Source organism: Zalophus californianus, chromosome X (assembly GCF_009762305.2).
Source record: "Zalophus californianus isolate mZalCal1 chromosome X, mZalCal1.pri.v2, whole genome shotgun sequence".
In the NCBI taxonomy this organism is placed as follows: Eukaryota; Metazoa; Chordata; class Mammalia; order Carnivora; family Otariidae; genus Zalophus; species Zalophus californianus.
In genome coordinates this window covers 54,012,500-54,084,588 of record NC_045612.1, presented here as the reverse complement: position 1 = coordinate 54,084,588, position 72,089 = coordinate 54,012,500, and the positions used below count along the sequence as shown (strand labels likewise).

At 36.3% G+C, this 72,089-nt stretch overlaps 1 pseudogene; it reads right to left on the bottom strand.

Moving 5' to 3' along the window:
• Positions 1-35,769: 35,769 nt before the first annotated feature.
• Positions 35,770-54,466, bottom strand: LOC113930446 (annotated as a pseudogene).
• Positions 54,467-72,089: the final 17,623 nt, after the last annotated feature.

The window sequence follows — 72,089 nt, the reverse complement described above, 5'->3', positions numbered from 1 at the left end:
TTACTAAAGTCAGTCAGTGCTGATGCACAGAGGAAAAATCTTAGAACCCTGGAGCCAGAATTTTGTGCCTACCACTCTCGAAGAAGCCATCACATAAGAGCAAACAATCTCCCCTCTTGTGTCCCCAGCTTCCATCAGATCCCTGCCTTCACCCTGTCTGTATCTGATCTATCTGCCTGCCTGGAAGCTCAGTACTCTTGCATTTTATCTCAGGCATGAAACTAGGTTTCAAAACTCCAAATTTTAGGCACCCAGCCCAGGGCAGGCTGGTACTGATCCTCTGGGGGAGGGTCTTGCCACACTGTGGCTGGTGCAGGTTTATTCCAGAAAAGTAGTGGCATTAACATTCAGTGGTTTAGAGATTATGGTAAAGCACAGCAGAAAGCTGGCACAAAGGTTTCCTGCCATCAGCAGGTGTCTCTGTTCCTATGCTAATGAACAGGGCAGCATGTTAGCACTTGCTGTCTCTTTTGTCCCTGGAGAGGCCATGTCACCTCTCCCAAATGCACTCCACAAATGGGAACTGTCCCTCTGTGTGTGACCCAGGGGATCCTCAGAGCATGATGTCGACTCCTGGGCCTCTGCCCTCCTTCCCCACAGAAGTAGCACTATACCCACCAGGGTCCATCTGGCAGTGGCATGGTCTTCAAAAACTTCAGACTTTCAGCTCCCCTGCTTGTAAAACCTTATAATAATCAATGATAATCAGCACCCTAGTTTCCCCAGTCAATGGCTTTGGGGAAATGTTTTTCTCTTATGAGATGCCCTCTCTAATTTGTTCTCTAAGCATTCAGATGAATTTCTTGGGAGTTCAGAATGATTTTATATTTATCATAGCTGTGTTCAAGGAACAAGGCAAGCCTAGGGTCCCCTAATGTCCCGAAATCTTAAATTCTCCCTGGATTATTTGTTTTTTGGGTGTTGAATTTAATAAGTTCTTTATAGATTTTGGATACAAACCCTTTATCAGATATATCATTTGCAAATATCTTCTCACATTTCACGGTTCACTTTTAGTTTTGTTTACTGTTCCCTTCACCGTGCAGAAACATTTTATCATCATGAAGTCCCAATAGTTCATTTTTCCTTTTGTTTCCCTTGCCTCTGGAGATATGTCTAGTAGGTAGTTGTTCCAGGCAATGTCAAAGAGGTTGTTTCCTGTGTTCTCTAGGATGGTTTCCTGTCTCACATGTAGGTCTTTAATCCATTTTGAATTTATATTTGTGTATGGTGTAAGAAAGTGGTCCAGTGAGGATTTTATTATCTATGGGTCTTTGTTATTTGGTCTTTACGATGTTGAGGAATGTTCCCTCTATCCCTACTTTGTTGAGGGTTTTTGTCAAGAATCGATGCTGTATTTTGTCAAATGATTTTTCTCCATCTATTGAGAGGATCATATGTTTCTTGTTCTTTGTTTTATTAATGTGGCGTATCACATTGATTGATTTGTGAATATTGAACCACCCCTGCAGCCCAGGAATAAATACCAGTTGACTGTGGTGAATAATTCTTTCAATGTACTGTTGGTTTTGAATTGCTAGTATCTTGTTGAGAATTTCTGCATCCACGTTCATCAGGGATATTGGCCTGGAATTCTCCATTTCAGTGGTGTCTTCAGTTTTGGAATCAAGGTAATGCTGGCCTCGCAGAATGAGTTTGGACATTTTCCTTCCATTTCTTTCTTTCTTTCTTTCTTTCTTTCTTTCTTTCTTTCTTTCTTTCTTTCTTTCTTTCTTTCTTTCTTTCTTTCTTGCTTTCTTTCTTTCTTTCTTTCTTTCTTCTTTCTTTCTTTCTTTCTTTCTTTCTTTCTTTCTTTCTTTCTTTCTTTCTTTCTTTCTTTCTTTCTTTCTTTCTTTCTTTCTTTCTTTCTTTCTTTCTTTCTTCCTTTCTTCTTTCTTTCTTCTTTCTTTTAACAGTTGGAGAAGAATAGGTATTAACTCTTCTTTAAATGTCTGGTAGAAATCCCCTGGGAAGTCATCTGGCTCTGGACTTTGTTTCTTGAGAAATTTTTGATTACTAATTCAATTTCCTTGCTGGTGGTCTGTTCAAATTTTCTATTTCTTCATGCTCAGTGTTGGTAGTTTGTATAGTTCTAGGAATTTATCCATTTCTTCCCAATTGCCCAATTTGTTGGCATACCTTTTTTTCATAATATTCCCCTGGCAAGTAGATTAATTATGTTTATTTTAGAAAAATACACTGTTTAAATTTCAAAAAAAATATTCCTTTATAATTGTTTGTAGTTCTGTAGTGTTGGTTGTGATCTCTCCTCTTTCATTTATGTTTTTATTTCATTCAGAAATTTATTTATTTTATTTTATTTATTTTATTTATTTTTTCATTCATGTCTTTCTCTTCTTTTGATATGTTTAGTTAGGGGTCTATCAATTTCATTTATTCTTTCAAAGAATCAACTCCTGGTTTCACTCATCTGTTCTACTGTTTTATTGTTTGTTTGTTTCTATATCATTTATTTCTGCTCTAATCTTTATCATTTCCTTTTTTTCTGCTGGATTTAAGCTTTTTGCCATTCCTTTTCTAGCTCCTTGAAGTCTAAGGTTAGGTTGTGTATTTGAGATTTTCTTCCTTCTTGAGGTAGGCCTATATTGCTATGCACTTCCTTTCTATGAGCGTTTTTTGCTGTATCCCAGCAAAATTTTTGTGTTTTCATTTTCATGTGCTTCCATGTATGTTTTGATTTTTTCTTTAATTTCCTGGTTAACCCATTCAGTCTTCAGTAGGATGTTCTTTAACCTCCATGTATTTTTGGTCTTTCCAAATTTTCCTTATGGTTGACTTCAAGTTTCATAGAATTCTGGTCTGGATATATGCATGGTATGATCTCAATCTTTTTGTAATTTTTGAGGCCTGATTTGTGACCCAGTATGTAGTTTATTCTGGAGAATATTTCATGTGCACTCAAAAAGAATGTGTATTTTGCTGCTCTACGTTGAAATGTTCTGAATATGTCTGTGACATCCATCTGGTTCGATATGTGACTCAAGCCATTGTTTCCTTGTTGATTTTCTGCTTAGATGATCTGTCCATTACTCTAAGTGTGGTGGTAAAATCCCCTATTATTACTATATTGTTATCAATGTGTTTTGTTCTATTTGTTATTAATTGTTTTATATATTTGGGTGCTCCATGTTGGTGGCATAAATATTTACAATTCTTAGAACTTCTTATTGCATAGACCCCTTTTTATGATGTTGTACCTTTCTTCACCTCTTGTTACAGTCTTTAGTTTAAAATCTACTTTGCTGTTGTAAGTATGGCTACTCTGGCTTTCTTTTGATATCCATTAGCATAATAGATGGATCTCCATCCACTCACTGTCAATCTGCAAGTGTCTTTAGGCCTAAAATTAATTTCTTTTAGGCTGCATATAAACGGGTCTTGCCTTTTATCCATTCTGATACCCAATGTCTTTTGATTGGAGTATTTAGTCTATTTATGTTCATAATGATTATTGATAGGTATGACTTTAGAGCCATTGTATTACCTGTAAAGTTGGCATTTCTGGAGATTTTCTCTGTTCCTTTCCATTGTTTTTTTAATTGCCTTTGGTCTTTCTTTCCCACTCAGAGAGTCCCATTTAATATTTCTTGTAAGGCTGGTTTTGTACTCACAACCTCCTTTAATTTTTGTTTTTCTGGGAAATTCTTTATGTCTCCTTCTATTCTCAATGACAGCCTTTCTGGATAAAGTATTCTTGGCTGAATATTTTTCCCCTTCAACACATTGAATATATCATGACACTCTTCTGGCCTACCATGTTTCTTTTGGGAGATCTGCTCTAACCTTATTTGTCTTCCCTTATAATTTAGAGATTTCTTTTTTCCTTACTGCTTTCAGGATTCTTTCTTTACCTCTGTATTTTGCAAATCTTACTATGATATTTCTTGGTGTTGGCAGTCTTTTGTTAATTTTGATGGGAGTTTTCTGCCCTTTCTGAGTTAGGATATATTTTTTCTTCCCCAGATTAGGTAAGTTTTCAGTTATAATTTGCTCAAATATACCTTCAGCCTCTTTACCCCTCTTTTCTTCTGGGACTCCTATGATACAAATGTTATTATGTTTTATGGAATCACTGAGTTCCTTAAGTCTACATCATGATCCTATGTTCTTCTTACCTGTTCTTTTCAGCTTCATATTTTCCATAATTTTATCTGCTATATCACTTATTTGTTCCTCTCCTTCTTCTATCCTTATAGTCATTACATCCATATTGGTTTTGCATCTCAGTTACAGCATTTTTCATTTCAGCTTGACTAGTTTTTTTGTCTTTTATGTCTGGTAAGGGACTTCCTGGTGTCTTCAGTGCTTTTCTCAAGCCCAGATAGTATTTTTATGATTGTTGTTTTAACTAAGTGTGTTTTGGTCTGCTTGTTAAAAGATGCTTTATCTTATTTCCCCTAGAGCTGAAACTCTGCAGCACTTTATGTTTAGTAGAGTTGGTGGTAGGGAAGGTTGTACTGGTCTTCTGAAGGTAGGGCCAACTGCTGCTCTGACTCTCAAGCACACTTGTCTTAGTTCAGAAGCACCTCTACAGTACAATGGGGCAAGGCTTGGTGTATGTGGCTGAAACCTCCACTGTGGGCACTTGTGCTGCTCACTGAAGTCCATCTGTGTTGTTGGGTGGGGGTAAAAATTGTGTCAGCAGGCTCTCTTATTCCTAAAGACGGGAGTTAGTACCTGCTGTTGTTCAGGAAACCCTCACAGAAGAGTAAACAATCTCCTCTCAGGTGTCCCAGGCATCCATCAGATCCCTGCCTTCACCCTGTCTGTACCTGGGTCATCTGCCCACCTAATAGCACAGTGCTTCTGTGTTTTATCTCAGGCATGTTGGCTGGGTTCCAAAACTCCAAATTTTAGGGACCCAGCAAGGCACAGACCTTTGCTGATCCATTGGGGGTATGTCTTGCCATGCTGGGGCTGGCACTAGTTTGTCCCAGAAGGGCAGTCTCATGAACATGCAGGGACTTGGAGTTTATGGTAAAGTGTAACAAAAAGCCAGCATTCAGGTTAGCTGTCCTCAGTAGATATCTCTGCCTGTATGTTAGTGTACTGGGCAGCTCAGTGGTGCTCGCTGGCTCTTTTGTTCCCAGAGAGGGAGTGTCCCCTCTCCCAAATGCACTCCAAGAACGGGAACTCTCTCTCCCATTGCAACTGAGGGTATCTTCAGACCACACTGTCCATTCCTGGGCCTCTTCCCTCCTTCTCCACTAGAGTACTTCTGTGCCTATCCAGCTTCACTCTAGTGATGGTGCAGAATTCTAAAATTTCAGACTTTGAGATCCGCTGCTTGTAAAAACTTACAATAATCAACCCCTGTCATTTTCCCCATCAATGGTTTTGGGGAAGTGGTTTTCTTGTGCAATGTTATGCACTCTGTTCTAGCTCTCTCTCAATCTCTCTCTCCTTTTTCCTCTCTTTCTGATCAGGGCTTCCTCCCCTCCACAGCACCCATGATTCTCCCCCTGCCAATCATGTCTCTGCACCTTCTACCTTCCATGATGTTGCCTTTTTTCTCCCTCTAGTTGTGCAGTTTGTTCTCTCAGTCCTCAGCTCAATTTCTTGGGTGTTCAGAATGATTTGAGGGGCACCTGGGTGGCTCAGTTGGTTAAGTGGCTTCCTTCAGCTTGGGAAATGATCTCAGGGTCCTGGGATTGAACCCTGCATTGGGCTTTCTGCTCAGTGGGAGTCTGCTTCTCCCTCTCCATTACTAACCCTGCTCGTGCTCTCTCTCTCTTAAATAAACAAATAAATTCTTTAAAAAAGAATGATTCGATATTTATCTAGCTATGTTCAAGGGATGAGGGAAGCATAGGGTCTTCCTACTACTCTGCCATTTTAACTCCTCTCTAATTATAGTTTTGATTTGCATTTCCCTAATGGTTAGTGACATTGAACATCTTTTCATGTGTCTGTTGGCCATCTGTATGTCTTCTCTGGAAAAATGTCTATTCAGGTCTTCAGTCCATTTGAATCAGATTATTTTTTTGCTGTCGAGTTGTATACTTTGGATAAAAACCCCTTTTCAATATATCATTTGCAAATATCTTCTCTTGTTCAGTAGCTTGTCTTTTTATTTTCTTGTTGGTTTCCTTTGCTGTGCAACAGTTTTTGTTTGTTTGTTTGTTGGTTGGTTGGTATAATTCCAGTACTTTATTTGTGTAATTATGTTCCTTGCTTTGGGAGACACATCTAGAAAAAAATGTTGCTATAGCTGATATCAGAGAAATTACTGCTTGTACTCTCTTCTTTGGTTTTTATCATTTCAGGTCTCACATTTAGGTCTTTAATGAATTTTGAGTTTATGTTTGTGTATGGTGTTAAAAGACGGTGCAGTGTTGGTTTATTTCTGGGCTGCCTATGCTGTTCCATTGTTCTTATGTGCCTATTTTTGTGTAAGTACCATACTGTTTTGATTACTATAGTTTTGTAGTATATCCTGAAATTTGGAATTGTCATCCCTCCAGCTTTGTTCTTCTTTTTCAAGATTGCTTTTGCTATTTTGTGTCCTCTGTGGTTCCATACAAATTTTAAGATTATTTGTATTAGTTCTGTGAAAAATGCTATTGGTATTTTGATAGGAATTGCACTAAATCTATAAATTGTTTTGGCTAATATGGATGTTTTAATAATATTGTTTTTCCCAACCCATGAGCATGCAATATTTTCCCATTTGTTTGTGTAATCTTCAATTTATTTCAGCAGTGTTTTATAGTTTTCAGAGTACGGGTTTTTCACCTCTTTGGTTAAGTTTATTCCTAGTTATTTTATTCTTTTCATGCAATTGTATGTGATATCATTATCTGTATTTCTCTTTTTGCTACTTCGTTATTGGTGTATAGAAATGCTACTGATATCTGGGCATTAATTTTGTATCCTTCAACTTAACTGAATTAACTTATTACTTCTAGTAGTTTTTTGGTGTAGTCTTTAGGGTTTTCTATTTATAGTATCATGTTATCTGCAAATAATGACAGTTTAACTTATTTACCAACATGGACATCCCTCATTTCTTTTTCTTATCTGATTGCTGTCACTAGGACTTCCACTACTGTGTTGAATAAATGTGGCAAAAGAGGACATCTTTTTCTTATTTCTGATCTCAGAGTAAAAGCTCTCAGTTTTTCACCATTGAGTATGATTTTAACTGTGGGACTTTCATATATGACCTTTATTATGTTGAGGTATGTTCCCTCTAATCCCACTTTATTGAATTTTTATTATGAGTGGATGTTGCGTTTTATCAGTTGCTTTTTCTGCATCTATTAAGATGATTGCATGATTTTTATCTTTCCTTTTGTTGGTATGGTGCAATCCATTGATTGATTTGCAAATATTGACCCATCCTTGCATCCCAGGAATAAATCTCACTGGATTTTGGTGAATGATATTTTTTAATGTATTTTATGTGGTTTCCTATTATTTTGTTAGTGATTTTTGCATCTATGCTCACCAGGAATTTTGTGCTATATTGTGTGCATGTGTTTGGTGTCTTTGTTGGTATTGGTATCAAGATGATGCTGGTCTTAAATAATGAATTTGGAGGTGTTTATTCCTCTTCTATGTTTTAGAATAGTTTGAGAAGAATAGATATTAATTTTTCTTAACGTTAGTTAGAATTCAGCTGTGAAGCCATCTGGTCTTCAACTTTTGTTTGTTGGGAGTTTTTTTTTTTCTGGTTCAATTTCATCACTAGTAATCATCTATTTCTTCTGATTCAGTTTTGGAAAATATATGTTTCTAAGAATATATTAATTTCTTCTAGGTTGTCCAATTTGTTGTCATATGATTTTTCATAGTATTCTATAATCTTTTGCATTTTTGTGGTGTCTGTTGTTATCTTTCTTTCATTTCATTTTTTTCCTTCTTCATTTCTGATTTTATTTATATGAGTCCTTTCTGGTTTGTTTGTTTGTTTGTTTGTTTACTTAATGATTCTTGCTGAAGGCTTATTCATTTTGAAAGAAAAAAAGACATTAATTTTGGTGATTTTTACAAAGAACCAGTTCCTGCTTTCCTTGTTTTTTTTTGTTGTTGTTGTTGTTTTGTTTTGTTTTATTTTGTTTGTCTCTATTTCATTTATTTCTTCTTCAATCTTTATTATTTCTTTTCTCCTACTGGCTTTTACTTTTTTTTTCTTATTTTTCAAGCTCCTGTAGATTTAAGGTTGAGTTTTTTTATTTAAGATTTTCCTTGTTTCTTTTTTTTCTTTTTTTAAAGATTTTTTAAATTTATTTGACAGAGAGAGAGACAGCGAGAGAGGGACACAAGCAGGGGGAGTGGGAAAGGGAGAAGCAGTCGTCCCACTGAGCAGAGAGCCTGATGTGGGACTCAGTCCCAGGACCCTGGGATCATGACCTGAGCCGAAGGCAGATGCTTAATCACTGAGCCACCCAGGCACCCAAGATTCCCCTTGTTTCTTGAGGTAGGTCTGTATTGCTATAATCTCCCTCTTAGAACATCTTTTACTGCATCCCAAACATTCTGGATTATTATGTTTTCATTTTCATTTGTTTCCATGTATTTTTTGATTTCTTTGATTCTTTGATTTCTTGGTTGACCCATTCTTTGTTTAGTAACATGTTATTTAGATGCTATATATATATTTTGATTTAGAATTTTATTCCCTGTAATTTGATTTCCAATTTCATATTGTTGCAGTTAGAAAGTTGCATGATATGATTTCAATCTTTTTTAATTTATTGAGACTTTGTGGCCTAACGTGATCTATTCTGGTGAAAGTTCCATGTGCACTTGAAGAGAATGTGCATTCCACTGTTTTGGGATGGAATGTTCTGAATATATCTGTTAGATCCATGTGACCCCATGTGTTATTCAAAGCTAAGGTTTTCTTGTTGATTTTCTGTCTGGATCATCTATCCATTGATGTAAATGGCATGTTAAAATCCCCTACTATTATTGTATTACCATCAATTTCTCTGTTTACATCTGTTAATATCTGTTTTATGTACTTAGGTGTTCCAGTGTTTGGTACATAGATATTTATAATTGGTATATCTTCTTGTTGGCTTGATCCCTTTATCATTATGTAAAGCCCTTCTTTGACTCTTGTTAGTCTTCGTTTAAAAGTTTATATTGTCCAATATAAACATTGCCTCCCTGGATTACTTTTTTATTCCATTTGTATGGTAAATGTTTTCCCATCCTTCCACTTTCAGTCTGTATGTATCTTTAGGTCTGAGGTGGGTCTCTTGTAGGCAGCATATTGATGCATCTTGTTTTTAAATCCATTCTGCTACTCTATATCTTTTGACTGGAGCATTTAAGACATTTAAATTTAAAGTAATTACTTTTTTAAATTTAAATTCAATTAGTCAACATATAGTACATCATTCATTTCAGAAGTAGAGTTCAGTAATTCAAAAGTTCCATTTAACACCCAGTGCTCATCACACCACATGTCCTCCTTATTGATAGGTAGGTACTTACTTCCATTTTGTTGTTTGTTTTATGCCTGTTTTTGTAGTACTTTTATGTTTCTTTTTTCTTTTCTCTTTCTTTGTGGTTGATGAGTTTCTATAGTGTTATGTTTGGCTTTCTTTCTCTTTATTTTTTGTTTATATGTCATAGGTGTTTGGTTTGTGGTTACCATGAGATTCAAAAATAACATACTAATTAAATAGCAGTCTGTATTAATTTGATGATAATTTAAGTTCAAACTCATTCTAAAAAAAAACAAAAAACTTCTTTTCTTTTTTCCTCTTCTCATTCTTTTTTTTTACTCCGCTTTTTATGTATATGTTGTCTTATTTTACATCTTTTTAGTCATAATTTTCTCATGTCTTATTATGGACATTTCTTTTCCACTTATAAAAGTCCCTTTAGGGGCATCTGGGTGGCTGAGTCATTAAGCATCTGCCTTCGGCTTAGGTAATGATCCTGGGGCACTGCATAGGGCTCCCTGATCACCAGGAAGCCTGCTTCTCCCTCTCCCACTCCCCCTGCTTGTGTTCCCTCTCTCACTGTGTGTCTCTCTCTGTCAAATAAATAAATAAAATCTTAAAAAAATTCCCTTTAATATTTCTTGTAATGCTGGTTTAATGGTGGTAAACTCCTTTATCTTTTGTCTGTTTCTGGAAACCATTTAGCTCTTGTTCAAATCTGAATGATAATCTTTCTGGGTAGAATTTTGGTTGTTGTTGTTATAGGTTAAATTTTTTTTTTTTTTTTACTAATCATGCTACTTCCTTCTGGCCCACAGTTTCTGCTTAAAAAATCAGCTGATAACCTTATAAGATTTTCCTTGTAGGTGTCTTTTTGTTACTCTCCTACTGCTTTTAAAAGATTATGTCTTTATCTTTCACATCTGACATTTTAATTATTATGTGTCATGGTGTGGACCTCCTTGGGTTCATCTTATTTGGAACTCTCTGTGATTCTTGGACCTAGATGTCTTATTTTATTCTCTATGTAAGGATGTTTTCAGTGATATTTCCTTAAAGTTTTTTTTTTTTAACCCCTTTCTCTCTCCTTTTTCTGGGATCCCTATAATAGAAATTTTTGTTCTATTGATGTTGTCCAAGAGATCCTTTAGCTATGCTTATTTTTAATTTTTTTTTCTCTTTTTGATCTCAGTTTGGGTGCTTTTTTTTCTGTCTTTCAGATCCTTGATACATTCTTCTGCATCCTCTAATCCACTGTTAAGTCCCTCTAGTGTGTTTTTTTTAATTTCAGTTTTATTATTCTTCAATTTAGATTTGTTCTTTCTTACATTCTCTATATCTTTAATGTTGGTCTCACTGAGTTCATCCAATATTCTCTCCAGCCAAGTAAATATCTTTACAATCATTACTTTAAATTTTTTGTTAGTCCTTTTGCTTATTTCTGTTTCATTTAGTTCTTTCTCTGCTCTTCTTTCTTATTCTTTCAATGTGGAGGAGGAGTGTAAACCATGTCAATTAGTCTCTCTCACCTGGAAAGTGTTCCAGCAGCTCTTCCCATCATTTAGCAGAGCTCTAAGGCTTAATCTTTTATATGCTAGTTGCTCTTTTAAGTGATGGCTTTTAAAGAAAAAACAAATATACAAATAATTTTTGAAAGATAAAAAATTTAAAAAAGAAGAAAGAAAAACGAAAAAAAGAAAACCAAAAAGAACAAAAACTAAAACAAAACTCACAGCTAATTTTCTGTGCCCCAGCATAACCAGGGCTGGTGTGGGTTTGCAGACCTTGAGCTTATGCAGGCAGCAAGCTCACTCTGTCAACTGGACCAAGCAGTTATGGTGCCTGGACTCTGCTCCTGTCTGGCCTGTTTAGGTGGAGTGGAAATATAAACTGTATCATTCACCAGTCCCTCTGACCTGGAGAATGTTCCTACAACTCCTCCACTGTTTGGCAGTGTTCTAGCACTGTCTCTTTTATGTGCTAGTTGCTCTGTTAAACCATGGCATTTTGTGTGTGCCCAAGGACAGAGGAATCTCTTCCTGGTCCTTCAGTACTGTCCATCCCCACTGCTGTTCAGGGATGAGGGTTCCATTTGTTTCCATGTCTCTGTTTCTCTTGCTGTTGCCTTTTGCCATTCTATGGTTGTGTAGAAGCTGTTCAGTTGGTCCTGTTTTTCTTCAGAAGGAACTGTTCTATAAATAGGTGTTAATTTGGTGTGTTCTGTGACAGTGGTGAGTTCAGGGTCTTCTTATGTTGCCATCTTGGGCCCCATATGAATAAATTAAAAAAAAAAGGATCATCTCAATAAGTATGGAGAAAATCACTTTACAAAATCTAGTATGTATATGTCATAAGAAATCTCAAAAGTAGAAGGAAATTCCTCAACTTATTAAAGGGCATTTATCTATAGCTATCATCAATTTTAATAGTGAAAGACTGATTACTTTCCCTTTAAGACCACTCTCACTACTCCTATTTGACATTGCACTGAAAAATCCTACCCAGTTCAATCTTGGAAGAAAATAAATAAATAAAAGGCATTTAGATTGGAAAGGATAAAACAAAGATGTTTTTATTTGCAGAAAATATCATCTATTAGAAACTTTGATATAACTTACACACACACAAAAGAGATTGGAACTAGTAAGTGAGTTTAACACAGGTTGCAAGATGATAGAGCAGTATACAAATTCAATAATTCAATTATATTTATAGTAGCAACAAACCATAAGAAATTGAAATAAAAACATTACCATTAAAATAGCACGAAACATGAAATATTTAAGCTAAATCAGAAAAACTGCAAAGCAATTGTACATTGAAAATTCAAAATATCAAAGAAAGATTTTTTAAAGGCATAAGTAAATAGAGAGATATACCTTGTTCTTAGGTCAGAAGACTCAATATTGTTATGATGTCTATTTCTTATATTGATCTACAGATTCAACTACTATACTGGAGAGAAAATTAGTGAATAACTGTATATATCAATAAGAATGACTCTTTTGAAATAAAATTCAGAGAGTGACAAAATCAACAAAATGGCAGACTAGGAGGCTCCAAGCCTTCATTCTCCCATCAAAAACAAACAAACAAGTAAACAAACAAACAAACAAAACAAAAAAACCATAAACTGACTGAAAAATATTTTACAAAGTGTCTGGAACATATTTAATGTTATACAGGAAATAAACAAAAGTCCAATCAAGAAAAAAAAAACATATTCAAACAGTAGGAAATTTCATGACATATTTATTCACCTTTGTTCCACACTCTTCCTGGTGGTGTGGAATGGTCTTGATCTGGAGGGGTTAGTCTCCCAGTTCCTGAATCCTCAATCCAGAGAGACGGAGCTTATTTGTGACATTCTAATCTGTTTTGGAGGGACTGCCTGAAGTACTGGTCTCTGTCTTATCTTGGATATCAGGTGGGAAAGGGGCCTCATTGTTTAAGAAAGCTTCAGGGAGACTACAGACCTATAGATGCCTAGGACAAGACATTATGGGTGGAGACATACAATAGAACATCTAAGACGAGAGAAAGCTGGGGTAAGATTCTGGGAAATTAACACTTTTACAAACATTTATGTATACCCACTAGAATGGCTGTTAAAAAGGAAAATAACAAGTGTTGGCAAGTTTGTGGAGAAACTGTTACCTTCATGTAGTGCTGGTGGGAGTTTAAAATGACAAAACTGCTTTGAAAAACAGTATAACATCTCAGAGAAGTAAACAGAACTACCATATGATTCAGCAATTCCATTTCTAGGTATATACCCACGAGAATTGAAAGCAGACTTGAAAAAATATTTGTACATTAGTGTTTATGGCAGCATTATTCATAATAGACAAAAGGTGGAGACAATCTAAATATCCATGGATGGATTAATGGGTAAACAAGATATGATCTATACATAGAATATTATTCAGTCTTTAAAAAGAACAAAATTATGATACATGTTACAACAAGGATGAACTTTGAAGACATTATGCTAAGTAAAACAAGGCAAGCACAAAAGGACAAATGTAGTATGATTCCACTTATATGAGGTACCAAAAACAGGTAAATTCATAGGGACAGAAAATAGACTAATTGGTATTAAGAGTTGGAGGAAGGGAGTAATAAGGTGTTATTTTTAATCAGCACAGAGTTTCAATTTAGGATAATGAACTTTTTCTAGAGAAGGATAATGGTGATGATTGCACAATGAGAATGTACTTAATAATGCTACTGACTTTTACACTTAAAATGATAAATTTTATGTGTATCTTTTACCACACACAAAAAATTAAACCATCAGATAACAATGTGCCAAATACTAAAACAAACAAACAAAAAAATTGGAGAAACAAGTCACAGAAAAATGCATACAGGTATACATTATGCTTCAACGTATTGAAAGTTTAAGAATAGGCAATAATAAATAATGTTTTATTTGGAGATACATGCATCATTGGTCAAACTATAAGGAAACCAAGATAAAGATCGATAAGAAAAGTTCAGGGGGTGGTTAACTATGGAGAAAAGAGTGCAATGTGAATAGGACACATAATGTTTTCAAGGGACTAATAAGATATTGTTTCTAAACCTATGTGTGGTAGGTAGGCAAATGTTTGCTTTTTCTTATTCTTAATCTTTCTGTATGTGTTTGATTCACACATGTGTAATGTATTTCAAAAGAAAGAGATGGGGAGAAAAGTTGAGGGAGATTATTTCCTCACTGGGTAGACAAGGGCCATATGTCTGACTTCTAATATTACCCAGCATTGCTTAAGTAAGAAGAAAATGTTTTGTAATTAATTAAGGAAACACTATGCCTCAGAACCTAGTAAACACAACTCATACATCCCAAAATTGGAAGTAGTGACCTCAATATTCTGCTAACAAAAATATTTACTACACTTAAGTTCAGAACTTCTATGTCCTTTAGTCACTGGTATTAGTTTCAGTTTTGCTTTTCTCTCTGAAACACTGAGATTTTTTTTCACTAAATGGAAAATGATCAGGGATTACAACTTAAAAAAAATCAGCAAAAGCAAAATTTTGGATTTCTGTTGTTGACACTGCTTTAGACTTTACCTGTGATGCAAGTTACTACTAAGAAAATAGGTTTGGCAGCATTTCTCTACTTCCGTAATGATTAAATGGTTTTATAAATAATTATAAAGAGTTTGCATGTGCAACTTGTCTTATTAATATGTTAATGGTGATGTTCTGCATAATGCAAATTCATAACTCTTGTGCCATTTTTTCTAATCACCTTAGTGAAATAACATCCTATTCTTTTAAAGCCTAATTCTCTTCTTTGAACCTGACCTCAGCATCATTTAAAAAAGCATAAAGAAAAATGACATTAAATCATATCAGTATAATCCTAGCTGAGTTTCAGTAGATGTTTCTGAATCCGCAAAGAAAAAGGGAGTGGCAGCAATAATAGTAGATTTTTGCATGTAAATAAGATCTCTACCTTCTCATTATGTGTAAGAGCTTTCTTTCAGAATACAAATACCTACATTCATGTACTGAAGAAATGAGACTGTTGAGAAATAAAGCAGGCTGGTCCGCAGTAAAACAAATGAATTAACAACAATAAAGAAAAATTGAAAAAGTGCTCAAATTTTTAATAAGATTTCAAAAAATGACTTTAGAGACTAATATCATATCTCAATGTAACAGACAAAGACAAATACTTCATTATTTGCATAGCTACTTCCACATTCTTATCTCTCTTTATCTTTGTAACAGTCTTGTAAATTACTATATTTTGCAGCTGATGAGACATCTCAAAAAGATTATGTGGCTTGTCTGATATCACACAGTAAATCAAAACACCATATTTAAAACCAAGTCTTTTTGATCCTAATAGTTATCTACCAGATTCCACACCTTGAAGGGCACAAGCCCAAGCACTTCATATAGGAGAAAAACTGGAAGATCATTCAGAGTAAGTGTTGTGTTGAGAACTCAGTTTGACTTGCCAGATGATTAATACCACAACTAGGTGTAATTTAAAAATACTTGCTTTTGAATTCATTAAATGACTGGGCTTTTCAGAAAAGGGCTTTGGCTTTGTAATCAAATTTTAATAAAAATTTAGAGAAGCAGCCATTAGTAACCTAATGCTCTGCAAAGAGAAAAAAAATTAAAAATGACAAACCAATCTTTCCTCTTCTTATAGGATCAAGCTACCTGTCTTATAACTAAAGGGCAAGTAGTGTGTGTGAGTGCATATGTGTGTTGGGGAGGGAGAGAGAGAGAAAAGAAAGAGAGGAAAGACATAATTTTGTGTATAGTAATAATGTGTCATTTTATGATGCACATTATCTATCATCAACCTATTTATCTATTGCCAACAGGAATGGTCAATAAAAGCATTCTTAAACAAATAAACAACTTTCATATTATATATTCTCACTCTGAGTAAAGATATCCAATATCTATATTACAGCCTAGTTTCTGGGAAAAAGACTTTTAAAAATAGTATGCACTTAGGAATCAATCAAAAATATCTAATCATTTCATGTATCTTTCACTTGTCGCCTTAAAATATTTGCTCCCTAGAAACAGTTGCATTCAGTAATTCAACATCAACAATATGAGAGTTAGAGCTTTTAATTTTATTTAAATAACTTTGACTATGGTTGGGAGCATAAACATGTTATTCTATTTGACTAACATCAAAAGACCTAAATGGCTTTTTTAAAAATTTATTTTGCTTCTTTTTTTAATTTAATTTAATTTTATTATGTTATGTTAGTCACCATACAATACATCATTAGTTTTTGATGTAGTGATCCATGATTCACTGTTTTCGTATAACACCCAGTGCTCCGTGCAGTCTGTGCCCTCCTTAATACCCATCACTAGGCTAACCCATCCCCCCCCCGAAACCCTCAGTTTGTTTCTCAGAGTCCATAGTCTCTCATGGTTCATCTCTCCCTCCGATTCCCCCCCTTCATTTTTCCCTTCCTTCTCCTAACGTTTTTTTTTTTTTTTCCCTCCTTGGATAGTGGTATTTCTTTGGAAACACTAAGGGAAACCCAAAGGCAGCATTCCCATAAAAACATAAGAAAGGGGCACCTGGGTGGCTCAGTTGGTTAAGCGACTGCCTTCGGCTCAGGTCATGATCCTGGAGTCCCAGGTTCGAGTCCCACATCGGGCTCCCTGCTTGGCAGGGAGTCTGTTTCTCCCTCTGACCCTCTCCCTCTCATGATCTCTCTCTCTCAAATAAATTAATAAAATCTTTAAAAAAAAATAAGAAAGTGGTCAGAATCAGACATTATTATTCAAAGGCAATAAGAAATGTACAAGCATACACATATATATATCTTCACAAAACATGCTTACAGTTTAGAAGCAAATATATGGAGTTTGGAAAAACAAAATGAGATGCTACTGTCTTTTCATGGAAGAGACAATGGTTGTTAAGAGCACAATGGCCTGGTTTCTGGTCCCACATGTAAACAGTTTAGAAGTTTCCACTTCATCCTAACAACAATTAAAAACATAAACAGACTGAAAAATCAACAATTGTTCTTGGATCCCTTAAACAGGGGAGGACGGAGGGCCCACCATAGCTTCCAAGACTGGAGAAACTTACAAATGAATACAGGGTGTCACAGCTTACCAAAGCAGACTTAAGAGTTAAAACCACCATAGAAATCCATGTTGGGGTGGGACAAATCCCTGGAGACTCAGTGTTCATAATTCAGAGAGCTAAATATTCCAAAGGGGCTCAGTCATAAGTGGTCACCCACAATATTGTGATTTAATTCCAGGAGTTTAACCAGGTCCCCATAGTAAATATTGTAGAAAAATTTCCCTTTGCTTCCAGCAGGGGGAGGAGGAAAAGAATCATTTCGAAATAACACCAAGATAACTCCATTCTTACTAACAAGGCCTGCTCTCAAGGGGAAAAGACTAACAAAAGCCTATCCTGCTGGGGGACTATCAGAGACTAACTGAATAGGGAAAAGGAAACACAGCTCCATCTACTTCTGTCCTTCTGTGTGGGAGAAGGGAAATGCATAGCTCCAGCCCACTCTGGTGGAAGATGTTGGTAATGGAGGAGGCATATGTGGAGGCAGAGGGTATAAGGAAATCTCTACACCTTCTCCTCAATTTTGCTGTGAACCTCAAGCTGCTCTAAAAAATTAAAGTCTTAATTTTTATAAAAGCACTCTGATCTTTCTATCCCAAATGGTATCACTAATATTTGCACTGTAGGGAAAGACTAAATGTCTTATTCAACCCACCTCCACCCTCTAATGTGTGAATGAATAAAATGTGGATATACTACCTTGCTTTTGCTTTTGCTAGTGAATGAATAGCTAGCTTTCCACTCTACATTCTTGTGCTTTGTCATCTTTTCTTGAGACCTCCATAAAATTGCCTGTCAATTTAACTTCTTAGTGGCCCTGTACTCAAATTACTATTATAGACACTTTTCTACTTACTGTCATCTATTTTACCTCCTCAATCAGGCCATAGACCCCAGAAAATATTTTAAGATTCACCATCACTATTGTCGTCTCTTAAGTAGCCTCCAAGTGTGAATTCACAGTACTACTGCAGAACTGGAGTTAAAGTCCTAGAAACAAGACAACTCTGCCTTTCTTAATAAACACATTACATTTAATCAAATGACCTGAAGGAAAGTCATCTTTTGAAATGATGGACTAGATTTCTTTGTAAAGCACAATTTCTAAAAAACACAATTGTGCAAAAAGAAATGGCGTGTACTTTAGACTACACCATTAAAAATTATAATCCCGGGCGCCTGGGTGGCTCAGTTGGTTAAGCGACTGCCTTCGGCTCAGGTCATGATCCTGGAGTCCCGGGATCGAGTCCCACATCGGGCTCCCTGCTCGGCGGGGAATCTGCTTCTCCCTCTGACCCTCTTCCCTCTCGTGCTCTCTATCTCTCATTCTCTCTCTCTCAAATAAATAAATAAAATCTTTAAAAAAAAAAAATTATAATCCCATTTTATTTTTTCTGATCAGTTGATTTTTACTGTGTAAATGTATATACAGGAAAACAGTGTCTTGCATATACTCTCATTAAAACTATCTGCTGAAGAAGGAAGTGATAAAGACCTTCCTGTGAGAAATTACCTTGAAAGCTTATCAAATTCCTATAATAGACAAGATAAAAATCAATTTTCATGTTTGAAATATGCTGTTTTCAAGTTAAATTCAGTGTTTTCAAATGTATTTAAAAATTAATAAATTCATTCATGCTCTTTCTATGCTGGCATATTGATGTAGCCACTGTGACTAAGTTTGATAGCTGATTTATCTATGAAAATGCTATTAAAATAGACTGATAAATCCAGTAAAACCAATGAAACTAGATATAGCCTTTAAAACTTGGTTTCAGGGGCGCCTGGGTGGCTCAGATGGTTAAGCGTCTGCCTTCGGCTCGGGTCATGATCCCAGGGTCCTGGGATCGAGTCCCGCATCGGGCTCCCTGCTCCTTGGGAGCCTGCTTCTCTCTCCCTCTCTCTCTCTCCTCCTCTGTCTCTCATGAATAAATAAATAAAATCTTTAAAAAAAAAAACTTGGTTTCAGAAAAACTAGCAAAATTTTCTACTATTTTCTTCAGCATTTCCAGTAGATGGCAACCTTTAGTCATAAATAGAGAAGTCATTTTAAAACAATATAGAAAGCTTTTTTGTTATAATGCAACAAAAACGGCTAGCAAGATGTTAACATTAATTTTTATCATAATCATCATTCTATCATGCTTAAGATAAAGAGTTTAACAAGATATTTGGAGGAGTAGCTCTAAAATACTAAATTTGAGAAAGCAAAAGAAGATAATCTCCAATATATGGCATAATATAAAAGTTGTGGCAATACCAAGAAAGCTTTCAAATCCTAGATAAATTTAGCAATGTGGATTTAAATTTATTCTCTTCAGGGGAAAGATTGATCCTACACAGAGAACAGAAAGAAAACTAGAAAGAAAATTCTTTGTCTTGTTTGAATTTAATTTCTGTAATGCTTGTTATAATTGTCATATTAGTGATATTTGATTGTCAGAAATACAGAAAGTTGGTAATAGGTTTAAAAGGGGAAAATATGTTAAAGTTTAGCTTCAAGTTAAGTGTGAATCGTATATAACAGAAACTAGTTTTCTGTAGAATTTTAAGGTAAGATAGACATGTTTCATTTTGCTTTGTTTTCATTTTTTAAAATATTATTAGATGCAAATATAATCAGATAAATCTTTGAAAATTATTCACCACCAATGGCCAGGAATTTGGCTGATTTTTAAATTAGATTCTGTTATACTAATACAAAGGCTTTAAAAGGGTTTGAAAGGTGCCTGTCTGGCTCAGTGGCTTAAGCGTCTGCCTTCGGCTCAGGTCACCACCCCAGGGTTTTGGGATTGAACCCTACAGCAGGCCCTCTGCTTGGAAGGGAGCCTCTTTTCCCTTCCCCTTTACCTGCCACTCCCCCTGCTTATGCTTTCTGTGTGTGTGTGTGTGTGTGTGTGTGTGTGTGTGTGTCAAATAAATAAGTAAAATCTTTAAAAATAAGTAAATAAAAGGGTTTGAAAGGTTTTGAATAAAGATTTCTATCATAGTTCAAAGGCTAAATCAAGAAAAACATTTATGTGTTTAAGAATCATATACAGATTTTGAACATGAGTGCCTATGAAGAAATTATAAGCTTTCCCCCAAGACTGTCTTACTAATTGAAATAATATTGTGTTTAGATTAATTTATATTGATTTTCATTTTGCAAATGTAAACAAGATAAATGAAAAAGGAAACTTGGTTTAATTGTTACTTAGAAATGTCCACTGACAAAGTCGTTGGTTGGTAGTTTATTATATTTTTACTGTAAAGTAATTTAACCCCTGACTTTGCAGCTTTAAGTCAATTGTACTACCTAATCAGCCACTACATCTACAGTTCTCCATTCAGCAGATTCTGAAATTATTAATAAGAGAATATGTAACAGAACTATAGAAACTCACATTTGCAGTTAGATACAAAAATCTTTAATAGTAATAACTGATAAGATGATTGAAAATGTATGGCTTTTTACAACATGCAATACAATTTACAGGATGTTGCACATTGATGTGTATGCCCATTTCCTGGGTTCCCCTTAAAACCTCAGGGATTGCGTCATCCCAGAACAGTTCTTCAAAGGAAGCACACACCTATAATCATACATACACACACACACACACGCACGCACACACAGAATTAGAATTATAGCAGTCTGTGCTACATGTATTTTTATAGTGTTTGATTAAAAATATTAAATTCTACAGTGCTTTGTAAATGTGTAACATAATAGGGAAGAAAATACTTAGCTATTCAATAGAGAGACTTTTATATATGATTTACTTTATTATTATTAAGAGTATAGATAGAAAAGATTTTGATATGTAGCACACTTAATCACACCATGCACTAAAAATCTGTTAAATTATGTCAATATAAAGGGTAACTACATTATCTACCAATGTTGACCCAAAACATGACTTTCCAATGCAATCTGCAATTGCAAATCACACAAAACCTAAATTTCACAACTTTCATTTAATTAATATGAAAACCAAGTTTAGGATTAAAATTAACAGTTCCGGGCGCCTGGGTGGCTCAGTTGGTTAAGCGACTGCCTTCGGCTCAGGTCATGATCCTGGAGTCCCGGGATCGAGTCCCACATCCGGCTCCCTGCTCAGCGGGGAGTCTGCTTCTCCCTCTGACCCTCCCTCCTCTCATGCTCTCTCTCTATCTCATTCTTTCTCTCAAATAAATAAATAAATAAATAAAATCTTTAAAAAATAAAATTAACAGTTCCAATCTTTACCTTCTGTTATTCTTCATATCCTTTTCATGTGCTTCAACTACCTACCCCCTCTACATTGCTGTATATGAATGCTGAATAGTTTCTCAGGCTCAAATACTGAGTCATGATTGAAAATAAATATCTTACATCATTACTTATTTATTCCTTCTGGATTTCAACCATCAACATAAAATTTTCTTCAACCTAACCTTGTCAAAAATAGCTTCAATGGGATTAATTACTTCAGTGTATTTTTGTGCAATTGTTGGAGATGATTTATTTCACTGCATATTTATTGCTCAAGGAAAGAAATAAAAAAATGGATATACATTTAAAGACAATGGACTGACTTTTTCAAGGACAGAGGATAGGTACAAAGTGGGGAGCCTTTCCATGGGTACCTGATGGTGTCTTCCCTTTCCTTCTGTGTACTTACTTTCTAAGTTACTTTGTTTTTTATTTCTAGTTGGACTCAAGTTTTTGTTAATTTGTTTTTTTCTTTATCATTTTCTTTTTTTGCTTTGTTTTGTCTTGTCATTGCTTTATTTCAAATCCAGTCTTTACTGTTTATTGGAATTATAACAAATGGAGAGGTGTGTAATTATTTGCTGACTCACCAGACAAATCCTAGAAACAGAGGGACAAATATTTATAGATTTAATTTTCCACATTAACTCATCTTCTTTAGTCATTTTTTTTTCATTCTCATGCATGGAAAATGTTTTTGGATATTTGTTCCACTTTCAGAAAAACTCATATTTCTTGTTGAGAATATGAAAGACTCAAAGTATAATACAAATAACTCTTCTCCACATTTCACTACCCCCTAAAAAACCAGTGATCAAAAATCTCAGATTATGTAACTATATAGGTTGCCATGTGGCCAAAATAGCAGGAAGAGTCCCTCAACTGCTAAGAAAAACTGTAGTAATCCCAAAGTACCAGATTCAGATCTGTTTTGACCAACTTGAACTGCCTCCTTAATACATGCACATATTTTTCTATATGTAAATATAATCCAAAGAAAATCAGTGAGATGTCTCTGATTTATAAATGATTCAACGCCATACAGATTGGTGCTGGTAATTATTATTGATAAAGCAGCATGTGAAGACAAAAGAACATTGGGCTGGAAGTATAGGGGATAAGTTAACTTTACATTTTGATGTGATGTATGCAAATTAATCACAATATTGATGAATAACTTATTTCCATTGGATTGTCATGATCTTATATAAACAGAGCCATAAATAGAAAATATCAGATAAAGGTCATGTCCCCAAAGACCCAACCTCTTTTACATAGTGCAAGCATTATATAATCCCCTTTTTCTCTGTTTCTTCTTCATGAGGCAAAAGGATATCTTACTCTGAATTCACTCACTACCAGTCCTAGTGGTAAAAATCTTGTTTTAAGAAATGAGAAATAAGCATCCCTCCTGCTTTTCAATGCTGAACCAAAATAGCTTCCCAAAACTAAAATTCATTAAATCCCATGAAGATTTCTCTGTTCCTTTAATGCAGAAATTAAAGGGACATGTATAAGATGCAGTTCAAAATATACAAATCAAGCACATTATAACAGTGAACTCTCAAGAAAGACTCTAGTCATGGGAATAAAAGAATCTGAAAGATGCAGCCTTACTTTTCTGTCAGTTGAAACAGCAAGGACTCTCCTGAAAGCAAAACTCTCCCAGGAATACATGTACCTATGTTTGCCTCCAATTAAAATCAGAGAAGCAGAAGCAGAAGCAGGGTCATCTCAGCTGATCCTAATTACTATGCTGCTATGAAGGGATACTTGGGAAATATCTTCAAATCCACATACTATATTTTCAAAGAACAAATAAGCAAGTGTATGCTGGGAAGAAACAGCATAATTATACCTACTTAGGCTGTCTCAGGTGGATCTATCAAGTGGCCTTCAAGGATAAAAGTCATTCTGCTGATATCCTGTCTGCTTGACAGAATGGTGTAGACTGCTATGAAAGACACAAGTAGCTGTAACCTTCATGTCAACAAAATTGGATGACAGCTCTCTATAGCTGCCACATGGAATTCAATAGCAGCTGTAAACCTAGGAATATTCTGAGATGGTGAATTTCCATGGCAAGGGATATACTAGGACCTTCAATTGAGAGAACATGAATCAAGGCTGTCATGGGCATGTAATGTTCCTTTTTATCTCTCAGAATCATGTCTGTTTTGGAATTATACTTAATTAGGGTTACTGCAAACTTTTAAATGAGTGAAACTCTCTCCAAGCAGTCTTATTTTCAACATATATATTTATTTAGACATTTATTATGAAAAGTCAATAGTATTTTTCAGTCAAAAAGCAAGATAAGATTTGCAGTATGAGTCATGATCAGACTCCAAAGAATGCCAAATGTCACTTCAGATTAGGGGGGAAATTTTTTCTTTAGCTCACTCATATTTTGAATAGTGTTACTTAAATTTCAGTTTGAAGCAGTCCTTGAGATGAAAATTGGTCATTTTCTCACTGTAAATAGTGTTCTTATCAATTTTGGGTTTACAGACATCTTTGAAAGTCTGATGAAAATTATGAATCTTTTCTCTAAATAATACATACTTACATATATTCATGAAATTTTGAATGCATATATAAATGCTTCCTGTGTTCTCTTAGGTCCATGGTCTTACATTAAGAACTGCTGCTCCCAAGGCCAAATATGGAAATGAAACATTTAAGTTTAAAGGAAAATAACTTATAATTGTTTCCTTTGGACAAACTACTCTGAGAAAGTAGATTTTCACAATGGTGCAATAAATAAGTAAAAACACTTGTATAATCCCACAATTGAAACTCCATAATTTGATTAACTCTTTGAACAGCATATCTTTTGAGTGATAAGTCTTTTGCAAACAAGCTGAAAATGCCCAACAATTTGCTTGAATTAAACACAACCAAAGAAGATAAACAAATATGCTGTGGTTCCGAGGATTAATTTATGTTCCCAAAGCATATTTAACATACATAATTATATGCATTGAGAAACTTCCTCTCTAAGAATATTTGAATTAGGAGAATGTACAATTAAATGTATAGTATTAGTTGTTACCTTGGAAGTTTAAGTTTCAACTTAACAAAATGATTATCTTCATCTTATATTCCTAAGAAGATTCTGGTTTCAGATTCCCTCAAACACTTCTGTCTGCATGATGATGACAAAAGTTTGAATTCCTGAGATTTCAAAATAATTAATTCCACTCAGTTTTACCAGTTGTAAAATTAAAAATTATAGCTCTAACCAAGCCTTAACTTAGATAGAATATTTTACTGTGAACCATATCATAGTATAAACTAGATGTTTGATTTAAACTTTCCTTTTAAATCTGGTTTAATCCCAAATAAAATTATGCTAAATGCCCTCAGGAGTATCTTATTCATAAATGCATATAGAACATGGGACAATATATCTCCTTTTTCATAGTGCCTTTTAATAAAGCTCTGTGGTCAAGTGTCCTCTGTTTTTGACTTTTAAAACTTTCCCACTCTCCAGCTGACATATTTGTATATTGTCTTTAGTTAATTTAAATAAGTGAAACAATTCACCAAATCCAATCCTACTTTTATTTTATCTTCTCCTTGATTAATACAGCATATTTAGTTATGGCCTAGAGAAATCAAATCTGATTGTTACTTAACTGAACTGTGGAAGAACTCCAATAGTGATGTATATCTGAAACTGATATTCTTCTATGCAATACTTATTTAACATTTTGAACACTCACAAGAAATTAATGCTGTACATCATTCTTCCATTATTTAAGTGATCAAATATTATAAAATATATAAGACATAAGATACTAAAAGAATTTAAATAAAACAAGATGCAAACTGAACTGTTTTCTTCTACTTTATTTTTTCAGGGTGTTTATACAAAGGGTTGAGAAGTCTGTGCTAAGTCGAATGGAAACAAACCTGTTAGTTTCTTCTCAATTTCCAAAAAACATAGTTCAGCCCTTCCCAGCTTGAGTCACTGATGTTTATGACATGCAAGTCTAATGAAAAATCCAAAATAACCAAAACCTGATGAATTTAATTGTCCTATAACCCTGACCTCTGAACATCAGAATGACAGCATAAAAATTCAAAACTCACAAGGTGAGAAAATATGTATGCCCACCATCCAGGTCTGCCACCTTTTACTGTATTGACTTTTGGGCTAGTACTTATTTGGATTTTCCTTTGATTTTAAACTACAGGACTTGCTTTCCAGATGGATCACTTTACTATTAGACTCACTGATTGATTGAACTTGCTTTTTCTTTTAGACAAGATTCTTTTGGCTTTAGTGAACTTTGTTTCACAATATAGCATCACAACTGTGCATTGGCTGTTGAGATATACTCCACTGTGCTGTCAGTTCCTTGGTTACCACATAGCCCAGAAATTTCTCCCACTTGTCTGAAAAACCAAAGTACAAGTTTCCCCTACTATCCAAATGTAGAGCATTCCTATGAAATCTTTGTAAGCCAAAATGGGGTAAAGTGAAGAAGCAATTACATTTTTGTAAAAGCAAAATTCCTCTTTGGGTTTCTTTCAGTTATCAAAAAGAGGGACTAATGTAGGTCTTTTGTAAAAGCAAAGTGGCATAAAATAAACTTCCAGATAATGGAGGAAATCTGTAATTTGTAGTGGAACTTGATTTGCTACCAGAGACCTAAGCTCTTGTGTCTCTGACATAACCACTTCACACCTTCCTTGCTATAATCTGAATATGTGGTTTTTATATTTTTTAATATTTTATTTATTTATTTGTAAGAGAAAGAGAGAGAGAGAGCACACAAGTAGGGAAAGCAGCAGGCAGAGGGAGAAGCAGCTCCCCGCTGAGCAAGGAGCCCAATGTGGGACTTGATTCCAGGACCCTGGCATCATGACCTGAGCTGACGGCAGATGCTTAACTGACTGAGCCTCCCAGGCATCCCTAACCTGAATATTTGTATCACCCCAAAATCTTCATGTTAAAGTCCTAACCCTTAAAAATGATGGTATTAGGAGATGTGGCCTTTGGGAGATGATTAAGTCATGAGAATGGAACCCTCATGAATGAGATTAGTGCCTTTATGAAATAGACCCAAGAGAACTCTTTCCTCCCTTCCACCATGTAAAGATACAGCAAGAAAGTGCCATTTATGAACCAGGAAGGAGGACCTCACCAGACACTGGATTTGGCCACATCTTTATCTTGGAATTTTCAGCCTCCAGAACTGTGAGAAATAAATTTCTGTTGTTTATACGTTACCCAGTCCATGTTTTGTTTTGTTTTGTTTGTTTTGTTGTTGTTGTTATAGCAGCCTGAATGGACTAAGATATTCCTCTATTCTTAGACCACACACCAGGACTCTGTCTCATTTCAGTCCGACTTGTGCTCTAATATTCCACAGGAACCAATCCCTAGTCTACTGGATCATTTGCAATGCTTTCTAAAATATACTGGGGAAGGGATATGAAGATCAATTGCACTGTCTGTCTCCCCTGGAATTGTGCTAAAAATATAATGATTACTCATTCAAGTAATGTCTGCTTCTTGTAATTTTGATAACATATCCCTCTCACCACATTAGATTATCTTGGACATTCATACCTGTCTGCCATATTCAAGTTTAAAAAGCACTGAGCCAGTTTTCTTCTGCCCTTCCCTGGACAAGACTCTCAGAAATCTAGGTATTAGAAATTCTTAATGTTTCATGTAGGAACTCATCCCAATTATGCTACAGGTGATACTTCTTCTGGTGTTATCCAACTTCATTCCATTCAATAACTAGTATTATCCAAGCTCTTCTCAGACTCATTGCCAGTGTTAATCTATTTTCTAATCTCTATCTCCTTCCTTCATGAACTCTTCTTGCATTCATTTTGAAGACTGATCTTACTTTTTTTTTATTAAAGTATAGCTGACACACAATGTTACATTAGTTTTGGATGTACAGCATAGTGATGTAGCAACTATATATGTTATGCTATGCTCACCACAAGTGTAGCTGCCATCTGTTATCGTACAATTCTATTATAATACCATTGACTATATTCCCTATACTGCACCTTTTATCCCCATGACTTATTCATTCCATAACTGGAAGCCTGTGCCTCCCACTAATCTTACAATTTTAATTAAGCACTCCCTAAAACACAAGAAGTTAATAAAATGCCCCTGCATTTCTGACTCCCAATATCTGTATGAATTAGCTTAGGTACCTAAAAGAAAACTATGCAATCCAAACAATGCAGACTCCCTTCAGCACTTGACCAGAATATCTTACTACAATCAATTCTATATGACAAAATCCAAATAGTGTAGTAAGTAGTGTAATAAAGACAGCTAAAAATTACGTTTTGAACATTTTAATTGAAAGAAGTGAGTTTGATAATTTCTTTATAGATTTTGGATACTAGCCCTTTATCTCAAAAGTCATTTGCAATGAGGTAATTGGGTGATGGGCATTAAGGAGGGCACTTGATATAATGAGCACTGGGTGTTACATGCAACTGATGAATCACTAAATTCTACCATGAAACCAACAGTACAGTATATGTTAACTAAATAAAATTTAAATAAAAAAATTAAAAAAGAAGTGATGTTGATCTCTAAATTAAAAATTTATATTTTTCCATTTAAATATTTTAAATATATTAACAAAAAAGAAATAGTTTTGGTTACTTGTGCCTATACCTACACCTAACCACACATTATGATAACTATAAGAGCTGTACCTTTTATTAAAACACAGATGTTGAAAATATTTTATTAATTTACATTATTTTTGCTGAAGGTTATGAAAAGTAGCACACAGAGTTTTAAAAAATTCATTTCAGAGACTCAATTCCACCTAGGAAATTTGTGATTCATCAATCTCCCATGAGTCATCTGGCTTTCAAGATTGCTTCTAGGTTCTACTAAAGGAGTTTACTTCATTTGCATTTACCTCTATAGGACAAATGGTATTGTATTGTCCCATATAATACAACTTGATTCTAAAGAAGTTAAATACAATGGTTATTAGGAAAAAAAAAAACTGTCATGATGTGGTTTTCCTGACTTCCTATCCACCACACTGTTAATTCCCCCCTCACGGTTTCCTTGATAACATTTTTGTTTGTTTTGACACACATTTCACCCTACTGTTTCCTATATAACAATGGCAATATGAATGTCAAAGCCAAATATCTTGAATTTCTACTTTAAAAAATTATCCCTTCTTAAATATATAGGAAAAGGGAAATAGTATTTATAATACAATAAATACTAGTTCAACACAATAAAATATTAATTCATCAGTAATATATTAAATCCTTACATAGTTCATTCAGTTTTTTTATTATTAGATATATTTTAGAAATTTTAATTATTTTTTAGAAAATTTGATGGAAGGAAGAGTAAGACAGAGAGAAAAAAAATAAATAGTAAAGAAAGTAAGCAGAAAAAAGTGATTAAGATTGCTATTCAGATTAACACCATTATTCCTGTGGGTTCAGTTCTCTATTTTTCTATAGTATAGAAAACAGCTTCTTTCATAAATCTCAACCCTCATTTGAAGAAACCATTTCAAAAAAATGAAAGAAAAGCTTCATTTCTATGGCTAATCTGTTTTTGGATAATCTGAATTACCAATTAGTACAATTTGTGATGTGGACACAAAGTCACCTACAGTTGTATTTACTGTACTTATTTTATATGTAGTTCCACAAGCTGCTTTAAAATGATAGACATTGGAGAACATACTATTCTGTTTTCCATTGTTTTTTTTCTCGTTTTTTTAATGATGATATGTATACTTGATAATAATCCACTTTGACATCTAAGCTTTTTGTCTATATTCTCATCATCTGACAAATTCTTGAAATAACTTGGCATAGCAAAACATTTTTCAGTGCTTTTCCATATGTGGAGGTATTCAAGGTGCCTGTATGTTCTATTGATCACTTGGGAGAAATGTGTCATGTCTATAAAACTAATGATAAATATTTCACAATGGGATGTAAACAGGAAGAAATAACTTATTACTAGCTGGAATCATTTTCTAACCCAAGATTAAAAGGTCTTGTACATACCAATAGCAACGGATTAAATTTTTTCATATTTGCCATAAAGAATAATTTACTTAATCTAGATAAAAAGTATACAGTCTATGTCTTTTGCTCCATCATAAGCTCTATATCTATCTTTCTTGTTTCATGCAGTAATACTTGACCTACAGTATAGTAAGTTATAAGCTGGTTAGAGTTCAGATGCTTAAACCAAATTATTATGTAATTTAAATCTGGAAAATCTGGAATGGCATGCTGGCTTTAAATTTTTCTAATATTGCAGGGTGCCTGGGTGGCTCAGTTGGTTAAGTGACTGCCTTCGGCTCAGGTCATGATCCTGGAGTTTCAGGATCAAGTCCCACATTGGGCTCCCTGCTCAGCAGGGAGTCTGCTTCTCCCTCTAACCCTCTTCCCTCTCGTGCTCTCTATCTCTCATTCTCTCTCTCTCAAATAAATAAATAAAATCTTTAAAAAAATAAATTTTTCTAATAGTGCAGGAAAGAAGATCTCTGATAAAAGAAATGTGTATAAATTACGAACTTTGCAAGGTGGAAATTTGTAATAAGGATGTTGTGTTCATAAAACTATTGATATGCTAAAAGTATTAAAATGTTTTCTCTATAAGATAATATTGCAGTGTCAAGGTACATAGACCTTGTCCTTAGAAGATATGAGTTCAAATTATGGCTATGTCTACTTGCAGGTTGTTTATGTGATCTTAGGAAAGTTTTTGAAACTCTTTGTACCTTACTTTTGTCATCAAAAAAAAATGCAGATAGTACCTATCTGATAGGATTAGTGTGAAAATTATACAAGCTAATCCATGTAAAATGCTGAGCAGAATGACACATGTAAATAATTACATACATTATATATATATATTCGGTATTATTATTACTATTTTATTAAAGCAAAAATGGTTCTGTCAAATAAAATAACAATGAAAAAATAAAATACATACATTCCAAGATAAAAGAAGAAAGGGAAAAATGGAAATTCTATTTTTTAAGTTTTCTATTTTTTTAGCTTTGCAAATTCTTTTTTGAAAATTTTTATTTGAGTATATTTGACACACATTGTTATATTAATTTCAGATATACATCATAGCTTACTTCTTTCTATGCTCACTACAAGTGTAGCTACCATCTGTCACCATAGAATGTTACTACAATACCATTGATTCTATTTCCTATGCTGTGTCTTTTAAGTTTTCTACTTCTTTATTAAAATAGTCAAAATGCCTTAATTCTTTTTTTTTAAAGATTTTATTTATTTATTTGACAGAGACATAGAGAGAGAGCACAGATAAGCAGAGCGGCAGGCAGAGGGAGAGGGAGAAGCAGGCTCCCTGCTGAACAAGGAGCCCGACGCGGGACTCGATACCCAGACCCTGGGATCATGACCTGAGCCGAAGGCAGATGCTTAACAACTGAGCCACCCAGGCGCTCCCAAAATGTCTTAATTCAAACTTTACACTTCCAAGTTATAAGATAGCCACGAATGTGTGACTGTTGATAATAACCATTAAAATTAGTAGGAACACTTTTATTTTTATCTATGAGTAAAATTGAACCCATAGGTCATTTCTGTATCATAAAATATCAAATCTCTGCAGAATACTTGACATTAATAAGTATGCTTTATGGAAAGAGAGTCTGAATTGCCTTCCATTCAAATCCTCTATGGGATTTTCTCAGCCCTGGCTGTCAGTTGTCTATTTACACTGTATAATAAATCATATTTCTTCTAACAGACACAACATAACTTCCTCTTAGTCTGTCCTTCCAAACTGATAAATTGCACTTTTACCAAGTACTAGTTTATTTTTATGATAACCCTAATACCTTTGGAGAAGTGGCTTATTGTATAGCTAATGAAACATAAACTTTAAGGTGCTTTGTTTGCATGGGTCTTTTACAAATCCTAGGAGAGAGCCTAGCAAATTTAGATTTATAATTTTGGATTATTTTCCTTAAAAAGGACCCAACTCAAATTGTATAAACTTAAAATCCTACAAATCCTGGGTTTCTCCCTGTCTTAAAATATTATTAGATGCTCTTAACACTATGAAAACTAGTGAATATATGAAAGAAGTGTTAAAGAAATGTTTTCCTCTCTGATTCACTTTTTTTAAAAATTGAGATATAATTGACATATAACATTGCATTAGCTGTAGGTGTGCAATATAATGATTTGATATAGGTATGTATTATAAAATAACAACTACAATAATTTTAATTAATATCCATCACCACATATAGTTACTTTGTTGTGATGAGAACTTTCAAGATTTATTCTCTTGGGAACTCTCATATATACAATATAGTATTGTTAACTATAGTCTCATTAAATCCCCAGAACTTATTTATCTTATAAATGGAAGTTTGTATTTTTTGACCACCTTCACCCATATCCCTCTGCCCTCCCCCTGGAAAACACCAGTTTGTTCTCTGTGTCCATGTGTTTGGATTTTTGTTCTTGTTTTAGATTCGATATGTAAGTTAAATCATACAGTATTTGTCTTTCTGTCTGACTTATTTCACTCAGCATAGTGCCCTCAAAGTCCATCTATGTTGTGGCAAATGGCAAGATTTCCTTCTTTTTAATGGTTGAACAATATTCCATTGTATATTATGTATGATACATGTATCTTACAATAAAATATATGTATTATATGTGATAGATATCATGTATGATATATGTCATATTTCCTTTTTAATTTTTTTTATTTGGGTATAGCTGACATATAATATTACATTAGTTTTAGGTGTAACACATACTGATCCAACTTCTTTATATGTTATGCTATGCTCACCCCAAGTGTAGTTAACATCTGTCGCCATAAAACACTATTACAACATCATTGACTATATTCTTTATTCTGTGCCTTTTTTTTCTTTGACTTATTAATTCCATAATGGAAGTCTGTATCATCCACTCTCCCTCACATATTTTGCCCATTCCCCCAGCCCTCTTCCCTCTGGCAATCATCAATTTGGGCTCTGTACTTATAGTTCTGATTTTGCTTTGGTGTGTTTATTCATTTGGGTTTTTTCAGCTTCCACATATGAGAAAAAGTGTATGGTATTTTTCTTTCTCAGTCTGACTTATTTTACTTAGCATAATACCTTTTATGTCCATCTATGTTGTCACAAATGGCACTATCTCATCCTTTTCTAAAGCTATGTAATATTCCATAATTCCATATATATATATATATATATATATATACATGCACACACTCATATGTACATACACATATACATATATATAGGCACCTTGGTGGCACAGTTGGTTAAGCATCCAACTTTTGGTTTTGGCTCAGGTCATGATCTCAGGGTCACAAGATCGAGCCCCACATCAGGCACTGTGCTCAGCACAGAGTCTGTTTGAGAATCTCACTCTCCCTCTGCTCTTCCAGCTCATTCTCTTTCTCTCTCTCTAAAATCTATCATCTATCTATCTATCTATCTATCTATCTATCTATCTATCTATCTATCTATCTATTTATCTATTTATCTGGCTGTGCCATTTTCCCAACACCATTTATTGAAGAGACTATCCTTCCAAACTGGTAAGTTGTATTTTTACCAAGTATTACTTTTAAATTGCTGAAGTTTGCATATGCAAAATTAAGAAAAAAGTGTGTGAAGTGGGTGAAATGGATGAAGGTTGTCAAAAGGTACAAACTTTCAGTTATAAGGTAAATAAGTTTTTGGAAAGTAATGTACAGCATGCTGACTGTAGTTAACAATACTATATTGCATACTCAAAAGCTCCTAAAAGAGTAAATCTCAAAAGTTTTCATTATATGAAAAAAACATTTTAACTATGCGTGGTGATGGATGTTAACTAAACTTACTTTTGCAATCATTTTACTATCTACCTACCTATCTATCTACCAGATCATTATGCTGTACACCATTAACTAATACAATATCTGGACCTTGGCCAGAGTGTGGCAAGTTTTAACTAGGTATGCTCTGGTCTGTTTGTTAAATGAGACCTGAAGTTACTTCTGCTAGAATGGCAGACTTGCAGAACACTATAGTTGATAGGCATGTGTGTGGAGGTTTCTGCTGATCTTCTAGGGAAGGGGCCTGTTGTGCTGGTCTTTAGACACACTTGCCAGAGAAAAGCAGTACCAGCAGGGCACAGGGAGGGTGGGACTTGGTATAAGCAGGTTACCCAGCCAGTGTTGGTGCTGTGCTGTTTACTGAAGTTGGTTTATGCTGAGGGACAGGGGAGGGAAGTGGCACCAGCCATCTCCTTTTCCCTGGAGAAGGAAGTCAGTGCTTGCTAGTCTCAGGGAAACACTCTCAGAAGGGGAATAATTTCCCAGTGTGCATTGCAAGCACTTTTCAGATCACTATTTTCAATCTGTCTGCCTCCAGTTTGCTTACCTGCCTGGAGCAGCACAGTGCACCTTGGGTTCTATCCCAGCCAAGCCTGCTGACTTAAAACTCCAAACTTCAGGGAACTCAAAGTATCCCAGCCAAGACTGCTGACTTAAAACTCCAAACTTCAGGGAACTCAAAGTAATCTTGAAAAAGAAAAGCAAAGCTGGAGACATCACAATTCCAGACTCCAAATGATATTACAAAGCTGTAGTGATCAAGACAGTACGGTTCTTGGACAAAAATAGACACATAGATCAATGGAACAGAATAGAACACCCAGAAATGAACCCACAACTATATGGTCAACTAATCTTTGACAAAGTAGGAGAGAATATCCAATGGAAAAAAGACAGTCTCTTAAACAAATGGTGTTGGGAAAACTGGACAGCCACATGCAGAAGAATGAAACTGGACCACCACTCTTAAACCATACACACAAAATAAATTCAAAATGGATGAAAGACCTAAATGTGAGACAGAAAATCATCAAAATCTTAGAGAAGAACATAAGCAGTAATCTCTTTGACATTGGCCCTTACAACTTCTTACTAGATATGTCTTCTGAGGCAAGAGAAACAAAAGCAAAAATAAACTATTGGGACTTCATCAAAATAAAAAGCTTCTGCATAGCAAAGGAAACCATCAACAAAACTAAAAGGCAACCTATGGAATGGGAAAATATATTTTCAAATGACATATCTGGTAGTGTTAGCATCCAAAATATATAAAAACTTATTACACTTAACACCAAAAAACACAAATAATCCAGTTAAAAGATGGGCAGAAGACATAAACAGACATTTATCCAAAAAAAAAAAAAAAAAAAGACATTCAAATGGCCAACAGACATATGAAAACATGCTCAACATGCTTTCATCGGGGAAATCCAAATCAAAACTACAATGAGCTATCACCTCACACCAGTCAGAATGGCTAAAATTAACAACACAGAAAACAGCAGGTGTTGGTGAGGATGCAGAGAAAGGGGAACCTTCTTACACTGATGGTGGGAATGCAAACTGATGCAGCTACTGTGGAAAACAGTATAGAGGTTCCTAGAAAAGTTAAAAATAAAACTACCCAATGACCCAGCAATTGCACTACTATCCTTGTACCCAAAGGATACAAAAATACTAATTCGAAGGGATACTCCAGTGTTTATAGTAACATTATCAACAATATCCAAATTATGGAAAGAGCCCAAATGTCCATCAACAGATGAATGGATAAAGAAGATATGGCATATATATACACAAAACCATACACACAATGGAGTATTTCACAGCCATAAATATGAATGAAATAATGCCATTTGCAACTATATGGATGTAGCTAGAGATTATTATGCTAAGCAAAATAAATCAGTCAGAGAAAGACAAATATCATATAATTACACTCATATGTGGAATTTAAGAAACAAAACAGATGAACATATGAGAAAAAAAGTCAAGCCAAGACACAGACTCTTAACTCTATAGAACAAACTGAGGGTTGCTGAAGGGGAGGTGGGTGGGGAGATGGGTAAAATGGGTGATTGGTTGTGGATGGCACATTTAATCATGAGCACTGGGTGTTGCATGTAAGTGATGAATCACTAAATTCTACACCTGAAATTAATATTACACTGTATGTTAATTGGAATTTAATAAAAACTTAAAAAAGAAACATAATTTTATATGTTAATTGTATCCCAATAAAACTGGAAAAGATAATTGAATGTAAAATTTTTTAAATAATTAAACATTTTATTTTTTGTAACACTCTTCTTTTTTTTTTTAAAGATTTTATTTATTTATTTATTTGAGAGAGAGAGAATGAGAGAGAGAGAGCACATGAGAGGGGGGAGGGTCAGAGGGAGAAGCAGACTCCCTGCAGAGCAGGGAGCCTGATGCGGGACTCGATCCAGGGACTCCAGGATCATGACCTGAGCCGAAGGCAGTTGCTTAACCAACTGAGCCACCCAGGCGCCCTGTAACACTCTTCTATTAAGATTGAAAATTTTCACTATTCCTGAACTGTAAACAATGTGAAACCAAAATATCAAAGGAAATACATCATGGATCACATATCACAGTGAAAAGTCTTTTAATTTTCTTTTTGCCAATATACAATCAATGCATAACGTTTAAATAAAACTGAATTCTTTATTAGGGAAACATTTTTGCTTATGCTCTTTGCTTTATCTTTCTGTGCTTTTGTCTTTTGTTTGGCTTTCAGCAATTCTGCTTGGATAGCTTTATCTTCTGGTGCTATCTCCAGAGCTTTCTTTAAGATCAGCCAATGCTTGATCCTATTCTTTTTTTTATTTTACTATTATTTTTTAATGAATATATAAGGTATTTGTTTCAGGGTTACAGGTTTGTGATTCAATAGTCTTAAACAACACCCAGCACTCACCACAACACATACCCTCACCAATGACCATCACCCAGCCACCCCATTCCTCCAACTCCCATTCACTCCAGCAACCCTCAGTTTGTTTCCTAAGATTAAGAGTCTCTTATGGTCTGTCTCCCTCTCTGGTTTCATCTTGTTTTTTCCTCTCTTCCCCTATGATCGTCTGCATTGTTTCTTTTTTTTTTTTAAGATTTTATTCATTTATTTGAGAGAGAGAGAATGAGAGAGAGAGAGAGAGAAAGAGCACACGAAAGGGGGGAGGGTCAGAGGGAGAAACAGACTCCCTGCCGAGCATGGAGCCCGATGCGGGACTCGATCCCAGGACTCCAGGATCATGACCTGAGCCGAAGGCAGCCGCTCAACCAACTGAGCCACCCAGGTGCCCCCTCTGCCTTGTTTCTTAAAATCCATGAATCAGTGAGATCATATGATAATTGTCTTTCTCTGATTGACTTATTTCTCTTAGCATAATACTCTCTAGTTCCATCCACATCACTGCAAATGGCAAGATTTCATCTTTTTGATGGCTGTGTAATATTCCATTTTATATATCTGCTGCATCTTTATCCATTCATCTGTCAATGGACATCTGAGTTTTTTCCATATTTTGGCTATTGTGGACATTGCTGCTATAAACATTGGGGTGCACATACCCCTTCGGATCACTACACTTGTATCTTTGGGGTAAATACCCAGTAGTACAATTGCTGGGTCATAGGGTAGCTCTATTTTCAACTTTTTGAGGAACTTCCATACGGCTCTCCAGAGTGGCTGCACCGCTTGCATTCCCACCAACAGTGTAGGAGGGTTCCCCTTTCTCTACATCCTCGCCAACATCTGTAGTTTCCTGATATGTTAATTTTAGCCATTCTGACTAGTGTGAGGTGGTATCTCATTGTGGTTTTGATTTGGATTTCCCTGATACCAAGTGGTGTTGAGCACTTTATCATGTGTCTGTTGGCCATTTGGATGTCTTCTTAGCAGAAATGTCTGTTCACGTCTTCTGCCCATTTCTTGATTGGATTATTTGTTCTTTGGCTGTTGAGTTTGATAAGTTCTTTAAAGATTTTAGATACTAACCCTTTATCTGATATGTCATTGCAAATATCTTCTCCCATTCTGTCAATTTTGTTGACTGTTTCCTTTGCTGTGCAAAAGCTTTTTATCTTGATGAAGTCCCAATAGTTCACTTTTGTCTTTGTTTCCCTTGCCTATGGTGACGTGTCTAGCAAGAAGTTGATGTGTCCAAGGTTGAAGAGGTTGCTGCCTATGTTCTCCTCAAGGTTTTTGAAGGATTTCTGCCTCACATTTAGGTCATTCATCCATTTTGAGTCTATTTTTGTGTATGGTGTAAGGAAATGGTCCAGTTTCATTTTTCTGCATGTTGTTGTTCAATATTCCCAACACCATTTGTTGAAGAGACTGTCTTTTTTTCCATTGGATATTCGTTCTTTCTTTGTCTAAGATTAGTTGACCATCAAGTTGAGGGTCCATTTCTGGGTTCTCTATTCTGTTCCATTGATCTGTGTGTCTGTTTTTCTGCCAGTATCATACTGTCTTGATGATGACAGCTCTGTAATAGAGCTTAAAGTATGGAATTGTGATGCCACCAGCTTTGGTTTGCTTTTTCAACATTCCTTTGGCTATTCACGGTCTTTTCTGGTTCCATACAAATTTTAGGAGTATTTGTTACAGTTCTGGGGAAAAAAAATTGATGGTATTTTGATAGGGATTCCAATGAATGTGTAGATTGCTCTAAGTAGCATAGATATTTTAACAATATTAATTCTTCCAATCCATGAGCATGGACTGTTTTTTCATTTCTTTGTGTCTTCTTCAATTTCTTTCATGAGTATTCTATAGTTTTCTGACTATAGATCCTTTACCTCTTTGGTTAGATTTATTCCTAGGTGTCTTATGGTTTGAGGTGCAATTGTAAATAGGATTGACTCCTTAATTTCTCTTCTGTCTCATTGTTGGTGTGTAGAAATGCAACTGATTTCTGTGCATTGATTTTATATCCTGCCACTTTACTGAACTCCTGTGTGAATCTTAGCAATTTTAGGGTGGAGTCTTTTGGGTTTTCCACATAAAGTATCATGTCATCTGCAAAAAGTGAGAGTTTGACTTCTTCCTTGCCAATTCAGATGTCTTTTATTTCTTTTTGTTGTCTGATTGCTGAAGCTAGGACTTCTACTATTATGTTGAACAGCAGAGGTGATAGAGGACATCCCTGCTGTGTTCCTGACTTTAGCAGGAAAGTTCTCAGTTTTCCCGATTGAAAATGATATTCACTGTGGGTTTTTCATAGATGGCTTTTATGATATTGAGGTATGGACCCTCTATTCCTACAATGTGAAAAGTTTTAATTAAGAAAGGTTGCTGGGGTGCCTGGGTGGCTCAGTCATTAAGCGTCTGCCTTCAGCTCAGGTCATGATCCCAGGGTCCTGGGATCGAGCCCCACATTGGGTTCCGTGCTCTGTGTGAGGTCTGCTTCTCCCTTTCCCACTCCCCTCTGCTTGTGTTCCCTCTCTCGCTGTGTCTCTCTCTGTCAGATAAATAATAAATAAAATCTTTAAAAAAAAGGTTGCTGTACTTTGTCAAATGCTTTTTTCTGTATTTATTGAGAGGATCATATGGTTCTTGTCCTTTCTTTTATTTATGTAGTGTATCACATTGATTGATTTGCTGATGTTGAACCAACCTTGCAGCCCAAGAATAAATCACACTTGGTCATGGTGAATAATAATTGTACTGTTGGACCTTACTGGCTAGTATTTTGGTGAGAATTTTTGCATGTATGGTATTGGTCTGTAATTCTCCTTTTTGGTGGGGTCTTTTTCCGGTTTTGGGATCAAGGTAATGCTGGCCTCATAGAAAGAGTTTGGAAGTTTTTCATCAATTTCTATTTTTTGAAATAGCTTCAGAAGAGTAAGTATTAGTTCTTCTTTAAATGTTCGGTAGAATTCCCCTGGGAAGCCATCTGGCCCCGGGCTCTTGTTTGTTGAGATATTTTTGATGACTGCTTCAATTTCCTTGATGGTTATGGTCTGGTCTGGTTTTCTATTTCATCCTGGTTCAGTTTGGGTAGTTTATACATCTCTAGGAATTCATCCATTTCTTCCAGATTCTCAAATTTGTTGGCATATAGTTGCTCATAATATGTTCTCTTTCTTTTTTTCAAATTTTACCCAATATTTTATTTATTTTATTTTTTATTGTTATGTTAATCACCATATATTACATCATTAGTTTTTGATGTAGTGTTCCATGATTCATTGTTTGTGCATAACACCCAGTGCTCCATGCAGAAGGTGCCCTCTTTAATACCCATCACCAGGCTAACCCATCCCCCTACCCTCCTCCCCTATACAACCCTCAGTTTGTTTTTCAGAGTCCATCGTCTTTCATAGTTCATCTCCCCTTCTGACTTACTCCCCTTCATTCTTCCCCTCCTGCTATCTTCTTCTTTTTCTTTTTTCTTAACACATGTTGCATTATTTGTTTCAGAAGTACAGATCTGTGATTCAACAGTCTTGCATAGTTCACAGCGCTCACCATAGCACATAACCTACCCAATGTCTATCACCCAGCCACCCCATCCCTCCCAATCTCCACCACTCCAGCAACCCTCAGTTTGTTTCCTGAGACTAAGAATTCCTCATATCAGTGAGGTCATATGATACATGTCTTTCTCTGATTGAATTATTTCACTCAATAACACCCTCCAGTTCCATCCACGTCATTGCAAATGGCAAGATCTCATTCCTTTTGATGGCTGCATAATATTCCATTGTGTACATATACCACTTCTTCTTTATCCATTCATCTGTCGATGGACATCTTGGCTATTTCCGCAGTTTGGCTATTGCGGATATTACTGCTATAAACATTGGGGTGCACGTACCACTTCGGATCTCTACATTTGTATCTTTGGGGTAAATACCCAGTAGTGCAATTGCTGAATCGTATGGTACCTCTATTTTCAACTGTTTGAGGAACCCCCATACTGTTTTCCAGAGGGGTTGCACCAGCTTGCATTCCCACCAACAGTGTAGGAGGGTTCCCCTTTCTCCACACCCGTGCCAACATCTGTCGTTTCCTGACTTGTTAATTTTAGCCATTCTGACTGGTGTGAGGTGGTATCTCATTGAGGTTTTGATTTGGATTTCCCTGATGCCGAGCGATGTTGAGCATATTTTCATGTGTCTGTTGGCCATTTGGAAGTCTTCTTTGGAAAAATGTCTGTTCATGTCTTCTGCCCATTTCTTGATTGGATTATTTGTTCTTTGGGTGCTGAGTTTAATAAGTTCTTTATAGATTTTGGATACTAGCCCTTTATCTGATATGTCATTTGCAAATATTTTCTCCCATTCTGTCGGTTGTCTTTCAGTTTTGTGGACTGTTTCTTTTGCTGTGCAAAAGCTTTTTATGTTGATGAAATCCCAATAGTTCCTTTTTGCTCTTTCTTCCCTTGCCTTTGGCGATGTTTCTAGGAAGAATTTGCTGCTGCTGAGGTCGAAGAGGTTGCTACCTGTGTTCTCCTTTAGGATTTTGATGGACTCCTGTCTCACGTTTAGGTCTTTCAACCATTTGGAGTCTATTTTTGTGTGTGGTGTAAGGAAATGGTCCAGTTTCATTCTTCTGCATGTGGCTGTCCAATTTTCCCAACACCATTTGTTGAAGAGACTGTCTTTTTGCCATTGGACATTCTTTCCTGCTTTGTCAAAGATAAGTTGACCATAGAGTTGAGGGTCCATTTCTGGGCTCTCGATTCTGTTCCATTGACCTATGTGTCTGTTTTTGTGCCAGTACCATACTGTCTTGATAATGACAGCTTTGTAAAAGAGCTGGAAGTCCGGAATTGGGATGCCGCCAGCTTTGCTTTTCTTTTTCAATATTCCTCTGGCTATTCGGGGTCTCTTCTGGTTCCACACAAATTTTAGGATTCTTTGTTCCATTTCTTTGAAAAAAGTGGATGGTATTTTGATGGGGATTGCATTGAATGTGTAGATTGCTCTAGGTAGCATTGACATCTTCACAATGTTGATTCTCCCAATCCATGAGAATGGAACATTTTTCCATTTCTTTGTGTCTTCCTCAATTTCCTTCATGAGTATTTTATAGTTTTCTGAGTACAGATCCTTTGCCTCTTTAGTTAAATTTATATCTAGGTATCTTATGGTTTTGGGTGCAGTTGTAAATGGGATTGACTCCTTGATTTGTCTCTCTTCTGTCTTGTTGTTGGTGTATAGGAATGCCACTGATTTCTGTGCTTTGATTTTATATGCTGCTACTTTACTGAATTCCTGTATGAGTTCTAGCAGTTTTGGGGTGGAGTCTTTTGGGTTTTTCACATACAGTATCATATTATCTGCAAAGAGCGAGAGTTTGACTTCCTCTTTGCCGATTTGGATGCCTTTGATTTCTTTTTGTTGTCTGATTGCTGGGGCTAGGACTTCTAATACTATGTTGAATAGCAGTGGTGATAGTGGATATCCCTGCTGTGTTCCTGAACTTATTGGAAAAGCTGAGAATGATATTCGCTGTAGGTTTTTCATAGATGGCTTTTATGATATTGAGGTATGTACCCTCTATCCCTATACTCTGAAGAGTTTTGTTCAAGAAAGAATGCTGTACATTGTCAAGTGTTTTTTCTGCATCTATTGAGAGGATCATATGATTCTTGTTCTTTCTTTTGTTAATGTATTGTACCATGTTGATTGATTTGCGGATGTTGAACCAAGCTTGCAGCTCAGGGATAAATCCCACTTGGTCGTGCTGAATAATCCTTTTAATGTACTGTTGGATCCTATTGGCTAGTATTTTGGTGAGAATTGTTGCATCAATGTTCATCAAGGATATTGGTCTGTAATTCTCCTTTTTGATGGGGTCTTTGTCTGGATTTGGGGTCAAGGTAATGCTGGCCTCATAAAATGAGTTTGGAAGTTTTCCTTCCATTTCTAATTTTTGGAACAGTTTCAGGTGAATAGGTATTAATTCTTCTTTAAATGTCTGATAGAATTCCCCTGGGAAGCCATCTGGCCCCGGGCTTTTGTTTCTTGGGAGATTTTTGATGACTGCTTCAATTTCCTTAGTGGTTATAGGTCTGTTCAGGTTTTCTATTTCTTCCTGGTTCAATTTTGGTAGTTGATACATCTCTAGGATTGCACCCATTTCTTCCAGGTTATCTAATTTGCTGCCTTAGAGTTGCTCCTAATATGTTATAATTGTTTGTATTTCTTTGGTGTTGGTTGTGATCTCTCCTGTTTCATTCATGATTTTATTGATTTGGGTCATTTCTCTTTTCTTTTTGATCAGTCTGGCCAGGGGTTTATCAATCTTGTTAATTCTTTCAAAGAACCAGCTCCTAGTTTCTTTGATCTGTTCTATTGTTCTTTTGGTTTCTAGTTCATTGATTTCTGCTCTGATCTTTATTATTTCTCTTCTCCTGCTGGGTTTAGGCTTTATTTGCTGTTCTTTCTCCAACTACATTAGGTGTAGGGTTAGGTTGTGTATTTGAGACCTTTCTTGTTTCTTGAGAAAGGCTTGTATTGCTATTTACTTTCCTCTCAGGACTGCCTTGGCTGTATCCCAAAGATTTTGAACAGTTGTGTTTTCATTTCCATTGGTTTCCATGAATTTTTTTGATTCTTCCTTAATTTCCTGGTTGACCCGTTCATTCTTTAGTAGGATGCTCTTTAACCTCCATGTATTTGAGTTCTTTCTGACTTTCCTCTTGTGATTGAGTTCTAGTTTCAAAGCATTGTGGTCTGAAAATATGCAGGGAATAATCCCAATCTTTTGGTAACGGTGGAGACCTGATTTGTGACCTAGGATGTGATCAGTTCTGGAGAATGTTCCATGTGCACAATAGAAGAATGTGTATTCCGTTGCTTTGGGATGGAATGTTCTGAATATGTCTGTAAAAGCATTTGGTCCAGTGTGTCATTTAAAGTCTTTATTTCCTTGTTGATCTTTTGCTTAGATGATCTGTCCATTTCAGTCAGCGGGGTGTTAAATTCCCCCACTATTATTGTATTGTTGTCAATGTGTTTCATCACTTTTGGTATTAATTGCCTTATATAAATGGCTGCTCCCATGTTAGGGGCATAGATATTTACAATTGGTAGATCTTCTTGTTGGATAGACCCTTTAAGTAGGATATAGTGTCCTTCCTCATCTCTTATTACAGTCTTTGGTTTAAAATCTAATTTGTCTGATAGAAGGATTGCCACCCCAGCTTTCTTTTGGTGTCCATTAGCATGGTAAATGGTTTTCCACCCCCTCACTTTCAATCTGGGGGTGTGTTTGGGTCTAAAATGAGTCTCTTGCAGACAGCATATTGATGGGTCTTGTTTCTTAATCCAGTCTGATAGCTTGTGTCTTTTGATTGGGGCATTTAGCCTGTTTACATTCAGGGTAACTATTGAAAGGTATGAATTTAGTGCCAGTGTATTGCCTGTAAGGTGACTGTGGCTGTATATTATCTGTGTTCCTTTCTGATCTATGCTGCTTTTAGGCTCTCTCTTTGCTTAGAGGACCCCTTTCAATATTTCTTGGAGGGCTGGTTTCATGTTTGCAAATTCCTTTAGTTTTTGTTTGTCCTAGAAGCTTTTTATCTCTCCTTCTATTTTCAATGACAGCCTAGCTGGATATAGTATTCTTGGCTGCATATTTTTCTCATTTATTGTTTTGAAGATATCTTGCCAGTCCTTTCTGGCCTGCCAGGTCTCTGTGGATAGGTCTGTTGCCAATCTAATATTTCTACCATTGTAGGTTACATATCTCTTCTCCCGAACTGCTTTCAGGATTTTCTCCTTGTCTCTGAGACTCGTAAGTTTTACTATTAGATGTTGGGGTGTTGATCTATTTTTTACTGATTTTGAGAGGGGTTCTCTTTGCCTCCTGGATTTTGATGCCTGTTTCCTTCCTCACATTAGGGAAGTTCTCTGCTATTATTTGCTCCAATATACCTTCTGCCCCTCTTTCTCTTTCTTCTTCTGGGATCCCAATTATTCTAATGTTGTTTCGTCTTATCGTATCACTTTTCTCTCGAATTCTGCCTTCGTGATCCTGTAGTTGTTTCTCTCTCTTTTTCTCAGCCTCTTTATTTTCCATCATTTGGTATTCTATATCACTGATTCTCTCTTCTGCCTCATTTATCCTAGCACTTAGTGCCCCCATTTTTTATTGCACCTCATCAATAGCCTTTTTGATTTCGACTTGGCTAGATTTTAGTTCTTTTATTTCTCCAGAAAGCGTTTCTCTAATAACTTCCACGCTTTTTTCAAGCCCAGGTAATATCTTTAAGGTCATGATTCTGAACTCTAGGTCCAACATCATACTAATGTCCTTATTGAGTAGGTCCCTGGCTGATGGTACTACCACTTGTTCTTTTTGCTGAAGTGATTTTTTTCGTTCTGTCATTTTGTCCAGAGGAGAATAGATGAATGAGAGAACAAAATGCTAACAGGTTAACAACGTCCCCAGCAAATATACTGTATAAAAATCAGAAAAGACCTGAAACCAGGGAAAAAGAAAGGGAAAGAAAGAAAAAAGAAAGAGAAAAAAAAGAAAAAAGATAAAAACAAAAACAGAACAATACAAAAAAAGCAGAATATGATCAAATATGATCATGTTAGTGCATAGATCAGTGCCACACACTAGATTTTGGGCATATTTTGGTCTGTTAGAAAAAAGTGCCTCCTGAAATTTTAAAGGAAGAAAGACATATATGTACAAAATAAGGGTTGATGCAATGAAGGGAGGGAAGATCACTGTAACGAAGAAAATTATAAAAGATTTTATAAAAGGAATTGATAGATAAGTTGTTTGAAAAAAGAAAGAAGATTAAAAAAAAAGAGAAAAGGGAGAGAATGTGATCAGGCAGGAGACTAGAACAAAGCCATATACTAGTGATTTAGGGTATATTTTGATCTGTTAGAAGAAACTGTATCTCAAAATTTTAAAGAGAAAACAACTTATATATATATATGCCAAAAATAAGGGTAACTACTATGAAGGGATAAAATATGACTCTAAAAATGAAAAATAAAAAATGTTTTCTTAAACAAGGGATTGATAAGATGTTGGTTGAAAAAGGGAAAAAGATAAATTAAAAAAAACAGTAAAAAATATTAACTTTGATGAACTAATGAATCATGGTAAAAAAAAGCCATGAATTCTATGTGCAGTATTCCCCTAGCGCTGGAGTTCTCCCGTTCTCCTTGATCGGTAAACTTGGTCTTGGCTTGCTGGCTGTTCGTGCTGATCTTCTGGGGGAGGGGCCTGTGGCTGTGGTTTCCAAATGTCTTTGCCGGAGGCTGAGTTGCCCCGCCCTTGTCGGTCTGGGCTAAGCAAGCTGCTCGGGTTTGCTCTCAGGAGCTTTTGTTCCCTGCAAGCTCTAGGTACAGCTTTGGAGGACCAGGGCGAAAATGCTGGCCTCCCAATCTCCACTGGAAGAAGCTGAGAACTCGGGGCCCCGCTCCTCAGTGCACCCGCAGAGAAAAGCAGTCACTCCCGTCTCCCTGGTCTCTGGCCGCACTCCATGCTCACCCGGTCTGTGACCGAGCATTTGTATCTCTGGCACCCGACCCCATGTGGAGTCTCCAAACCCAGCAGATCCCTGCGGTGCATTTCTGCACCGCTCCTCCCAGGGGAGAAAGGGGAGTCTCCCTGGCTCTGCCATTTGTTGGGTCCCTGCTGGAGGTGCAGTGGCCCGACTGGGCCGCGGATCACAGTTTATGGCAATCCCGAGCTGAGAGCCCGCGCCTCGGCTCTGTCTCTGCAGCCAGCTTCCCTGCTCCGATACCTGGGAGCTCTGCCACACTCAGGCACCCCTGGTCTTTCTGTGACCCCAAAGGTCCTGAGACCACACTGTCCCGGGAGGATTCCACCCCTCACTTAGCCACTGCAGCAACGTCCCTGAGCCAACTTCTAAAAGGTCCAATTTTGTGCTCTGCGGCTCTATCACTTGCCAGAAGCAGCCAACGGAGGCCCCCTCCCCCGCCATCTATCCTCCCGAATATTGCCTCGGATTCACTTCTCCACACGTCCTACCTTCCAGTAAGTGGTCGCTTCTCTGTTCAGAGAGTTGTTGCTACTCTCCTCTTCAATCTCCTGTTGAGTTCGTAGGTGTTCAGAATGGTTTGATCCCTATTCAGCTGAATTCCTGAGACCAGACGAAATTTAGGTCTCCTACTCCTCCACCATCTTGCTCTGCCCCCTCATAGTATGTTCTTTTAATTGTTTGTATTTCTTTGGTGTTGGTTGTTATCTCTCCTCTTTCATTCATGATCTTATTTATTTGAGTCCTTTCTCTTTTCTTTTTGTTGAATTTGGCCAGGGGTTTATCGATCTTATTAATTCTTTCAAAGAACCAGCTTCTAGTTTTGTTGATCTGTTCTACTGTTCTTTTGGTTTCTATTTCACTGATTTCTGCTCTAATCTTTATTATTTCTCTTCTCTTGCTGGGTTTAGGCTTTATTTGCTGTTCTTTCTCCAGGGTTAGGTGTAGGCTTAGGTTTTGTATTTGACATCTTTCTTGTTTCTTGAGAAAGGCTTGTGTTGCTATATATGTCCATCCCTCTTAGGACCGCCTTTGCTGCATCTCAAAGATTTTGAACAGTTGTGTTTTCATTTTCATTTGTTTCCATGAATTGAAGAGAACTGTTTGGGCAGTCCAAGATAGCGGAGTATTAGGAGACCTTAATTTTGTGTCGTCCAATGATTTCAGCTAGATAGCTATCAAACCATTCTGCATACCTGCAAACTCAACCAGAGATCAAGGAAAATAATAGCTGCAACTTTTCAAATAAAAAAGCAACCACTTTCTGCAAGGTAGGAGGTGTGGAGAAGTGAATCTGAGGTGATAAATAGGAATACAGACTGCATGGGGTAGGGAGCCACCATCAGCCAGCTACCGGAAAGTGATAGAGAAGCAGAGCACAAAATTGGAAGTTTTAGAAGTCTGCTCTGGTGAGGGATATCACTCAGGTGGCTAAGCAGGGACAATGTGGTCTCAAGATCCTCAGGGTCACAGGAAGACTGGGGGTGTTTGAGTGTAGCAGAGCTCCCAGGTATTAGAGCAGGGAAGCTGTCTGCAAAAAGTGAGCCCAGGAGTGGGCTCTCAGCTTGCGGTTGCCATAAACCATGATCCGCAGCACATTTGGGACTCTGATCTTTGAGCAGTGGCCCAACAAGTGGCAGAACTAGGGAGAGTCCCCTTCCTTCCTCGGGGAGGAGCAGCATGGGAACGCACTGCAGGAGTCTGCTGGGTTTGATGGCTCCAAATGAGGTCGTGTGCCTGAGATAGAAACACTTGGTCACAGGCTGGTGAGCACAGAGTGCAGCTTGAGACTAGGGAGACAGCAGTGATAGACTGCTTTTCTGTGAGGGCTCATTGAAAAGTGGGGCCCTGAGCTTTTGCCTTTGGGGCCAGACATTGGGAGGCCGCCACTTTCATTCTCATTCTCTAAAGCTGTGTGGAAAACCTTCAGGGAACAAAAGCTACAGAGTAAACCAGAACACATTAATAGCCTGGTCCCCGGCAAGGGCAGTGCAATTCCATCTAGGACAAAGACATTTGAGAATCAATGCAACAGGCCTCTCCCCCAGAAGATCAGGAAGAATATCCAGCCAAGACCAAGTTTACCAATCAATAAGAACTGCAAAACTCTAGCATTAAGGGAATACAGCACATAGAATTCATGGCTTTCTTCCCATGATTCTTTAGTCTTTCAACTTTAATTTTTAAATTTTACTTTCTTTTAATTTTTTAAATTTTCTTTTAATTTTTAAAAAAATTTTTCTTCTTTCCTTTTTCAACCATCTTCTTATCTTATGAATTCCTTTTTTAAAATCTTTCATTTTCATTTTTAGAGTCATATTATTTCTCTTCATTGTATTTAACCTTACTTTTGTACATATATTTGTTTTTCTTTCTTTAAAATGTTGGGATTTAGTTTCTTCTAACAGACCAGAATACATTCAAAATCTAGTATATGGTTCTGTCCTATTCACCCGCCTGATCATATTCTTTATTTTTTTCTCCTTTTCTTCTTTTTTTTTTGTTAAAGTCTTTTTTAATTTTCACCTTTACAGTAACATTCTAGCCTCTCAATGTATTTAATTTTATTTTTGTATATATAAGTTCTTCTTTCTTTACAATTTTGAGATGTATTTCCCTCTAACAAACTGACCAAAATACACTCAGGAGATAGTGTATTGCTCTGTTCTGTTCACCTGTTTATTTCCCTTCCTTTTTGTTGTTGTTGTTTTTGTTTTTAATTTCAATTTTTACAGTTACATTCTATCATTTCTTTGTATTGAATTTTATTTTTGTACATATACTAGTTTTTCCTTCTTTACAGTTTTGGGATCTAGTTTTCTAAAAAACAGACCAAAATGCACACAGAACCTAGTGTATTGCTCTATTCTGGTCACCTGTCTGATTATATTACCCCCCCCCCCCCCAGTTTCGGGTCTCTTCTGATTTTTAGTGTATATTTCTCTGGGGTCATTGTTGCCCCTTTAGTATTTTGTTCTCTTGTTAATCTATCTTTCTCTGTACAGAATGACAAGATGGAAAAACTCACCTCAAAAAAAAAAAAAAAGAACAAGAGGCAGTACTGACTGCCAGGGACTTAATCAATATGGATATTAGTAAGATGTTGGAACTAGAGTTCAGAATAACAATTATAAAGATACTAGCTGGGGTTGATAAAAGCATAGAAGACACTAGAGAATCCCTTTTTGGAGAAATAAAGGAACTAAAATCTAACTAACTCGAAATAAAAAAGGTTATTAATGAGATGCAATAAAAAAATGGAGGCTCTAACTGCTAAGAGAAATGAAGCAGAAGAGAGAATTAGGGGTACAGAAGACCAAATAGTAGAGAACAAAGAAGCTGAGAAAAAGAGAGATAAAGAAATACTGAATCATGAGGGGAGAATTTGAGAGATAAGTGATACTATAAAGTAAAACAATATAAGAATAATTAGGGTCCCAGAAGAAGAGGAAAGAGAGAAGGGGATAGAAGGTATAATGGAGCAAATTATAGCAGAGAACTTCCCTAATCTGGGGAAGCAAACAGGTATCAGAATCCAGGAGGCACAGAGAATTCCCTCAAAATCAATAAAAACAGGTCAATATACCGACATCTAATAGTGAAACTTACAAATCTCATAGACAGAAAATCCTGAAAACAGCTCAGGACAAGAGGTCTGTAACCTACAAAGGTAGAAATGTTAGACTGGCAGCAGACCTATCCACAGAGACCTGGCAGGCCAGAAAAGACTGGCATGATATATTCAGGGCACTAAAGGAGAAAAATATGCAGCCAAGAATACTTTATCCAGCTAGGATGTCATTCAAAATAGGAGTGATAAAAAGCTTCCAGGACAAACAGGAACTAAAATAAATTGTGATCACAGAACCAGCCCTACAAGAAATATTGAAAGGGGTCTTCTAAACAAAGAGAGAACCCAAAAGTAACATAGATCAGAAAGGAACAGAGACAATATACAGTAACAGTCACCTTACAGGCAATACAATGATACTAAATTCATATCTTTCAAAAGTTACCCTGAATGTAAATGGGCTAAATGCCCCAATCAAAAGACACAGGGTATCAGTTTGGATAAAAAAGCAAGACCAATCCATATTCTGCCTGTAAGAGGCTCATTTTAGACACAAAGACACCCCCAGATTTAAAATGAGGGGATGGAAAACCATTTATCATGATAATGGACATCAAAAGAAAGCTGGGATGGCAATCCTTATATCAGACAAATTAGATTTTAAACCAAAGACTGTAATAAGAGATGAGGAAAGACACTATATCATAATTAATTAAAGGGCCTATCCAACAAGAAGATCTAACAATTGTAAATATTAATGCCCCTAACATGGGAGCATCCAATTATACAAGCCAATTAATAACAAAATCAAAGAAACACATCGATAACTTTAACACCCTCCTCACTGCAGTGGAAAGATCATCTAAACAGAAGACCAACAAGGAAATAAGGGCTTTGAATGACACACTGGACCAGATGGACTTCACAGATATTTTCAGAACATTCCATCCCAAAACAATAGAATACACATTCTTCTCGAGTGCACATGGAACATTCTCCAGAATACATCACATCTTGGGTCACAAATCAGGTCTAAACCCATACCAAAAGATTGGGATCATTCTCTGCATATTTTTGGACCACAATGCTTTGAAACTGGAACTCAATCACAAGAGGAAAGTTGGAAAGCACTCAAATACATGGAGGCTAAAGAGCATCCTACTAAAGAATGAATGGACCAACCAGGAAATTAAAGAATAATTTTAAAAAATCATGATCCTATTTTAATCCTTGCCATCTTTGAGCTGTATGGTACAACGTTTTGGTTATTTGGTGGATCTATTTCAAGAGCCTCCTACAACTGTCAATTGCTGCCTGCCAATTTGACATCTCCTGTTAATAAGCACCAATATTCAGCACACACCTTAAAGCTATAGGTTGTAGTTTCAGTCTATCTGCTTTCTCAGTAACAGCCTTTCAACTTCCCACATATCTTAAAATTTTGTATATTTTCTTAATGGCTATCTCCCAGTTCTGGGATTTGAAAAAAAAAATTTCCATTTTTTTAAAGTCTTCTCTTATTAGTAAAATTTTATCTACATATTTTAAATCTATATCTGCATCTTCAGGGAGATCTGAGTGACTCACCAGAACCATCTTTTAGGAATATGCCCCAATGATCTCCCTCTTTCAATTCTCTGCATTCTGCAATAACACATATTTTGGCAGGTTTTTCACCTTTCACTTCTACATTTTCCAATATCTTTGCCACACCCATTCCTTTAATTACTTGGCCAAATACCATACGTTTCCCATCCAAATGAGGAGTTGGAACTGTTGATAAAGTACTGAGAAGCATTTGTATTGCAACTTGCATTTGTCATGCTCAATAAACCTTCTTGATCAAGCTTATAATAGAAATTTTTATCTTCAAATTTTTGACCATAAATACTTTCTCCACCAGTCCTATTTTGATTTGAGAAGTCTCCACCCTGAACCATAAATTTCTTAATAATTCATTGGAAAGGGCATTCTTTGAAATGGAGAGGTTTACCAGTGGTGGGTCCAATGCCTTTTTCTCCTGTACTCTAGGCATGAAAATTTTCTGCAGTTTTGGATACAATATCTGCAAATAATTCTAAGGCAATTCAACCAACTCACTCCCTTCTGATGTCCATGTCAAATAAGACTCAGAGGACTGTGGTCAGAGGACTTAGTCTGGAGGACAGGTGTGACATTTAAATTGCAGATGTGCTTGGGAGCAGACTCAGAGAACCTCATGGACACCCTGCAGCTCAACCTGAGAGGCTTTCTTTTAAAAATAAAATAAAATAATTTATTTTATTTAAAGATTTTATTTATTTGTGTGTGTTTGTGTGTGTGTGTGTGAGAGAGAGAGAGAGAGAGAGAGAGAGAAAGGGCACAAGCAGGAGGAGTGGCAGGCAAAGGGAGAAGCAGGCTCCCAGCTGAACAAGGACCCCAATGTGAGACTCGGTCCCCGGACCCTGGTATTATGACCTGAGCCAAAGGCAGACGCTTAATCAACTGAGCCACCCAGGCATTCCCCCTACAAATAAATGAATCCATTCCTTTTTTAATGCCTTCTTCACATTATATTTTTCAAAATAGGAAAAAGAACAAAATATAGAGCCAGCTTTGAGATAAAAATTTGTGGTAATTAGATGTGTTACTTTTGTCTTCATTTAGGATATATTGGTAAATGTGATGTTTGAGGGATTTTATTCTTGTTTTGGTTGTGTTGATATTTTGTTACTTAATTGGTCACTGTGGATACAAACAAGTTACTTTTAACTAAACTACCCTTTTATACTTGCCCATTTATTCCAAATACTGTCTTTTTAGTATAATCGTTTTTCTTATAATTACTCCCTTGCTCGTAATTTACTTGTGGAAAACATACTTGCTGGGGATGCAAAGACCTCTGTTATATTGTCAGCACTTCAGTCTTACAATGTCCAGCCAGTATGGCTGATTCATTAGGCTATATAGCAGACAACAATGATTTTGTTCTGGTCAAGAAGAAGGTGGGAAATCCAGCTATTTCTTTATTATTATTTAATCTTTCTTCTGATCTTTGTAGGTTTTTTTAATGCTTCATAAAGAGGTATTTCTACAAAAATTCATCTCAAAATGCTTTTTGAAAAAGTTACTGTTGACTAATCATCTCATTAGTAAACTCTGCTTAGCTTTCTCATGTTCTAAATGATATATAGCATTTTGGCTTTAAGTTCCTGACCAAAATATTTTGATAGATTTTCTTTTTCAAGCAAAAGAATTTTGCAACAAATTAATAGGTCTTGATGAAAAGATTGGAGGTAATTGTTCTAGTTCTTTGATCTTTGAACACTCAAATCTGGCAGCGTAGCTTAGGAGTGGTCAGTCACAATTTTAAAAAGTGTTTTTATGCCCACCATTTTATGTGACATTACAGACGCATTGTTGATGTAGGCATCAGTTTTCTACCCATTTGAAAATAAGGAAACTAAGACATAGCACAATGCAAATGACTTCTTAAAGGTCAACTAATATGTAGCAAAGAATTAGAATTTGAATTCGAGTTTTATGAGTCCAAAATCTTGTTCTTGTTACTACATCTTGCTGTCTGCCACAAAAGTTTTGGCTCTGAATTGCATTGTTAAATTTGTCTGGCTCTCATCAGTCAGATAGTAAATTTAGGATCCTGGGATGGAGAATTAAAAACAGTGTTTCTCTGTTAGTATACCTGAATTTTCTCATCTACATATAGGGAGAGGGAAAAATAGTGGTGTTTTATAGATTTCATTAAGAATAAATTTGAGTGTGTACAGCATCTTGATAAAAGACAATTCATTGATTTCTTCTCTCAATTTCTCCATATCCTGAAGTTGTAAAGAACTAAAGAACCATGTTCAAGTGTTACAAATTATAAAATGCAAAAGAATAGAAAAAATGCTCTTACATTGCTGTGAAACTTTTAAGTACTTTTGTCAAATTCCCACCCATACTCCTCCATACACACATCATCAACCTGTTAAATATGAAGAGTTGTATCAATGAAGACTAACTTACCCCAAATATAACAAAATCAAGTAAGAGTAATAATAATAATTATTGTTTTTCAAGTTTTCACTTCACATTTTATTAGAACATTTGCAAGTGTTAGAAATATTCACATACATATTGCTGTGGGGGGGTGATTGAGGCGGGCAGGCACTCAATGACTGATTGGCGATGTCTGCCACAGGTGTGGCTGTGTGGGAAAGATTGGTGTTGAGAGGCTGCTATCCCTGACCCCTAGCCCTGGGCAGCCACTCACAACTCATCAGCTGTGAGTGAAGGAAGTTTAAAAAAATGGGTCAGAGTGAAGTGGTAAGAGACCCTTCTGGAGTTGGACTCCGCTTCTCCCGAGCTGTGCTTCTGTTTCCTAATGTCTCTGGCCCTGCTCTGTGTTGTCAGCGGTCTTGAACTGTAGAGCCACAATGCACGCAGCCAGCACGGGGACGGGGAGAAGGACAGAGGGTGCACTGACGAGGCCATGTTTCCCAGACTTGGATCTTTGATGTATGACCTTCGTGATTTGTTGTTGTCACATCTGGGGTGTTCCTGTGCTATTTTTTTTATTTAATATGTAATTTTAAAATGGACTCAATTTTACTTAAATATGTGTATCTTAAAAGCAGTGTCTATCACTGTCACAAGCCAAGAGGAGCATCACTTGCCGGAAATAGATGAAAACCTTCAAAATAAAGACAATGAAAACAAAACAATGGTCTTAAATTCCAGCTAGATACTGTTGCTTGCCAAAAGCTTTCAGACAGAAGCATGCTGTCTCTTGGTTAACAAGGGTGGATAAGCCAAGTGTTAGAGATTCATTGGCACAAAACTGAGGTTTTCCTTAGGAGAAGGATTGCAGAATTAGGAAGGGAGTAGCTTTCTAATTGTGGGATTCCCTGTTGCTGAAAACATTTGGTAAACAGCCCTCTACACCAGTGGAGCGGCCTTGGTAAGGGCTGGTGAAGGCAGGCTTGGGAGGACGTTGGATGCCAAGCCAGAAGGGAGTGGTGTGTTGGCGGGCAGTCTTCCTGGATACTTTGGGGGGCTTGTGTGGGGGCACGGGAGCAGTTTATTTCAAAGCACACTTATTGATGAATCAGGCTTCGCTGCTCCCCAGTTGGATATTCCCATTCAGGCAAATAGTTCCCCCTTTGGTCCAGTGGTTGGTGAGAGGAAGCCTGCCCAGTGGACCTACACCTGTCTTTAAACAGGCACCAAATAGCATCCCCGTTCCTCTGGAAGCGTCCCATGTTACTTGAGCTCCCGTGAGTTCTGGGCATGAAAAAAATAAAATCGAGCTGGTACCACGTCCCAGCGGCTTGTGGCGGGGTGTGTGCAGTTGGATTATTTTTATTTATGATGGCTGATTCACAATCGTCTCCATGGCGATGGGGGGAGCTGAAGGCTGAGGGAAGAAGTCATTCCCCGCATTATTAAATGACCCAATGAAAGGTAAAAAGCCCTCAAACACATTAAGGATTAATTTAACGTCATGGCCTTGCCTGGCGGGTCATTACCCGTCCCTGCTACAGATGTTGGCATTTCTATTTCCAGAGTGTTCTGAACAGAGTGTGGCTCATCTGTTTGCATTTGAATGTCACTCTTAGCTCAAATGCAGCCAGATGCTGAGGGTCAGAAGGGTCACTAACGACTTCATCAGGAGATGCTTTCTGCCATAGAATATTTGGGAAGGTGTTCTCGATGCCAGTTTGTGTGTACGTGTGTGTGTGTATTTCTTAATGCACTTGAATACATATAAAATAATTTTAAGAAATATAACCATACAATGGACACACATGTACCTACCACATAGGGTAAATGCGTGACATGCAAAGGATGACAATATGTCTTGACATCCCCAGACAGTCCCAGCTTTTTCTTGTCTTAGCAAAATCCTTAATTATATTCCTCTTCACTCTCAAAAGCATGTTCGGGTTTGGATGAGAGATTATGTGTCTGCTATCTTTGTAAGCCTCCTTCGTGTCACTTCTCTTTCACACTAAGCCTTGCACTTGGGAGACTGAGCCGTGTTGCTGTGTGTGGTGGCAATCCCTCCATGTCTATGGCTGTATACTAGTCCACTGCAGTAACGTATCACAATTTGTCCATTTTTCTGCTGGCAGACATTTGGATTCTCTTGCTTTTTGCTCTGATGAACAATGCTGCTCTGAACATTTTTGTGGGTGTATCCTGATGCACACGTGCGTACCTTCTCTTGGCTCTGTGTCTAGAATTGCTGAGTTCAGTGCATCTTCAACTTGACTAGGTGGTGCCAAACTCTTTTCCAAAGTGGTTGTACAGGTTTATGCCCCCACCGTCAATGTGGAGGTGTTCTGGTGGCTCTGTGTCCTTGGCAACGCTTGGCGCCAGACTGTGCAATTTTTACCAGTCTGATGGGTGCAAAATGGTATGTCATTGTACATTTACATCTCCAGTGTTGTCTGGGACTGTTGCTAGCTTGTTGTTAGCTTGCCCAAATCTGGGGTTCAGATGAGGATGTTTGCCTTCCTGTAAATAGGAGACCAGAATTCTCCAATTTTACCTTTATAGTAACAAAGTTATTTGGACCTCTCTTAGACCTACTTCTTTGCCTTTGTTGGTTGAAAACATGGGTGGGAAAAAGGGGTTGTACTTAGGGGTGTTGAAAAGGAAGAACTCCCATTTTTCTTTTCCCTCAAACTACGTCCAGAACACTCTGACACCTGATGTGTGGGGCTTTCTTCCATAAACTGACTCAGATGCTCGCTGGGTATCCTGCACTTGAACTCCGTTCTGACCGTGTTTACCTGCAGTAAGTATCAGATCCCACAGGTTAAGGTTATTATTATATAATAAGGTGAATATAAAAAAAAAGAAAATCCCCAAATAACAGTCAGTGTTTTTTTTTTTTAAGATTATATTTGTTTATTTGAGAGAGAAGGAGTGAAAGAGCAGTGGAGGAGGGGCAGAAGGAGAGGGAGAAGCAGCCTCCCCACTGAGCAGGAAGCCTGAGGCTGGGCTCATCTCAGGATCCTGGGGTTATGACTTGAGCCAAAGGCAGACCTCTGACTGACTGAGCCACCCATGCCCCCCCTTTTTCTTTAAATATTTTATTTATTTAGACAGTGTTTTAAGAGCACACATAAACTATGTATTAGACTGAATTTCATTTGCTAAAGGCAATATTAGGATAAACTACAAGCCTAATTTTGTTATAAAACATTCACTCTGTCTCTCAATCAGTTGGTGGCTTCTAGGGTATAAATTCTCCTTCTCTGCCTCATTGTATATTAACTCCACAACTGACCACCTAAATGTCAGAAAAAATACAAATAAATATATTTATATTTAAGACAGCACAGCATCTATTATGACTGTCTTAATCAAGTTTTGAGTCTAATATTTTAAATAAAATCTTAGCAGTTTCTACTTCATAATTATGCCAAACAAAGAAATACTTGTTATCTTTATGATGTATCAAAGTTATCCTACATAGGAAAAAATGAAATAAAAAAAAGATCAATGGTTGAGTGACAATCAAATCTTTGTGATTGAAGGACAAAGGGGACATGACTAAACTATTCAATAGCTTTCATTAAAAGATAAGTTTCCATGTGTGCACTGAGATACTGCAGAAAAGGCTACTGGTAATGAAATTAGTATCACCTTGACACTAATAGTTTCCATTTCTATTTCTTAGAATACTCACACTTGGAGCCCTGAGTTATGCAATATTCTTACTACAATGTTAGAGACCAGGAAGGGACCAAAATACTACACTGAGAGAGAGAAAAGCCCAGCTAAGCTCACCTGCCCCATCAGTGTGCCAGACCTGTGATCAAAGCTCCCTTGGACCTTCCAGATGAGTTGAGCCACTAGATGAGTATTAATGAATGATCTTATTTAAGCCAAGGGGTAAAACAAAATTATTTAAACAATTATACCTTGTCTGAATTTTTGACACACGAAAATTTTAGATATAATAAAAGATGTGTTGTTTTAAGCCACTAAATTTAGGAGTAGTTGTTACACAGACATGGATAACTATGGTAAAATAAATATAATATATACACAACATTTTACTTCACTGTTATCTCCATAAACTCAAACAATAATTTAATGATATTTATTTTTTAAGGTTTACTGTCTTAGGATTTTGAACTTTTAAAACTAAAAATATATTCAAATCAGTAGTTTTTGTGGAAACAAAGGAACTTCAGTGCCCCAGTGTTGGACAACAGTAGCTGTCTTGGGGACAAATATTTTGTAAATGAGATATACGTGGCCTAAAATAGTCATAGAAAAACCTTAAAAGTAGACATTGATGTTAAAATGACAAATCTGTAATTATTCATGGTTATACAGGTGAAGTAACATCACGCCTATGGCTTAAATTACCTTTACCAGTCATATATAATCTTTTTTTTTCATGCCAAATGGCAAAAGACTGCTAAATAAAGATATCTACTTGTGTCTATTGGGAAATTCATTATTTACATTTATAAACTAGCCAAAAAGTTCTCAGGAAAGATCAGAGATAAAAGTAGTATCTGTGAAAAAAAAATTACCTCAATATCAGCCTTATCATACTATTTCTGAAAATGAGAGAGTTTATCTTTGGAGAAATAAGACTATTAAATTAAAAAGTCACATGTGTCATTAAATAGGTGTAGGTTTTGAGAACACATAAGGGTCAGATAATATGCCTAGTTTCCTCATACATAATATCATGACCGCATTGTAAATGCATACTGTAGAAAAGAAGACTTTTTATTAGGAAGTCTAAATCCCTTAGGTGTTCATGCCATTAACTTGAACAAGAGAACATGTATTCTTAGAAAAAAGTATATTCTAAAATTAAAATTACTTTGATTTTCTTTTAGAGGTAATCTTAATTTATTTTTAATTTCAAATAGCATTAAAGGAATATATGAGATTTGTTTTTAGTAAATGGGATTTGTGTTTAAAATTTTTGAATCATTGTTTTATAAATTTTTCTATGATTAGATAGTAGAAATGACTGCAAAATACTTTGAAAATTGTTAAAGCAAGCAGGCTTATAGAATTAACGCCCTTCTAGATGGTGATTTACCAAAACACTTTCCTTCTCCAATGTGGTGAGGTGGAAAGGGCTCTGTACTGAAAATTAGTAGATCTGGCATTTAGTCTTTGTTTTTCCACTAACGAGCACTTATGCCATGGACAAGTTATTTTTTCTCCTTACTTTTCTCTTAGTTTCTCCTTAGTTTACTCAGTTTTGAAATAAGACATTTTCATAAGAAGATCTTTAAGGTTCATTCCAGGTGTAATATTCTATGATTATATCTTCCTCTCTAGTCCTGCTAAAGTCCTCATATTATTTGTTCTTTTAAGTAAAAACACTGAGTGCTTTATTAAAAGAGAAATATTGTCTGAGAAGAGTTGCTCATTAAGCCATTATTAACCATTAAAATCTCACATTGATTCAGTTTATCAAATTAGCTATCAGGCACCTGAGAGAATAGAAGAAAGGGGAAGTTTGACATGAAGGGTAAAGGGCAGAAAACTAATTGCAAAGTGTCCCAACAAGCCAAGGGTTGGCATATAGATATTGGGCACTAGCCTAGACAACATCAATGTTTGCCTAACATGGTTCTTAGTGATATGTTTATGTGTATTATGCAGTAATGCTAAGTACATACCCTAATTGGAACCCCACTGGATATAAAAAAGGGATTAATTTGATAACTTGGGTCCCAGATATTTTATTATGGATCTGTTGTCTCAAAAATAGCAAGTGACTTGTCATCATTTTATGGTGGAGTAAAATGCCTAACTAGAAGAGAAAAATACTGGTGGCCTGCTCCATGACAAAGTGAACTATAATAAGAATTCATTTTTTAAATCTGTCACAATAAACAAACCCTATCCAGGTTATAGTAGGTGTATGCTTCTATAAAATGATGTGAAAGTTTTTAGCAGCCCTAAATTACATTTGCATCAAGAATGATAAAAAGAAGTACAAGTCTCACCCTCTTGTTTATTTATTTATTTATTTTAAAGATTTTATTTATTTATTTGTCAAAGAGAGTGAGAGCTAGCATAAGCAGGGGGAGCAGCAAGCAGAGGGAGAAGCAGGCTCCCCGTTGAGCAAGAAGCCCGATGTGGGACTTGATCCCAGGACCCTGGGATCACAACCTGAACCAAAGGCAGATGCTTAACCAACTAAGCCTCACCCTCTTATTTAAAGAGACTTTCCAAAACACTCACACAAAATTTGTACATAAATCTAATTGATCAAATGTTAGTCACTTAACCATACATAACTGCAAGAGATTCCTGGAAACAATGCTTAATCTGGATACAGTGGGTCATACATATTGGAGGCCAATAGTAATCTGGGCCACAAAATGCTCTATCACAGAGTCTGAGATCCTTACATACTACTTTTAATTGAGGATAGAAAGTCTTTAATTAAAATGAAAATTAATTTGCAAAAGAACCTTAAAGTTTGCAAGATGATACTACCATAATTATCTAAATAAATAATAATAACAGACAAGAATCCCAGAAAAGTATAAATATTATTGGAAGACAAACCCTCTAATGTTAAGAGTCAGAATATAGTAAAAATAAAACCAATAATAAACAACATGGAGAAGTACACTTTCTGTCTTGGATTGTACACAATTATGCTTCTAAAAGAGCAGAACATATTCAAATTAAGAAATAAAGGATTAGAAATAACTTTCACAGAGTGCCTGGGTGGCTCAGTCAGTTAAGTGTCTGCCTTTGGCTCAAGTTGTGATCCAGAAACCCTGGGATTGAGCCCCCAAGCAGGGAGCCTGCTTCTCCTTCTCCCTTTACCTGCTGCTCCCCCTGCTTGTGCTCTCTCTCTCTCGTCAAATAAACAAATAAAATCTTTAAAAAAAAGAAATATCTTTCACTATAATGACCCTTACAGAATGAGCATATTAATGTCACCAAAGTTCAGGAAAAAAGATGATTTCCAGATAATTGAATAGAAAAAGGCATAGAAAAAAAAAATAACTAAACAAGAATTTTCTATCTTTGCCAATATCATCTATAAATTTTTAAGACCAAGAACATATTTCATTAAGGGATGAATTGTTTTTGCATTTTAATTAAAAAAAAGAGTTTTTGGATGTCATTTTTATCTATTGAACAAATGTCAAAGAGAAACGTCTGTCATCCATTCAATGCTGTCTGATAAGGTAATCAAGAACATTTTATATTATTGCTAATTTGTTTACCTTTCTATCTGTTAGATTAATAAGGAAAGTGTATGTAAAGAATTTAGAACAGAGGGCCATATAGTATCGTTTTGTTTTGTTTTCAAAAATAATCATTCTAAGACCATAAGAACTATGGACCACTAAAAAATAACACAGGAGACCTACTGGTGTGCTGCAATTTGAGATGACTCATTTTGAACAAAGGCTTCACAAAATCTGTGAGGCTAACAGAGGATGAGCCACAGCAATGACAGGCCGGGAAAAAGATAATTATAACTTTATAACAAACCAAAGGATAAATGGCATAAGAGCAGCAGAGTATTGTAAGTTACCTACATGGTGCCATGTTAGGAACACTAGACAAACATATCTGTCTTCCCAGCTAACGCAGACATGGAGCCTGAAATTTAAGATGAGACACAATATGAATTACCAAAAAGGATAACATAATAACCTGTTTCAATCATTAATGTCAAATCATAGATTTATTTATCATTCTAGCACTCAGTAGGATTCTGAGTGGAATAAGTACTGGATAGGTAAGGTTGATGTTAAGAAGGTAGTTAGTAAAAGTATGAAGCAAAGAAGAGCTGGCAGGGTTAGATGGATGACTGCAAGGAATAAGATCACAGGACCATCTCTCTAGATAGCAGGAGATAAGACTTTAGGAAGTTAATACAACACATAAGACTAACAAGTAAATAAAAGTAAGTGATGATCTTAGGACTTGGAAGATGGTCGTAAAGTAGGCAGACCCTAGGCTCACTTTGTCCCACAAATACAACTAGATAACTATCAAAACATCACAAATACCCCAGCAATTGATCTGAAGACTGGCAGAACAAACTCTGAGATTAAAGATAGACAAGAGGCTACATCAAAGAAGGTAGGAAGTGTGGAGATATGGTTTGGAAGAGAAACAAACTGTGTCTGCTGCAGTGGGGAGGGAGGGAACCAGTCCAGTCCAGAGAAGGGCAAGAGACAGAGTAACACACAGAGGAGTACACAGGGAAAACAAATTACCATAGCATTGGCTTAGAAAGCAAGAGGGGCCAAATTGGGTGACTTCTGGCAATCAATGGGGCTCAAAGCATGGAGTTTGAAGGTGAGCAGTATTGGCTGGGATAGAGTCCAGAGGGTATTGCACTGCTCTTGGAAAGAAGGCAGGCAAACAACTTATGGTCATACAATGTGGATACAGTGACCAAAAGAGTGCCTGGAACACGCAATAGAAGGTTATTTGCTCATCTCAGAGTATGTCCCAAAGAGGTGGCATTCAGGGAGAGAACCCTCTGGGAACAAAGAAACTGGCTGGTACCATTTCCCTTCCTCACCACTCAGCATGGAGCACAGGGCCACCTGTAGGAACAAGAGAAGCACTGACGCTTGTTACCTAACTTGTTTACACAAAGTTTCACCTTCCACTGTGCACATAGGTGGAACTCCCCTTCCAAGACTCAATCCTGCATGGCAGGACCCATTTCCCAGAAACAAACATCTGCTCACACCACATCTTCTGATTTAGGAATATGGGAGAGCTTTGGTTCTGGCACTAGTGGTGACAAGACTCATTTCACAAGCAGACCACAGCATACCTAGTTAAAATGTACCACACTCAAGCTGGGGACCAAACACTGCCCAAAACAGGCAAAGAGAGCCTCTGGAGATGACTGGACTAAAAGATAAAACAGCCAGGATAAAACAGCAGTGCAACAGTACACATTGGAGATACTGGTTGAAGTGCCAGGCCCTGGAGAACAAGGGCACTACATGCCAGGGAACTACAGGATCTCTTCTTCATAAGGCCATTGTCCTCAAGAACAGGAGACATAGCTGACTTTCTTAACAGGAAACAGGGAAAATGAAACAAAATTAGAAGACAGAGAAATTTATCCCAAATGAAAGAACAGGACAAGGTCACAGACAGAGATCTAAGTGAAACAAATATAAGTAACATGTCTGATGGAATATTTAAAGTACTCATTATAAGGCTATTCACTGGGTTGAGAAAAGAGCAGTAGACATCAGTGAGGCCTTTAACAGATTAAAAAAGAGCCAATCGGAGATGAAGGATGCAATAAATGACATTGGTAAAATGCTTCATGCAATAAACAGCAAGTTGGAAGAAAGAGGGGAGCAAATTAATGACCTAGAAGATAAAGTAATGGAAAATAATCAAGATGAAGAAAAGAGAAAATGCAAAATGAGAATAGATTTAGAGAACTCAGTGACTCCCATCAGTACGAATAACATTCGTATTAGAGGAGTCCCAGAAGAAGAGAGAGAAAAGTGGGAAGAAAATGTATTTGAAGAAATAATAGCTGAAAATTTCTCTAACGTGGGGAAGGAAGCAGATATCCAGATCCAGGAGACACAAATCACCTCCAACAAAATCAACAAAGGAGATACACACCAATTAACCTGGCAAAATATAGTGATAAAGAAAAAAGTTTAAAAACGGCAAGGCAAAGAAGACAGTAACATACAAGGGAAACCCCATAAGAATAGCAGAGGATTTTTCACCAGAAAACTTCAAGCCAGAAGGGGGTGGCATGATGTATTCAAAGTGGTGAATGAGAAAAATCTGCAGCCAACAGTGCTCTATCTAGCAAGGCTAAATTTAGAATAGGAGAGATAAGAGTTCCCCAGACAAACAAAAACAAAAGGAGTTTGTGATAGTTAAACCAGCCCGGCAAGAAGTATTTAAAGGGACACTTTGAGTGGAAAGGAGAGACCAAAAGTAACAATACAAAGGTAGGAAACACAAAAGCAGTAAAAATGAATATTTCTGTAACAAATCAGTCAAGAAACTCACAAAATAAAAGGATAAAATATAACAACATAAACCTAAAATGTAGGGAAGAGAGGAAAAAAGAATGGGTTAAAACTTAACCATCAATGTAATATAGACTGCTAAATGAAGAACAGGTTATATACAAACCCAATGGTAACCATATATCAAAAAACACAAATACTAAAAGATAAAGAGAAAGAAATATAAAAATATCACTAAAGAAATTCAGCAAAACATGAAAGGCAAGAAAAGATTAGAGAAAATCTTCAGAACAATGACAAAAAAATAAAATAAAATGACAATAAAAACATATCTGTCAATAATTACTTTGAATATAAATGGACTAAACATTCCAATCAAAAGACATAGGGTGACAGACAGAATTAAAACAACAAAAGCAACACCCATGTATATACTGCCTACAAAAGGTTCATTTTAGACCTAAAGACACTAGCATATTGAAAGTGAGGAGATGGAGAAACATCTATAATGCAAATGGATGTCAAAAGAAAGCCAGAGCCATACATATTTTGGACCAAATAGACTTTAAAATAAAGACTGTAACAAGAGACAATGGAGGACACGATATAATCCTAAAGGGACAATCTAACAAGAAGATAGAATAATTGTAAATATTTATGCACCCCACATAGGAGCACCCAAATACATAAAACATTTAATAAAAAGCATAAAGGGAAAAGAGAGAAGATGGTGGTGGAGTAGGAGGACCCTAGCCTTGCTCACCCCGCAAACAGAGCTAGATAACTATCAAATCATCATAAATACCCCCAAAATTGGCCTGAAGACTGACAGAACAAACTCCACAACTAAAGAGAGAGAAGGGACCACATCCAAAAAAGAAGGAAGTGCAGAAATGTGGTTTAAGGGAGAAATGGATCATGGGTGCTGCAGAGGGAAGGGAGTTATGGTACTGGAAAAGGATGAGAGAGAAAGGACCACACAGGGTACACACACTGAGACCATTTCTCCAAAGACATTGGCCTGGAAAATAGGAAGAACTGAATTTCATGAGCTATTGCAACCAGCAGGAATTAAAGCCTGGAGTTTTAAAAAATAGTGGGCATCTCTGGGATAAAACCTGGAGAGCACTGCACTGTTCCTGGAGAGAAGGCAGGCAAACAACCCGGGGGCAGACAGCATGGAAACAGTAATCTGAAGGATGCTTGGAGCACAGAGAGGGGAGATTATTCACTCTTCCAAGAGCACATCTATGAAAAGCAGTGTTCATGAGGAAACCTCTTAAGGAGCAAAAGATTTGGTTGGTGCAAATTCCCTCCCCCACCCCTTAGACTAAACACAGACCACCTGCCAGAAATAGTACAGTGCTGACACTGGCTGCCTAACTTTCTTACACCAAGCCTTAGGCTCCTGCACTATGGCAAGATTGTCCCTCCTGGTCAGGGTTGCCTCGGTCACAGCACAGTAGGCCCCTCCACCAGAAAACCAGCTAAACCCCTGCCCAAACCATGTTTCGCAGCCAGAGAGTCCTGCAGGGCCTCAGTTCTGGTAGAGGTGATGTCAGGTATCATTTCACAAGCAGACCAGAATACACCCAGTTAAAATTCGCCACATTCAGGAAAGGGACCAAACACTGCCCAAAGCAGGCAAAAAGTGCCTCTGCAGATGACTGGCCTGAAGGACAGACAGCCACAACACAATGGCAGAGCACAATGAACACTCCCACAAGTGCCAGGCTCCAGACATTACATGACCTCTTCTTCATAAGGCCATTACCTTCAGGAACAGGAGACCTAACTGACTTTTCTGACACACAGAAGAAAGCAGAGATTTAGACAAGATGGAGGAATTTATCCTAAATGAAAACAAAACAAAACAAGATTAAGGCCACAGCCAGAGTTCTAAGCAAAACAGATATAAGTAACATGCCTGATGGAGAATTTAAAGGAACAATCATAAGGACACTCACTGGGCTTGAAAAAAAGAATATAAAACTTCAGGGAGACCCCTAACACAGGATTAAGGAATCAAAAAAGGATCAATAAGTGATGAAATGTGCAATAAATGAGATTGCAAAAAGGCTTGATATAATAAACAGCAGGCTGGAAGACGCAGAAGAATAATTTAGTGACCTAGAATACAAAATAATGGAAACTAATGAAGCTGAACAAAAGAAAGAAGAATTACAGAAAATGAGAATAGACTTAGGGACATCAATGACTCCATCAAATGTAATAACATTCATATTATTGGAGTCCCAGAAGAAGAAGAGAAAGAGAAAGAGACAGAAAATTTAATTGAGGAAATAAAAACTGAAAATGTACCTAACCTGGGGAAAGAAACAGACATCCAGATCCAAGAATCACAAAGAACTTTCATCAAAATCAACAAAAGCAGGAAACCAAGACTTATTGTAATTAAATTTGCAAAAAATTAGTGATAAAAAAAACAAAAACTTAAAAGCAGCAGGACAAAAGAGTCCTTAATTTACAAGGGAAGACTCATAGGGTTAGCTGGAGATTTCTCAACACAAACTTGGCAAGCAAGAATGGAGTGGCATGATATATTCAAAGTGCTAATGGGAAAAATCTACAACTAAGAATATTCTATCCAGTAAGAGAAATATTCACAATAGAAGGAGAAATAAGGAGTTTCCCAGACAAACAAAAACTAATGAAGTTCATAACCGCTACATAACACTGCAAGAAATATTAAAGGGGATTCTTTGAGTGCAAAGGAGAGAAAAAAATTGACAAAGATAAGAAAGGACGAGAGAAAATCAACAGGAAAAGCTAAAAAATAAGGACCACAATGGCACTAAATACATATTTATCTATAATTACTTTGATTGTAAATCAAAGAAAAACTCCAATCAAAAGATAAAGGGTGGGGCTTCTGGGTGGCTCAGTCAGTTAAGTGTCTGACTCAGGTCATGATACTGGGATCCTGGGATCAAGCCTTGCTTCGGGCTCCCTGCTCAGTGGAGAGCCTGCTTCTCCTTCTCCCTCTGCTCCTCCCCCTGCTAGTACTCTCTCAATCTCTCTGTCAAATAAATAAATAAATAAATAAATAAATAAATAAATAAATAAATAAATAAAATCTTTAAAAAAAAGATACAGAGTGCGAGAATGGATCAAAAAAAAAAAAAGACCCATATATATGTTGCCTATAAGAGATTCATTAGACTTAAAGACATCTGCAGATTGAAAAGGAAGGGATGGAGAAATATTCATCAGCTAAGTGATTGTCAAAAGAACGGAAAGGTAATTTACAGATGTTGAACCGCCCTTGCAGCCCAGGAGTAAATCCCACTTGGTCCGGGTGAATAATCCTTTTAATGTACTGTTTCATCTTATTAGCTAGTATCTTAGTGAGTATTTTTGCATCCATGTTTATCAAGGATGTTGTCTGTAATTCTCCTTTTTAGTGGGGAGTTTGTCTGATTTTGGGATCAAGGTAATGCTGATCTCATAGAATGAGTTTGGAAGTTTTTCTTCCATTTCTAATTTTTTGGAACAGTTTCAGAAGAAAGGTTTCATTCTTTAAACATTTGGTAGAATTCTGCTGGGTGGCCATCTGGGCCCTGGACTTCTCTTGTTGGGAGATTTTTGATTACTGATTCAATTTCTTTGCTGGTTATGGGTCTGTTTAGGTTTTCTATTTCTTCCTCTTTCAGTTTTGGTAGTTTATATGTTTCCAGGAATGTATTCATGTCTTTCAGATTGCCTAATTTGTTGGTATATAATTGCCCATAATATGCTCTTATAATTGTATTTCTTTGGTGTTGGTTGTGATCTCTCCTCTTTCATTTATGATTTAATTTATTTGGATCCTTTTTTTCTTCTTTTTGATAAGTCTGGCTAGGGGTTTACTGATCTTATTAATTCTTTCAAAGAACCAGCTTCTAGTTTTGATCTCCTTTACTGTTTTTATTTTTGTTGTTGTTGTTGTTCTATATCATTAATTTCTGCTCTAATCCTTATTTTATTTGTTGTTGTTTTTACAGATCCTTTAGGTATAAGATTAGGTTGTGTATTTGAGCTTTTTCTTGTTTCTTGAGGAAGGCCTGTATTGCTATATAATTTCCTCTTAAGACCACCTTTGCTGCATCACAAAGGTTCTAAACTGTCATGTTTACATTTTCATTTGAATCCATGTATTTTTTAAATTCTTCTTTAATTACCTGGTTGACCTATTCATTTCTTAGTAGGATGCTCTTTAATCTCCAAGTATTTGCATTCCTTCCAATTTTTTCCTTGTTCAAACTGGTCAGAATGGCTAAAATTAACAACTCAGGAAATAATAGATTTTGACAAGGATGTGGAGAAAAGGGAAACTTCTTACTTTGTTGGTGGGAATGCAAACTGGTGCAGCCACTTTGCACAACAGAATGGAAGTAACTCAAAAAGTTAAAAATAAAGCTACCCTATGACCCGGCAATTGCATTACTAGGTATTTATCCAAAGGACACAAACATAGTAATTTGAAAGGGCACGTGAACCCCAATATTTATAGCAGTAGCCAAACATTAGAAAAGTCCAGATGTCCATCAACATATGAATGGATAAAGAAGATGTGACATAAAAGGCGCCTGGGGGGCTCATTCAGTTAAGCATCTGCCTTCAGCTCAGGTCATGATCCTGGGGTCCTGGGATCAACCTTGCATCAGGCTCCTTGCTTGGTAGGGAGCTTGCTTCTCCCTCTCCCTTTGTCTGCTGCTCCCCCTACTTGTGCTCTCTCTCTTTCAAATAAATAAATAAAAATAAACAAAATCTTTAAAAAAAAAGATGTGACATATATAATGGAATATTACCCAGCCATCAAAAAGAATGAAATCATGTCATTTGCAATGATATGTTTGGAACTAGAGGGTATTAGGCTAAGCAAAATAAGTCAGTCAAAGAAAGAAAAATAAAATATGATTTTACTCATATATGGAATTTAAGAAACAAAACAGATGGACATAGGGGAAGGGAAAGAAAACAAAATAAGATGAAAATTGAGAGGGCAGGAAATCATAAGACATACTGCACTCTAGGAAACAAACTGAGGGTTGCTGGAGGGGAGGTGGTGGGGGAAGGGATAATTGCGTGCTGTGCAATAATGCCACTTGATGTAGTGAGCACTGGGTGTTATATGCAATTAATGAATCACTAAATTCTACCTCTGAAACTAATTTAAAAAACAGAAATACTTATATCAGACAAACTAGAGTTCAAAACAAAGTCTGTCATAAGAGATAAAGAATGGCACCATATAATCACAAAGGGTATGATCCAAGAACAAGATATACCAATTATAAATATTTATGTACTCAACATAGGATCACCCATATATATAAAAAAATTAATAACAAAAACAAAGGAACTAACAGATAATACTACAATAATAGGAGAGAACATTGACACCTGACTTACATCAATGCATTGATCATTTAAACAAAAATAAACAATAAATAATACCTTTGAATGACACACAGGACCAGATGCACTAAAAAAGATATATTTAGAACATTCTACCATAAAACAACAGAATAAACATTTTTTTCAAGTGCACCTGGGAACATTTTCCAGAACAGATCACATTTTAGATCACAAAACAGGCTTCAACAAATACAAAAAGATTGACATCATACCATGCACCCTTTCTGACTACACACTATGAAACTAGAAGACACCCAGAAGAAAAAATCTGGAAAGACCAAAAATACATGAAAGTTAAACAACATGCTACTAAAGAATGAAAAAGTTAATCAGAAAATCAAAGAAGAAAAAATATACATGGAAAAAATGAAAATGAAAACACAATTGTCCAAAACTTTAGGATGCATTAAAAGTGCTAAGTGGGAAGTATACAGAAATACAGGCATTTATCAAAAAACAAGAAAAATCTCAGATAAAAAACCTAACCTTACACTTGAAGGAGCTAGATAAAGAAAAGCAAATGAAGCCTAAAGCCAGCAGAAAGAAAGAAAGAAAAATGATTAGAGCAGCAATAAATGATATAGAAACTAAGAAAAGTAAGAGAGCAGATCAATGAAATCAGGAGCTGGTGCTTTGATAAATTAAAAAAAAAATGATAAGCCTGCAGCCAGACTTTTGAAGAATAAAAGAGAAATTACTCAAATAAAATCACAAATGAAAGAGGATAAATAACAACACTACAGAAATACAGAAGGTTTTAAGTTAATATTATGAAAAACTATAAGCCAAAATTTGGAACAACTAAAAGAAATGGATAAATTCCTGGAAGCATAAACTATGAAAAGGGAAACAGGAAGAAATAGAAAACATGGACAGACCCATAACCAGCAAAAAAATTGAATCAGTAATAAAAAACCTCCCAACAAACAGAAGTCCAGGGCTGGATGGCCACCCAGCAGATTTCTACCAGACATTTTTTTTTAAGATTTATTTATTTATTTGAGAGACAGGGTGAGAGAGAGAATGAGCAGGGAGAGTGACAGAGGGAGAAGGAGAAGCAGATGCCCCGCTGAGCAGGGAGCTTGATGTGGGGCTCCATCCCAGGAACCTGGGATCATGACCTGGGCAGAAGGCAGATGCTTAAACAACTGGGCCACCCAGGGACCCCATCTACAAAATGTCTAAAGAAGAATTAATACCTCTTCTTCTGAAACTGTTCCAAAAAATAGAAATGGAAGGAAAATTTCCAAACTCATTCTATGAGGCCAGCATTACCTTGATCCCAAATCCTGACACACACCCCATGAAAAAGGAGAATTACAGATCCATATCCCTGATGAAAATGAGTGCAAAAATTCTCACCAAGATACTAATGGGATCCAAAAGTACAGTAAATGATTATTCACCACAACCAAATGGGATTTATTCCTGGGTTGCAGGGTTGGTTCAACATCCACAAATCAATCAATGTGATACATTACATAAATAAAAGAAAGGAGATGAACCATATGATCCTCTCAATTGATGCAGAAAATGAATTTGACAAAATACACCATCCTTTCTTGATAAAAACCTTCCACCATGTAGGGACAGAGAGACCATACCTCAACATAATAAAGGTCATATACAAACACCCCACAACTAGTATCATCCTCAATGGAGAAAAACTAAGAGCTTTTCCTCTATGATCAGAAACATGACAGGGATATCCACTCTCACCACTGTTGTTCGACATATTATTGGAAGTCCTAGCCTCAGCAAACAGACAACAAAAAGAAATAAAAGACATCCAAATCAGCAAAGAAATAATCAAACTTTCACTCTTCACAGACAACATGATATTCAATGTAGAAAACCCAAAGGACTCCACCAACAAGTTGCTGGAACTGATACAGGAGTTCAGGAGAGTCACAGGATATAAAATCAATGCACAGAAGTCAGTTGCATTTCTATACACTATCAATGAAGTGGCAGAAAGAGAAATCAAGGAATCAATTCTGTTACAATTATGCCAAAACCCATATGATACCTAGGAATAAACCTAACCAAAGGGGTAAAAGATCTGTACTCTCAAAACTATAGGACACTTATAAAATAAATTGAAGAAGAAACAAAGAAATGGAAAAACAATCCATGCTCATGGATCAGAAGAACAAATGTTGTTAGAATGTCTATACTACTCAAAGCAGTCTACACATTCAAAGCAAACCCTATCAAAATAACATCAGCACTTTTCACAGAGCTGGAACGAACAATTCTAAAATTTATATGGAACCAGTAAAGACCCCAAATAGCCAAAGGAATGTAAAAAAGAATACTAAATCTGGAGGCAAAACAATTCCAGAATTCAAGCTCTATTACAAAGCTGCAATTATCAAGACAGTATGTTATTGGCATAAAAACAGACACATAGATCAATGGATCAGAATAGAGAACCCCAAAATGGACCCTGAACTCTATGGTCAACTAATCTTAGACAAAGCATGGAAGAATATCCAATGGAAAAAAAGACAGTCTCTTCAACAAACGGTGTTGGGAAAACTGGACAGCCACATAAAGGAGAATGAAACTGGACCACACACAAAAATAAACTCAAAATGGATGAGGGACCTAAATGGGAAACAGGAAACTATTAAAATGCTAAAGAACACAGGCAGTAACCTCTTTGACCTTGGCCACAACAACTTCTTGCTAGACACGATTCCAAAGGCAAGAAAAACAAAAGCAAAAATGAACTATTGGGACTTCATTAAGATAAAAATCTTTTGCACAGCAAAGGAACAGTCAAAAAAACTAAAAGGCAACATACAAAAATAGAGAAGATATTAACAATTGACATATCAGATAAAGGGCTGGAATCCAAGATCTATAAAGAACTTATTAAATCCAACACCCCCTCCTAAAAATGCAGTCAAGAAATGGACAAAAGACATAAATAGATATTTCTCCAAGGAAGACATAAAAATGGCCAACAAACACATGAAAAAGTGCTCAACATCACTCATCATCAGGGAAATGCAAATCAAAACCCAATAAGATACCACCTCACACTGGTCAGAATGGCTAAAATTAACAACTCAGGAAACAACAGATGTTGGTGAGGTTGAGGAGAAAGGGTAATACTCTTACACTGTTGGTGGGAATGATAACTGGTGCAGCCACTCTGGAAAACAGTATGGAGGTTCTTCGAAAAGTTAAAATGGAACTACCCTAAGACCTAGCAATTGCACTTCTAGGTATCCAAAGGATACAAAAATAATGATTCAAATGAGCACATGCACCCCAATGTTTATAGCAGCAATATCCACAATAGCCAAAAATATTCAAATAACCCAGATGTCCACCAACAGATGAATGGATAAAGAGAATTTATACACACACACACACACACACACACACACACACACACACACACACACACACAGATATGAATATTATTCAGCCATCAAAAAGAATAAAATCT